Consider the following 72,089-nt stretch of genomic DNA (forward strand, 5'->3'; position numbering starts at 1 on the left):
CTATGTATATTTTATCTATGTTTTGTATATTAATGTTTAACTCTTCGACGTTTGCATATTTTTACTTCGTTGATTATTTTTCTTGTTATTGAAAAGAAATGATTTGTTCGAAATCAATCCACCAAGCTCTGTGAAAAGGCATGCTGCTGTACTTCATATGCAAAATGCGATAGAAAATCGTAATTAACCAAAAAAGTATGTAGTTTCCAAACGTGGGGAATACTTAAAAACCTATAACCTCGTATGAGTAAAAAACAAACCACGTTAGTATAAATGAATTAATATTCTAAATATAAATTTCACAAAAAAATTGTCAATACGAAAACGCTCGTTGTGTTGGTTCTAACCCACGTTGTAACACGATGTTATGGTCGAGAGGAAATAAAACTTAAATGTTCGATTGCAACAATCATATTAAACTGAATTTCTTCCCTCCCCGGGGGCCACGTGACATTAACCTCAAATCGTACCGTTACGTAAGTCGATTTTATCTTTCTAGAAGTTATTGCTCGCTTGCATTATGTTTCACCGTGATGGGCAACAATGGAAAAAGTTGTTTTCGCGCGTTCGGCACGACGTGGAAAATTAACACGATGTAACTAAATGTGGCACCCGCTTTGATTAACCGCTGCTGCTGGGGAATGGTCAACGAATGGTGCCTGGGGAAGGGATGCCGACGAGAGGGGAGGGTGTAGAAATCGATCCGTGTTCGATGTGTATCACCCCCAGTGGCATGCATGCAGGGTGGGGCTGATTTTCCCACCACGCGCTTCGCTTCCACGCCCCATTCTAGATACTATTTATGGGATGGTCGTAACGATTGCACTTGCTGCAGCAGCAGCAGCAATGCACTTTAGCAAAATTGCAATTCATTGCAACTGAAGCGATGTCGTCTTTAAGAGTGAGAGTTAACGATTTACCGAGGTCAGGGCGATAAAAAGACAGTAGCATTGTGTAAGAGAAAGTAACCAGAGAGAGGAGTAGAAAAGGGTTACGGATTAAAATACTGCAAACGTCAAGTCATCGATTCAAGTATAGGTGACTTTTTATTAATGTCTTCCACTGTGACCTACCGACTAACTCATACAGAAGTTGAGTAAACAGAAGTACAGTAGGTATGGTAGCTGATAGAAAGCTAAAGTAATTGATTGAGTATCTAGAACACAAAGCCGGCAGACGCATTAGTGGTCACACCGCAGGAGTAAACAAACTCATCAACTCTAATGCTCAACTTGGCATGTTATCGCTGGGAATGGTGTCATTTATCGACACCAGCCACCGCAGACATGCGAGCAACCGATTTGACGTGAGTCAACCTATTTGGTGACGTTCAAAAGGAGAAAAGAAAACTATAAAGAGTGCTACCTCTTTTTAGGAAAAGTCCAAAAATAATCGAAATATCGGAGGTGCAACTAACAAAATATTTATTACGACCGTGTACGTCCACTTTCCACTAAAGAGGAAACATTAAAACAAAAATGAAACATGTCAGCCAACGACAGGCTTAAGAACGAATGATTAGTCCTTGAAGAAACAATCTTTAGGTCGGGATAAGCCCCCCATCGGACAAAATAATCGCGAAATTATCACTCAAAGACAAAAAATAAACAGAAAAACAGCAGAAGACAACCTCTTATTTCATATGTAGCAAGCCTGCCTGTTACTAATAGCAGATTATACAATCGCAAGTCGTGGCCTCGCGGCGAATTTGATAGATTTCAGGCCCCCCCATGGAATTTGCATTTGTTTCTTTGCACACGCGGTTAGATCAAGTTGTGTTTACGGTTCAATGCAATGATTAGCTTGCAAGCAGAACCAAATTGGGTTGGAAAAAAGGATCCAAAGAGGGTAGAAGGCAAGGTTCAATTATGAATTATTCTGGCTCCAAGATTGTTATAACGATTCTTTTTGTGACTTTCTTTTCCGGCTTTACACGAGTCGATCATCAACATAACCACACTGGCCGCCGAAGTGAGCAAAACCTTCACTTAACATCTGAGTCGGCGATCACCGGGATGACCTGGAACGGCAATTCATTGCCATACGGTTTATTTTGCTAGTGTTGGGTAATACATTTTCGTGATTGCGTTGTTGTCTGACAATTTCAGAAACGTTGCTGATAATGTGGTTTCCATCATGTTTACATTGCATGCAGAGCGATTCGCAGAATGCGGCCTTTGCCCCAAAGATGATTTTTTATGTCCTGTTCGGTTGATGGCCCTTTTTTGTAATATGCTATGTCGCAACAGAATTTTATTATACAACTAGATGCATATAAAGTGTCTTAAAAATTGTCAGAGGTAATTTTCAATAAGCTAAATATGCTGCGAAGTAACAAGAAATCGTTAGAAAATATTCTTCGAAATGTGAACAGGATGTCAGAACTTGCACTAGTTTTAAAATGTTTTACATTCTTAAGTTTATATTGAGTTATTTTTTGTCCAGTCCAACTCAATAAATTCTTTTGCATTACATTCATCGATTAACGTTTAAATACTTTGCTTGATCATTTAGGTTCCCAAATTCACCAACAAAATATACTACGGCAATTAATCATAGAAGTATATTTCCGCTGTAACCATTCCGTATTAAGTACCTCGTCGCTAGTCCAAGGATTCTACGGGGCATTCCAACCTGAATTCAGTTCATTACGAAATATTAATCTGATAACGTCGTAAATGGCATACCATTTATTACGCATACATTCAGTAAGAACCCAATGCGTACATCAGAACTGGGTATTTCTATATTCCATAGCTCAAACAGAAGGATGACGAAAATTCTGATAGAAATTTCATGTCTTTAGACTGTCCAAAGATGAACGCTGCCAGTACGAATGTTTATAGATTCATCGGCTTCGTTGTTAACAAATAATAAAAAATAAACCATATCAGGGAGCTGGAAAGTACTACCAACTTTTTGCGACAGGGGTATTAAAATCAGTTTTGATGCAAAGGAAAGTAAACAGTCAACAAAAGCACACATCGAAGTGGATCGTGAGTGTTGACTGTACCGCTAATCTGACGGTAATTTCTGCGTCGAACAGCGTCTAGAACAGGTCGAACGCTGCGGTAAATCGATCCAAATTTCAATCAGCCACTCGAGCTCGTTCTATGCTTGACCTACACAAGAAATAGTGAGCCCTACACGCACTCTGCTCGTGAGCGCTAGCATGGGCCGCCCGCTCACACCATGCTGACACTACGGGGACAACCTACATACCCAAAATTACCTTCCCTACCTACACTTCGTGCCGATCTGTATCGTTTGTCCTGAGAGAAAACTAGATCTAGCTTCGAAAGCGACACCACAACAGAAGGCGGCGTTTCATTTCTTGGCAAGGCAACCCGAAGACGTCCACTGGTAGTGTCCTTGAAATCAATTCAAAAGCCGCAATACTCCCCGCTGCCACTTATGTAGTTTCCAACACCCTCCCGACTCAGTCTAGCACGAACGTCAGTCGTTTTTTCTGCACCGTTCGATAAATCTTCTCTACATTGGGCAATTTATCAAACAACCACGAACAATCGAACGCGCAATGCAAACCCCGCTTGGCACGATTGTAGCCGCAAACCACCGGAAGCCCAAGATCAAATAGAACCGATAGGAACGACACTCGACAGGGTGGCCTCTATACGGTGGCTGCATGATGAGGAATAAGTGCAACAAATGACATTCGATTGCGATTGTCCCGTGCGGTGCAGAGTGCACATCGTACGATGACGTACGAGCGCGGTTAGAGGCGCTGGGAAGAACGTGACTGAACGAAAACCGCCGCACGTCGATGGCGTGACTAATGGGAAACCCTCACTCAAGCGCCCTGGGTTGGGTGAGACGCGGGAGATAATGGGGCAACAGATTTGCACGAATCATTGGACAATTAGAACTATGTTAGACTAACAACCGGGATTGCAACGAGAGTGGGCGGAATTTCCATTCATTACGGCCTTCACCGGGAGTAGTCATCATTTAAATAATGCCGAGAGGAACAAATAGGAAAACAAGTTGCATCTGTTTAGTTACGACAAACATTTACTCACACAAAACAAACAGTATTTGTAAATCACATGATCACTCTAAAAGACTGACTTTTTTCTATTGCATATTTGCATATTTCATAGATAAAGTAACAAGAACAAACAAAACAATACGAGCACTTGAAATAATAGATACAAAACATAACAAAATAAATACAAACAATAAAATACAAAATATTATACGAGCTATAAAACAACAAAAAAACTCGTAAACAACAAACAGATTGAGTTACATGAACAGTAAAGTATTGTAAAATTAAAAAGCCGAGTAGTGATGAGAATAGAAACTCTCTTTTGCTATATGAATCTTTAATCCATATATGTGATTGATTGCAAAATTATTTTTTGAGTCGCCACAGACTTTATTCGACATAGAGATTTGATGCCTAAAAAGAGATTCAAATCCCAAATAAAAATTCAACTGCAAAACATGGACTTTCTTCTTAACTTATTGATGTACTATTTTAATAGCAATCGCTCCAAACTCAAAAGGGTGAATGAGTAAGTAAATGCATTCAATCTTGAATTCAAATCTCTAACAGGCATTTAAACCCTTGGTACTTAAACCTTAAAAGAGTTATAAAAACAGTCCATTGTTATTCAATTCCTTCAAATCATTAGTTAGATTTTATACACTCAAGCGTTCTTATTAAAACAAACGGGCTCCCTTTCCAATGGCCCATACAAACAAGGAAATAGAAACCCATCAACTTGTTATGCCCTCATCGGGGACATCAAGGACGCACATGGGAGCGTAGTTGATCGCTGCAACATGCCGCTTTGCTTTTCCGCCTCGAGGCGTGCTGACGAAGAATGTCTGACCTTATAAAGAGAATCACAGCGGAATGTTGGTTTAATTAGTTTCCACCCGGCAGGCCTCCTTTCGGTGGCTTTGTTCCCTGGTCGGCTGGACTTAACGGGAAAGTTTTCACAATTTTGCAGGCGAAGGCAGTCTAATCTTGGATGTGTGCAGGGTGGAAGATTGGTTTAGGCCGACAAGCAAACAGCAACACCGAGGAAACGAACCCAATATACGAGAACTGCTGCCGGTCGGTTATGTTGCTTCCGATAATGCATCCTGCACAATGCACTTGCCGGCCTTATGTCACGCGGACATCATCTCGCTCGACGGGTGTCTTCGCACCACACGTTTAAAAACACGTTTATGTCTGAAGAGGATCTCAAGGACAGTTTTCGCTATCATATGCGATTTTGAAGCACGTTTGAAGGAGAGAAACTTCATTCATAACTGACATTATTTGTAAATAATGAACAAGTGTTTATTTATTTTTTGTTTAAATTGTGTATACAATTTTGCACACACTTGAGCTAATGCCTTATTGGGACCTTGTTATAAGTTCCTAAATGTAGTATGAAAAATTATTGAATATTTTCCAGCAAAAAAATCATAATCTCAGTTTGATGTAATGAAAAGTAGCGTTAATAACTGGACGCATTTTAATTATGTCCTTTTATTAGAAAAACAAATATTTAAAATTCAACACAGAGCTGATTCGAACAAAAACTCGTAAATTGTCAAACACTTCTGCAAAACGATTACCACGTCTATCTTTTACAACCAATTTCTGTAGCGTACCGTGAGTCATCAACTCGAAAAGGCTTGCCACAGCAAAAGTCATTTGAGGGAGCGAGTTTGACAACCGTCTACCGTCGTGCGCCGCTCGGGCTGAATTTCCCACACTAAACAGGTTCGATCTGTATGCTAATGTATGCGACATTTCGGAGGCAAACGTTATCGCTCATTCAGCGACCACGTGCTCGTACAATCACGTTTTCGTTCATCAACATCCCCATAAAATCGTTCCCGTTCGTTCTACGGAACCGGCTTCGGCCAAAACCCGAACTTGAAAAGAAACTAGGAGAAAAAATGTACAAATTCTGACCAAACCACAGTCGGAAGGACAGAGGAACTGGAATGAAGAAGAAAAAAGATTACGAGGAAGTATGCTGGGAACGTAGTATGCCGATAGTTTAAAGGATGATAAAAACGAAACAAATATAAAACAACTTTCGCCGATCAAATTATTCAAATCACAGCCCAAACCCAACCCTGTCGAAAGTTGGAGAAACAGCGCTCAAACGAGCGAGCTCTGGAACGAGTTTTTTGCTCTCCAGCCCCGGTTTATCTTCCGGAGGGTCGAAGACTGAGGCCCCAAAGATTCTGCCAAGTCATCGTGCCTCCTTCAAGGCGAATGACGCGAATAGTTTGCAAGCGAAACGGCACCTTGAAAGTTGCCTTCAGCAACCGTACACGTCTCGGTTCTTTTTTTTTTCTTTGGCGCATTTTCAAGAGTGCGGAGAGTGCGTTGCTCGCGTCAGTCCGGCATCCAGTGGCCGGCATCCACTTCCACCTGCAGACACCGGGGTGAAGGTGAACCGGTTGTAATCGGCCGGCCAAGTTGATGGGGGTTTTTCTTTTCTGGTCCTACTAAATCGCCGGGACCGGTTTGCTCTTCGGATCTTGTTCGTTTTGTGCAAAGCATTGCTGCCTTTCCGCAAAATCCGTCCCTCCGTCGAAGGAGCCCTCTCTCGTCCTCCTGGTCATTCAATAAACTCTACATGACCGATTTGTTAGCCCACGCTGACTCGGCTAGAGTGGAGACGCTCCGAAATCCTCGGCGGAGTGGGGGATTGCCTGCCATTAACTGGCCGGAGACACCCGGACGAGTTACGTATCCCGCGGTAGGGATAAATTATGGAAAATTGGACTGTGACACGATATTGTACGCCACGATGTCCAGTGGGAATTCCAGCCACCGTAAGTTATGGTAGTCTCGTAGCCAAAAGCCTCCAATCGGCCGGACCTTCATGCCGTTGGAGAGCAATTTATTACACGCTCGATTGACCGCGTGGATGATGGTTATTTATAAAGCGCTTTACTGCATCCATTTGCATCCAACACTATCAGCAACTGCCGCCAGATGAAGGAACCCCCGAAGAAGAAGATGTTGTTCCTGGTGATTTAAAAACGAAAGTAACTTTTACATACTTTAAGGAAGAACACTAGCGCTTCGTTAAAGTTCGAAAACATTTCACGGTTTGTATATTGAATCCTCAGTTCCTGTAACTTCAATATCGGTGCGTTTAAACAAGAACTACGGTAGGATAATGTTGGTCTGTTCCCAATACGACAAGACCTATAACCGAATTTAACGCAACGATAAACGGATTAAACGAAACAATAAAGTAGCTGAACAAACTGAACAACCGGTTTTAAAAATTGTGAAACTCGTTTAAGAAACTGATATTAAAATTAAACGAAGCACCGAACTGGATTAACGCTATGCTTTTAAAAGAGTTTAGATTAGAGCTGTGTAATTCAGATTTAGATTCATGAATCTGAATGATTCTTTGCGTTTTAGAGATGCAGAGAAGATTAATTTACTGATGAAAAGTGAAGAGCAAAAACTGGGTAGATGGACTCACCTGTTTTTTTGTCGCATGACCCACGCCAATGAAAGAATCATGGAAATTCGTTAATGATCCATGAAAGATTCATGAAGATTCATTAAGTTTCGAAAGATTCATAAGCGTTTGAAGACTTGAATCCCAAAAGATTCATGAGTCTGTTTGAATGAATCCTTGGTGAAAGATTCATATGAATGAATCTCGACAAAAGATTCATCAAGCACAACACTACTTTATTATTATTTTTTTTAATCTTCGACTCAAACTTGTTATGGCTGATTACATGTTGGAAGTTTAGTTTTCTTTATGCTTAAAAAAAATAGCGTCAAAAATGTATGCACAAATTCGCGGTTTGAAATTTCTTAATCAATAAAATGGTAGTGTTGGTTTTCCCATCCGCTAAAATGTTGGAAATAACTTATACTTTGAAATTGTATAAATTGATATGAAAGGTATATTACATGAAAATTAATCAAATTTTCCGATTCAATAAATGTACAAGGAAATTCTATCAGTAATATTGTTTGGTCGAAAAACATTTCTACCGTTGGTATTCAAGGATGTCTATTTTGGTTAATTTTTCTTCGCAAAAGGTTAAATAATGAGCAGCATAAGACAAAAGGAGAACCGTATTATAAACTAAGACAGCATAGTACAATGTCTGAAAAGGTCAGCAGCAGCTAATTCAACCGAGCGAACAAACAACGCTTGTCTGTGTTCAAGTTTAGGGAAACAATCGCCTAATCATAACAGTCCACCACTTCCCGAATGAACGCTGCTATTTTCTTCGGTTTCGAAAGATGAAACTGGCCATTGGCATGGCGGGGGAAGCGAAGGCAAAGAATGGCGAGAAGGAAATTAAACCCATCACAGCACTGGCGCCCAGGTCCGTGAGTCACTAGAGGCGTTCACAACGTATACTATCCCCGCTCGAAGGGTGGACGTTCAAAAATAAACCTAACCTCCGAAACTCGGGTCCCGTACCGCTCGCGCGCATCCACTTGTTGAATTTCCAGAAATACTTTCGCCCGAAAACGAGCATTTGCGAAGACGTCCCCTTTCGGCGCCCGTGCAGCGCACAAAGATCGTGTCACTTTTGTCGGCCCAGCATACGCACGGCTCGGCACGTCGCGCCGTGTTGATAAACAGGTCCCCCGCCAGATTGTCTCGCAAGGTGACGGAGAAGTTAGGGCGAAACGGCTGTTCGCCTCGCTGGCAGAAACTTGGAAGTCGAGCATTCCACTAGCAAACCCGCCCCTCCTCATCGGCTATTAACGGCGGCGGGTGTTGGTTGCTATTTAAAAATATTTTGAAAATTCATCGTCACCTGCGGCGGGGAAAACAAACAACGAAAATTGTGGATAAAGCTACGCACCTTTGCTGAAGCGAGCAGTTTCGGCCGAGTCGAAAGTTGCAACTTAATCATTTTAGCACAGTGTTTTATTGGTTCACACCTTCAGCGCAGTCATGCGATGAGGAGTCGCTTCCAACACCAACCAGGTAGTGAAATAGATTTTGGAACGTTTCAGGTGTTCAGGTAACGTCTAAGCGTCAAACTTGAGGCATTATTGACAAACGACAGATGTCAACACAAATCAACTTCATTGCTTCTTTCGATATAGAACCTCTTATGGTTGTCCTCGCGAGGTCATCCAGGAAAAGGAATCACTGTTTTCAGGAATTATTAGTTCTCGCTTCGGAAAAATAACACAACATACGTCACGTGACACTCGATTGGTTTACAAATAACTCACAGAAGAATAAAAAAACGCACCAGAGAGGGAAAAACCTGGCACAACTGCAGCTTCCGTTTGCGCCGTCGGTCATGAACAACGTCCGACTAATAACTGATTCGGCCGGGGACGGTCATAACCTGTCGAAGAGTAGGTAGGAACCTTTTTTCCATTCACCCACCACTTCGTCCCGACTGCTTGCTGACTACACCGCCAAGATGGCGGCACGTTTTGTGTCATCATTCGCCGTCGGTGCAGAAGTAAGGAAGGAAGGAAAATTGATGTGCAACGCAAAATAGTATAAAGAGAAGTGTGGAGCAGGTGTAGGATGAAACGGAAATGTACGGTAAACTGCAATGCGACGAAGAAGATTTTAATATTATAAAAACTTGAAGGGAAAACCTGAAGTGAAAACAGACGTTGGATAATAAGCATGTCAGGTTGTTTGGGAGTCGCAGTAGATTTCGAGCTTGTTTTCCTTGATAAGGATAAGGAATTTTCCGTCACTCTGATTTTTTTCCACAACGTTGTCCTTTATTGGAACAACATATTCAAGTGGCAAAATATTTATCTTTTTGAATGACTTACAGCCATGGCCACTAAACTGTAGCAGGCAGATGTTATTGTCTCTAAGGCACCAAGCTTAGCTCAACTCAGCTCAACTCTCTTGCCGAAAGCTTGAAGATGAACAGGGTTACTTTATAACATTAATTTATTTTGCTTCCAAACTATCTTGTGCTTATTTCCATTACTTTTTACCAACTTACCGAGTGCATTTTTATTTGCGCATTTTAAAATACACACATAAGTGGTGAACTCGGGGAAATAAACTTATTTTTCAAATTTTAGTCAAATTTAAAATTATTATAATTTTTTCTCATTTCTTTTTTGCAGGCAAGAGATACACTTGAAATCCAGAGACAACTTGAGCTGAACACGAGACAAAAACGGATGGGTTGGAGACAAACACACTTGCGTTAGCGCCAGAATCTGATGATCTATTTCAATCATAGGTGGGTTAGAGGCAAAGACAGCTGACAACGACTGCAGAATGCTGAATTTAGAGGTAATTGCTGTTAGATCAAAATACTTTCCTCGAAGTTCCTTAAAAGATACAAATAATTTCACATCAAAGGAAAATTGTCAAACTCTAGTTTTGTTGTTCAGGATTAGCAAAACATAGGTGCTTCATAGAATGATAAATTCTACTAGTCATAAAAAATTACTTCGCTACTAGTATCACGTTGACCGTCCATCATGTCTACATCTGTCATAGGTTAAACGTTCTTGAACGATGTCTATAAACCCTGTGATTAGGAAAGTGGTGCTGTAATCTCCTGTTTAAAATAGAAATATCTCTCCAACATAAGCACCCCCGTTCGACCTTGTACTTAACGCTGAAAGAGTGCTCTCTCCATTGTCATACCAGACTTGGAGCTGAATAGAACCGGTCACGCGTAACACACGAGGACCCATTTATTGTACGACGCATAATCCGGTGCTCTCCTGTTCGGGAAACTAGCTGCACCGGAAAACCGTACTCGACAGTCCCCCCAATGTGTGCCATCATCAGTATCTCCCTCGGGAGCGCTTCTTCGACGTTCCAATGCGAACGTGACCCAAACTTCCTCTGGACCAGGAGGATAGATACGGTTGATAGTACCATTCCACTGGCGCGTTCCCATAAATCCCACCGGAGTATGTCGTTCTGCCGCCGAACATTAGGTACAATTTACTACATCAACATCGGAAGCGTCGGTTCGATCGAAAATTGCACGCACCGGACCGGTGTTCGGTTGGGTAACGCTGATCCCGAAAAAGTGGGTCAATGGGGAAATTTCGTAAGGATTTGAAAGGTTTTTAGAAGAGGAGTGTTTTGCTTTTCTCTTGTCTCTTGACCCCCGTCCAGAGTATCAACCCGTTTTCCAGCGGCACACGTAGGCAAGGCACGATATCGATTGGTTTATGGAACGGGGTAAAGGTCAGAGCGTCAGGCTGTGTTTTCCCCCAATCGAACGAGGGATGCCATGTTTTGGATGCGCTTCGGTGAACAAATTACGCGTTCGGTGTAAATAAACAGAGGGGATCTAAACGACGCCGATGTGCTGGTTTGGCCCTCGCGCGCTGTCTTTCGCCGGCCAGTCGACTCCGAGGGCGATGAGAGATTTTTCCCTGGAGGACGTGACCAAATGTTCCTTGGCCCCGGGCAGCCCTGATGGTGGCAGTGATTCGACATGCGACATGCGATACCATCGCGCTGAACAGAATGTATACACCCGAACGGTACACGACCCGACGTATGGCGGGGTTGTTGGGCGTAGGTGTTGGTGAGTTCAAACCCATCCCGAAGGTCAGCTACGACGGATGATACCGTTAAGATTCGCCGTAGACTTCCTTCCGTACCGGTTTACGATGGTTCACGCAATGCCCTCGTGGGTATTGTTGTGCTCCCAACAGCTGCTTCCGGGGTTCTAGGGTGCGTTCTGGCTAGACATAGTCCCCCACTCGGGTGACCAAAAAAAAAAATAACAACACCCCCAAACCGGTCGATACCGGTTAACTGTTTCTGCCAAAATCGACAACCGACAACCGTTTGCCGCGACTTAGGGCAAATGTTTACGGTACACATGAGTTGACCTTCGCCCAAGCTTCACTTCCGTGCCCAAGCCCTAGAACGGCTCGTTATCACCACGTCACCGTGCGGACTGTCGCGGTATTTGGGGCCCCCAACTAACGTCACCGACACCATCACCTCCGCGGGACTTTGAACCATCACACGGAAAACATAATCCATCGACGTAACATTAAATCCGTTCCTTTTCGATGGTCGCTGGACCAAATCGATGCGACCTTCATAGGGCTTGGGTAGGTTCGCTTCACACATGTATGCTGTTTACGCTTCCGCACACGCTGGGAAATTTCCAGCACGCCTACATAATGCGCTGACGAGCGCTGGCTATGCTTCGGTTGTCCCGGGAAGCCCCATAATGTGCGGACAAATGGGACCAACGCCGTCAAATGGGATGGTAGGCAAAAGTTGTACTTTAGCTGGCTAAGGTTGATTGAATGCAGTTGCGATTTGTAGCTGTGCTTTTGACACAAACATGAGCGGAACGAAATGGAAGCATAATCGCGGATATTATTACATGCTAATGACCATAAAGGGAGTAAATATGCAATGAAGGCTTTGGAAAGCATTTTAGAGGCTTCAAAGATTGGTTTGATAAACGATCGTTTAGAATATCTCATACACCATGCATTATTTGTGTAACAGTAAAGAACACTAGAGAAAATTTTATTTTAAATTTCAATATCAATCTATTAAGATTCTCGGATAATTGCCACATCAAATGCAAGTTGTCAACTCGAAAGTTAGGAAAAATTGCATTATGTATCGTCAATTAGATTCGATGAAAGTTTCTTCTCGTTTTTGTTAAGCTTAACCGTCCAACTGGTGTGAAACGACTGTTGGATTTTGTAGCAGCGTTTGACAGATTGCTTTGAACAACAAAAAAATCTCGAATCGGAGCCGAACATAATGCGAATGCGAAATGAATTCTTTAAGACTGTTAATTTACAAAATCGGTCTGATTAGCCAATGTTAATCAATTGAAATTAAGAAATTTATTACATATTACAATTTAATTTTTACACATGAAAAAAGTCATCATCCCTTAGAGAGTTTACTACATTATGGTACGGACGTTATAACAGAGATAAAAAAAAGAGAACTGAATTCATTCAAGAACCCAAACGTGTTATGACTAATGGAAGTCTCCCGCGTTTACCAGAGCAGAACGGCGGACTTGAGTTTGGCACAACTTCAACCTAACCCGAACGTAGACGATGGCCATCAAAACCCCGATGACGTAGAAACACATCCTGGCTTAATAACATCTCCCAGAGACAGCGTACGAGTGCCAGACGCCGGGCACATATTCTCCCTTTAATCTTTGGTCGGACTGTTTTACATTTTGCTTGATTCTAGATATTTTTTTTCCATTTCGTATGTGAAATTGTCCGGACTGGCAGAAGGCCAAAACGGTTATAAAAGTACGCCATCGATGGATCCGCCGTTTGGCGACATCGACCACTGTCCGTATTGATTACTTCCGGCCGTTTGGACGATGAGCTGAACTTGGACTTGGAGAGTGGAAGCGAGAAGAAACGAAAAAAAAACAGAACCTTAAACATCCCCACATCAATAGGATCGACCAGTCAACCTAGACGGGCGCTAGTGGGTGGGTTGCACGTCAGGTGCGTGCGTGTGTATCGCTTGCAAGTGGACGCGTGGGTCGCGTCGGAGCTACCGGGAAATTTGGTCAAACTCTGATTTATGGCCTCGTCCGGACGCTCAGCCGAAAAACGGTAAACCGAAAGGACACGCCGGCCCTTGGAGGTGGGCCAAGCTCGCGTGCCGATGCAGGACGGGGTGAAAGAGTTTATGTTTTTGCTCGAGTTCAAACCACTTTTTTGACGTGGTAAGTTCGAAGTGCGCTTTGAAAAAGGCGTCAAAAACAGTAGATGAAATTCAAACCACTCTATCCGGACGGGCCTTTTTTTAAACATTTGCTTTTCAGCTTTTTATCTCTTCACTGCCATGAAAATGATCATCGCAAGTGATTAAGCGAGGTCATTTTTGATGTTTTTGAAATAATATTTAAAAATCTGTTCAAAACATAATTAACAACAACCATATGGTTTGTTTTTCTGGCCAGTTTCCACTGATTTTATGCATTCGTGTTGAATATTTATTCCTAGATAAAAAATACACAAAATAGAAGGTGAAACAAAACCTTTTTCGAATTAGTTTATATTAGGAACCATTAAACTTATTTTAATTTATTAAACTCATTTTAAATTAAGCGATATACTGTTAAAATTATATGGAGTAAATATCAAAGGCTAGTGTAGTGAAAGATGAAACAATTTTTATAACCATGTCTATTTTTATCTAGTTTCGATTTAGATCTAAAATACTTCATTAACGGCATTAGTATCCCTATAAATATAAGAAAAAAAGAAGAAGAAAAACTACACGTAAACTTAATACATTTTCTAGCTTCATTACATTTCCCGGGGGGCTTTACGAAAAATAAACATAAAACCAAATCAAAGAAAACCTCGATTGATTGCGGCCATCTAAATCATCCGAACTGGAAAAGGCCACCGGGAGGTGTGTTTTGATCTCGAATCAACATATCAACGTTGGTGCGTTTAAAAATGGACCGTAAATGAGGCGTGGAACCCGCACCGCCACGCCAAGGTTATCTAGTATTTATGTTGATGTGTGAAAACGATGAAACAAACGAAATTAATTATGTCCTCAGCAGGTGTGGACCCGGGATCGTATGGAATAGGATCAGAAATGAGGAAAATGAAAATGGATAAATTTAGTTCGTTCGTGGAACTGAACATTTGGTTTGCTTTGTTTTGATAACAGAGAGATATAAATGAACGTAAGCGTTTATAAATCTAAAAACTGCATGCGGAACATAAATAGAAACCAACTTTCAACCAGATCAGTCCAATAATGATGGATAGAAGAGAAATCTAATTGTATTCTCTGCTATTGCTGTGAAAATAAAAAAGAAGTTCAAATGACAATTAAAGTGATCGATGAATTTTGTTTGCGAATACCAAACGATCACGTTGAGATCGAAAATATATGCAAAAAAGTGGCCCAAAATGTCATTAAATACCAGAATTAAAGGTATGCATTTGTCATCCCATAAATCAATTTTATTTGATATTACAATTGCCATGAATGTCACATGAGAAAAAAAACGCACGTGCAACAATTTTCCCATTTTCATTCCAACGTAAATGCAGGCGCCCGGTGAACAAACAATTCTAAATGAACCCGTTCACGCCGCTGCGTTAATCAAAGTCAAGTCCGTCGTTGGCTTGGTGCGCCGCATTCCCCGAAGGATCCGATTTGCGTCAAACTGCATTCTGTACCACAAGTGCAGAGGCAGGGGAAAAGCCGAAAAATACAATGCACCCCGAATATCTGTCCGGAGAGCATGCATTTCGGGCGGCAGTATGCTCTGCTTGGGGCGGGGTGCCATATTCTCGGAAACTGTGCCAAGGTAGAGTTCTAAAGAACTGCCATTCATTTTGCCACCATCATCCCCTGCCGAGGCATCTGGCTGAGCGTCCGAAAAAAACCCTTCTGAGCGGATAGGTTTGCATAAAGCACAAAAAAAATCACTAGCACAGGATTTGTTGATTTATATTCTCGTTGCACCAGCTGACCGTGATTTGAATAAACAATGCACTTTCTCAACGCAAAAAAAATGAAATCAGCTTCTGCACACGGCCAATGTCAAAAGTTGTGGCAATTTTAGAATAGGGCAAAAAATTACCTCCAAACACACATTGGCAACACAATGATACAAGGGAAGGAAAGCACCAGGGCTTGGAAAATGCCACCCCCGTGGCGAGAAGGAAAAGGAGGAAGCAAAGCCAACAAATTGCTGACCGTTGCATGACAATGCTATCAAGCGACTAGAACGAAACATGGCAGCTGAAGCGTTTTGCGCCTCTCGCTATTCGAACAGCCCTACGAGAAGCGCAAAAAGGCGATCGAGCAAATGCTCGATAAAGTGTGGGAAAATGGTAGGCCCGGAAAATGGTTCGCAGAAAAAAGAATGGAAGTATCGAAACGAGCGGCACCTACTAAGCCAAATGGCTTTCAACGGGGGGGCATAGATGCGACATGAGTGCAACTGTTTCTGTTTGTTTGCTTGCATTTGGCAACGAATCAAAATCCCGGCCCCCGGTCCCGGTCGGTGACGTGCAATATGTCACGGAAACACACTGAGCTATTTTTCGATGATGGCAAGAATTTGTCTATCCTGGAAGACAGATACATGAAATATCTATTAACTCCTAGAATCGTGCCCAAAGCGGTTAAAAATATCAGAAACAACCTTACAGCGAAGCAACAACAAAAAACTAATTCAATCAAAAGGAGTAAGAATGTTATAATGATGAAAATAAAATAAGATAACTATGTGAAACTAGCTTTTACTATAGACAAAAAAAAACAAACCAAAATACGTAGAATACATGAAAACATACAAACAATAGAAAAACATACAAACATAGAAAACACACTAAATACAAGAATATGAAAAACGAATGTATCTATTACTTATTTTAGGTTTTTTTATGTATTGAGTTTTATGTACACTAAAAACTTAACCAATACTGAACCATCGAATTGGAAACTTTCTACATTACATTTCTGAACATTAAGTTTAAGCACTGGAGATGTTGTTGAAGATTTGTTTAACCACTAGTTTTTTTTTATAAAATCATCCAAATTTTACAATTTAAACTCAGTTTTACTAACACAAATAAAACAAGCATTTACACATGTGTCGAGAAGTATCCACCATAGTTATACAACATGGTTTATACAACATGGAATAATCGATGAAATATCAACCATTTAAAATATGCCGTTATTGTAATTATTAAATTAAAATATAACTTTCAAGTAAAGTATTAAAACCATAATTATTTCCTTGATCCCTTAAATTATAATAAAAGGCGATATCCCAAGTAAGCCAAAGCAATGTTTTTGTTTTGTCCACAGTTCCCACAATCTCAAGTCCCACCGTGCCCGGCTGATGCTGATAGTTGGGGATTTGTTAGTTTTGCATCGTAAATGACGTGACGCACAGACAAATCAACGCCATTGAGTGAATAATGGAAGGATGGCGATGTGTCGCAAGGAACAATCGTAAGAGCAGACTCTATTATTGACCAAGGCACACCATCCAACCCGGCAAAAGCCAGCAGCAAGCGCAAGAGTGAGTGAATCTGATGCAATATTAACAGGTGCAGTTGCTGACCTTCGTAAATGCTTCCACTAGCTGCATTCGCGTCTCGGTGGAGCCGATTTATTTGTGTGCAAACAGACACATTAATAATGATATAGTTGAAACGAGTTAAAGGTGACTAATAGTAGGATCTTATAAAAGACAGTCAAAAGGACAATTAAAATTATTAAAAAAATGTTAAACTAATGGAATACATTACAAAAATTCAAATAAACTTTGTAGACACAACATTCAAGTTTCCGTTAACCAAAATAACTCGACGAAGCTATAAATCCCACGCATCCAGACTAAAAGGAAAGCCAGATAATTTTAACGCATCAATAAATCCAAAACATAAAGCGCAGAGTTAAAAGAAGAGAAACGAAGAAAAAAAAACCTCTGGACAACAACAAGCTTGCAAAAATCGCTATAAAACGTCAAACTTGCACGCCTTAACGCGACATTCATTTCGAAATTCCGGCAGCGTGAAGTACCTTGCGCCTCCATTTCGGGTTAAGCCTGCATGCGTTTTGGGCGGGAAATGGTTTCCCAGGCACTCTCCGTTTTATTTTCTCTTTACTTTACTCCACAATCTCTTCTGGTGTGTGCAGCAATAAATCAAATGTTTTATGCCAGAAAATAGCTTGGGGCGATGTTACCATCATCATTCGGCGCGGGAATGATCTTCACTCGTCTCCATGCAGCAAGGCCGCTTTCCATTCCCCCACTACCGCCGGTTGTCCAGTGGGTGCAAAAATAAAACAAAACCAGAACCTTTTTGAACAGCAGCACTGCGTGTGGCGTGCTTAAACTTTACGATCGACGCTGCGGTTGATCGACGACGAAGGGGAAATTAATCATCGTGCAGGGAATACAAAAAAAAAAATGGTGGTAGCCTAGTGATTTCCACTAGACAGAATGACTGCCGGCAGCAGTGTGTCATCGTTGCATTACACCTTGCACGGGGGCAGCACTAAGCGAAAAAAAGGGGAAAAAAAATGAAACGTTTATAAAACACATGTCACGATCAGGTTTTCAAGAGGCAAGTTTTAGCTAATATAATGTAAGCAACAACAGAGGGCGTCACTTAATTAAAAAACGGCAAAACCGTATTTCACACCTTCATGCTACGCGAACGGGAAAATTAATCGTTCTCATCTGCATCTGTGTGTGATTTAATTAAGCGTCGAAAACGAATTAGGTGCTAGTCGAATGGTTGAAAAATATCATTCTATGAATTTTCCGCATAGTTTTCTCGGTCAGACAGAAACAGACTATTTATACAAAACTTTTCTTCTTTCATACGTGTTTTTTGTGTTAGTCGGGATGAAAAATTGACAATTTTATAACATTCTTTCGTTACTTTTGCTTAGGAAAAGAGAGTAGGAAGAATTTTTTTATATCTTTCAACTTGTAAAGCATGACTCAACCATATCGTGAGCAAAAAATCAACCTTTGGGCATAGAACAGCACAAATATGCCGTTTTAGCTTATTTATTTACATCTGAGGTTTATGTTCACTTCAACCAAATATCGACTGAGCGAAGGTTGTACTGAACTGCCATTTTTTCCCACAGTTACCAATGAGTAGAAAGGAAACGGTTGCCAAAAGTGACTTTGAATAAATAAATATCGGCTTGTTGCGGGTTTCTCTTTCTTCTTTATAAATAAGAGACTTGTACATAAACAGTTATTAACCACATGTTACAAAATAAAAAGGATCCGACCAAATGACGTCCTTTGTTTGCGAATGCGAAACAAAACGTATACGTTACACCTTCCAGATTTCTAATTTTAAATTTCTTTTGATCTATACCTTCCCACTCGGGAGGGTCATTCTCTCCCCGCCGGCCCCGTCCCACCACCGACCGTTGATGTCAACGGCTCGCTCAACCCGAGGGGGCAGTAAATTAGGAAGATTAAATGATCCTCCCAAATGGAACCGGAATTTCTCTCCACGAAACATCGCCTTCGGGGCACTGAGGTATGATGAATGTCCGCCAGCATAGAGTGGACATTTTTAACCAGAACGGTAACATTCCCGAAGCAGGTCCCCGGCTAATGGCCGTACATCTGTCGAGCTGCCAGGCGTGTGAAGATCGGACATATTTTCTAGCATGGTGTCGTGTAATTTACTTCTTTTTTTACTTTTCGCTGCAATTTATGATCGTCCCGGAGGCCAACAGGTTTTTTTCTGGCTATAATAGAGGGTCAAGACACCCTTTGTTGCAGAAAAAAAATCAACAACGAAAGTGAAAAGATTCAACAGGTTACATTGAGGTAAAATCTACTATAAGCTTCACTTCTTGACCAAATGTTTGAGCAAACAAACTTTAACAGCAGATCGAGGGAAACAAAAATGCTCAGCAATAATATTAACCGATGTTTCGTTCAAATTTGAATTCTATGGCAAACGGTACGCACAGAACCTCACCTAGTACCCTAAGCGGTTGGATAATCGGGTCCCTCGAGACACATTTCTGTTGCTCTATACAAATGTTTCTATACCTATGGATAAAATTGGACTTATTTTTTATAACAGCTTGCAATCCTTCACACCATGTTTTCAGCAAATTATTTCCAAGCTTTTCAATAGAAATAAATTCTACACATCTATCCGTTATTATCCATAACTTTGTTACATATCTTATAGTAAATGTTAATTCAGGGTAAGAATTTAAAAGAAATAAATAAATTCATTAACAATGTAATGTGATATAGGAAACTTACATTTCCTTTCGCGCAATTTACAAATTTTAGGAAATCAGATATTAAAACCTCATTATCTGAATATAATCACTCTGAATGCCAATGATCATGGCCTATACATCCTAGACCAACCAGACATATTGAAAACTACTCGTTTTAATATTTTACTGCGATAAAGTTTTTTTCTTTTTTTAAACTAAATACAAATGTAGTTTGCTGTTAACAGATATTTGTTTTTATGTGTGCAAATACTTGCTGTGTGATGATTTCCTTTTTCAAGGCCAGAATTTTTTTAAATCACTCACAAATTATCAACTCTTTTTAATTGAAATTTTCAAATGAGCGATGAGAAAAACAGTTTAAAAGGGTAACAATGCAGACTTTTGCTGATGGGCTGTAAAGTGAGACCATTGTAAGTCAAACGAAAAAATTAGATTGAAAGAAAATTGATGAAAACATATTCTGCCATGGCTTTAGGTGAAAATTAACAATGGTTAAGTAATATCAAACTATATCTATAATAACTTTGATCAAAGTATGTATACCACTGAGAGAATAAATAAAATCGATAGTTACTTTTAGTATTAGTTAGTATCACGAAGCCCCCTTAAGCTCGGAACCCCCCGCGGTCGCTCAGTCCGCTCATCCACCAATGGGATCGCAAATTATAGATTCTCCAATGATGCAAAATGGAACGAATGTGGTATAATGAAATTAGCTTAAAAATGCTGCTACATACATACCGACGTGGTGAAGTTAAATTTTACACGTTCCCCCAAGGTAAATTGAGTCACGACGAGTGAAATGTTGTACCGCACGAGGACCCGACTGTGCAGACCGCGCCGATCATTTCGTTCTATTTGCCTGCACGCTGCATGCCAGTAATAATAAACATAATTACGGGAAAAACCTGCACCGGTGTGGTTGATGGTTTGAATGGGACCCATCCAGCCAGAAACGGACTGCTTCAAACAGCATCCCAATCGAAAAGGCACACCCATACCCACACGTCACGAACATTTTCCATCTTTCCGGGGAGGCGGACCGCAATTGGCGGGAAAATTGCGCCCGCCCGGCGTAATGTGAGCTAATTTCTCGACCGCCAGTTCGCGCAGCACACCTTCACCTACGGCAGAAATTAACGACCGCCAGCGGTTGGAACGCACGAGTGTTTGGCACTATTTTCGCGTGCCACACGGAGCTGTATTTGCGTACAATTTCGCGTAGCGGTATGGTCGTGCTGGTAAGGTAGCCGAAGACACTTTGCAGCCGCAGCACGTGTACGATGTGGAACTATCTGGCGTGGCGTAAGGCAGGAAAAGCGAATTGATTATGGCGCAGACGACACACCGAACACATTGGCACATTGTGGATGCGGTAATAAGATAAATTTTAATCGGTTTAACATCCGCGCCAGCCCGGAAACCGGCAGAATGTAAATTCGCATGCCGATTGCATCGATGCGGAAATACGAGCTTCTCAGAAAATATTATCATTTATATTACGATGGAAGGAATATTGTACCATGATGTTACAAAAATCAAATTTATGAACCCAAATAAGGAATAAACAGGATGAAGCTACGCAACAATTGCTTGTAGAGAGCCATCAAGTTCGTTTATTGGTAAGAGCTTACTTTAATCTTTCAATATTAATTAGTTTATCTTACAAAATTTACATGACAAAATGTTTTGAAAAAAGAGAACGGCCTTAAGATAGTTTAGAATAGGGGCCGGCACATGATTTCCAAAATGGGCCAGATAATTAAAGAGAAACTGAAAGAGCGGGCTGGATACCTTAAACGATTATTTAAAGTTTTACAAAATATAATGAAATTTCTAAATATAAGTAACAAGCTAACATATTTGAAATTTTATCGATAAACCTTTTTAAACTTTTTTATTTAAAAAGCTTTTTTTTAATTTTACTTGAAATTAATCCTGTTCACAAATTATTGTAAAATATCTTAGTTTAACTGGCGTACTCTCTGAGTAAAAAAACTAGTTCAGCTTTGATAAGCCTTATTTTAGTTCGTAATGGGTATGTAAATTGCATTCCTTGAATGTAGCTACTTTGGATGTAAAGTAAACGAGTTATTTCCGTCGGATTTTGGACGATACTCACGACGCTAGCAAATTTTATAACGACCAACAAAACAAAACACGATAGAAAAAGTCTACCAAAAAGTATAAAAGAATGACACCTTCTCGTTGAACAATTTTCATCTTCATTTTGGTTTAAAAAACAAACCTAACCAACTGCTAAGAATTGAGATAGGATTTTTGTATGAAGCACTAACATATTATTACGGGCCGATAAAATCAGTTGGCGGGCCGGACTTTGCCGACCTATGGCTTAGAAGATAAAAAAAACAATAATGATTACATTCATACACGTTACACTGAAACTATTTGATACTGAAAGAAATTCGAGAAAATTGTGCTAAATAATTTCATTTCAGAATAATTTTATTATTAGATTGACATTTTTCTACGTCCTAAGTACGTCCTAAACAGTCACCAAGAATGACTTTCCAGTTAGACACTGGTAAAGATAACAGTCTCGCCTTCGATAACGAAGTTTTTCAAAGGTAGGAGAAAATTCTCAGAAATTGCACCGACAACGTAAAGCGATAAGAGGCCAGCGAAAGGTAGCTAACGGTCGGAACCTCAGTAATGCGCTGCTAAGGTGTCACGATCTGTACCGTCAAGTTGCCAATCATTGTCGGCTGCGAAGCGGCGAACAGATCACGGAAAGATCTCGAGATCTCGTACGAAAGATGGACCAACAAAAAAAAAAGAAACGCGTCGTCCCGTGCATAATGCTTCCGTATGCCTTTCGACAATCTATCCCGATAGTCCCGTCGTAAACGCCCGACTGTTCCTTGTTGGATCGAAGAGATAAAAAAAGGAAACATAACGTAACCCATGTGCTGAAGCGCGACTGATGAGCGAAGGTATTTTTAGACCACCAGGAAAGAAGGAAGAATATCTTCACATTCGCCGGCAGCCCTTGGAAGGCGGTGAAAGGGGCAAGTAAGATGGCTCTATAGAAGTTCATCAACATAAGAGTTTGCCTTTCTGTGCGAAAAAAAATGTCTAGGTGAACTTGAAAGTTCCTCTAATCTTGGCGATATTGCAAAGACAATAACAACCATCATATTGTATCAGTCAACAACTAAAATACGTCAAGAGAGGTCGTGCTTAGTGCAATAAACTGCAAGCGATAATATATAGATGAAAATTAAAATGTTGTTGAAAATTCTACATTCAAGCGGCGCCGGCTAGGAAAACTTTCCGTTGCACCTACAAGCACGATATAAAATCCGCTTCCTCCACCCCAACCCGACACAACCAGGACGCAAGCTGTCTCGTGTCGCGTGTTTTTGCACTCTTGCGCGGCACCTGACGAAGAAAAGCCATCTCGCACGAGGCAAAGATTAAGATAAGTTTGCGCCTGATGAGCGGCTTGGCGGGGGAAAAGTAACTGACGATCGTTTCCACTGTGTCGCGTTTGTGTGCTTCCCTCGGACACCTCTCAGCAGACTTGCCACTTCCCGAGGCATCCTTCCGACGGGGATGAAATTTATATCCCATTCTTCGCAAACAAATTGTAAACGCTGCATATCCTCAACGGTGCGTCTGTCACCGAGTGAAATCTCAATGAAATGATATGAGCTCATCGTCAAGGGCTAAGCCGATGTTCGATAGAATAATTAAAAAGAAGATACAAGATGGAGGACAGTTGTGCAATCGATTGTTTACTACAGAGGGTGCGATATGTTTTTAAACATTTCAACTATGATGACAAATGGGAAGGGGATGAGAAAAAGTTAATGGTAAATGTAATTATCATGTACAAAAAATGAGGATCCCAAAACAAATTTTGGTTTCTTCAACTTGGCAGAAAATGAATATTTTTTAATTAAATAAGTTACAACAACAGTTACAACTAAAGTTTACAACACAAATGGAAACTCTGTTCATTTTAAAAATAATCTCAATTAAAAAGTATAGATCTAAATCTAAAATGCAGTGTACATTGTCATGTTTTGTTAGGTAGATATTTCGTTTGTGTATTAAAATAATTTATAATTAGTATTTCTACTCTCTGGTTTTGTTAATGTACGGACACATTGGCTGGTACGTTTACGTTTCCATTAAATGTACGGATATGTTTTACTACAAGCTAAGCCCCCACCACAACCTCTCGCTTTCTACTCCTTCCAAACATCCGAACATCTCTGCTGAATTTCTTCCGTTGGGTAACAATTTTTAAAATGGATTTTTCAAAAGCCAAAACCCTGCAGGCACTACACCACAATCAATTTAAAATTATCCAATCCCTTAAACAGGCTGGAAATAACCCTTGTCCTATCTACTGCTCTCCGTACTGCATATTTGAACATTTCAATATTCATCAGCATCCGATTTCCCCCCGCGGGCGAATTACTCGAACAAATCCCGCAGTAGGTCAAAGGTTGAAACGAAATAGGTCGAGCGTGCGATGGTGAGCCGTTTTCTCCAAAATGTTCTCCCGCATTTGCCGAAACCGAAGCCGAACAGCAACAAACCAGAACATGGAACAAACACAATCCTACCTACGCCTACGGCCATCCCTATACCTGCCCCCGGTGTTAGTTCCATAATTTATAAAGGTTTTCCGAAGATGACGAAAAAAAACACATAAACCTAGGTGAAATAAAACCCCGACCCGAAAAAAGAAAGGATCTCGATAGAATTTCAAATGTCAAGTAGGCTGCGGAGGCTGAGCTGAGGAAAAAGTTTAACTTGTCACCAACTCGTCCATCGTTCCCAGGAGGCAGCTCGTTACAGTAGTCACCTACGGAAAAGTCCTTGGGCTTGAACGAGTTCTTATTGATTTTCATACGTTACAATGAGGTGCTGTGTTGTGGTCACACCTGAACGAAACAGAATTAGAGGTGCAGGGTATCTGGTGAAGGCGTGGAAAGGTACTCTTATTCTCATTGATTTAAATATGATAGGCCGCCCATTCGAACGGCCATGCTAATAATGCATTAGGGGTGGACCAACCGGAGGTGGGTTGGAAGGATGGAAAAAAGAAAGAAGAAACAGTTTCCAGCCAAAGCTCTGGGCGGGTTGTGGGTTGTACTGCCTCATCGTTGGAAACAGTCTCCTGAATAATCGATGCCACCACTCGGCAGTCGTATCGTTCATCCGCTGAAGTGTCCTTTGTACCGCAAAACGGAACACAAAGAAGCAAACCAAAACAAAATGTTCTACCACGTTCTCAGAAACTCAGCATGCATATTTTCTCATAGCACTCTGGATTGTTCGTTCGTGACAATGCAACAGGTCTTCTGTTTGCCTCACATTATGGAACCATTCAGGAAATCCTTGTTGGCCAGTTTCAAATTTGATAAAACAAAAAACCTTAAGCATTTTGTTTTCATTGATAGACTACAAATTATCACTGACTTAAAGATAGTAAATAGATTTGAAAACACATATTCCTAATTAACAGCCTTCGTAGAAATGAGAAGCTTAAATGTTGTCTACGAAGAATTTTATTCATATCTCTAATCAAAGACTCTCCTTAGTCTCTGATAGCTGATGTAAATGTAAACATTACATTCTGTCGAAAAATAAACACGCCCACGAATACCAGAAGAGAGACGGAGCAAAAGGATCCTTCCGCTTAACAACCATGCGGTATCCACGGGAGAGATTTCACCATTTGCGCAACATGGTCCAGTCCTATCCAGCACGTGAGACCCGGCGTGACTCTCCCTAGTGCCCCCCTGCAAAACCCTGCGACTGCGGGGCGTCATAAATACCCCGAAAAAAAATCCCCATTCCAGTGAGGATAGGACGAATGCACCTACGCGAGGATATAACCGCGTGGAGGGAACGTGCAGCCGGGGATTGGAGCCGGGTGGCGAGCAGTCTGGTTTACGGTTGCGACGTGTGTAATAGTAAGCAGGAGCTCCCAGGGTCAGTTCTAGCTCGCTTCGCACAAGGGATATGGCGTAATGCTGGTATTTCCACCCCCTCCGAGAGCTCCATGCAGTCATTGCGCATGAACCATCCGGTAACGTGGTCACCGGAATGTTTGTAACTCGAAATTCTTCTTTTTATCATATACAACCATCTCGTCTTTTTTTTTGGGAGACAAAAATGGATTGTGTTCCAGGGGGTGCAAGTTTTGGCACCAAATTGAACCTTCGGCCAAACCTTGCCGATTGTATAATGAAGCAGTACCGTAACGTGCGGACCATTTTTATTGCGATGCAAAATTCCTAATTGGATAACGTACGGTTTATCGCCAAACGGTGGAGGTGAAGGTGCTATTATGCATATGGTCATAAGTCCATCGGTACGACATGAAACAAATCAAGCAATAAATTGTTTAAACCTATTTAACCTTTGATATAAAATTGTTAGTAATTAAATAAGACGATATTTTACCTTTATTTACCGTATTAATTAATTTTACACTGTCAACCAGTAGGCTTCGTTTTTCGATGCCGGATGTTCGTCCTGATCCAATTTAAAGCTCCTACACACCGAACATTGTCGAGTTTGAGGTTGATGGTTCATTAAACCATCTGAGGTGTCGAAAACGCACAAATACTGCCCATACTGTGCCACTTTACACACCATATTACCTATGCAAGGTTTGCCAGACACATGTACCAGGTAGTTTAGCATTCTTCTCAACACTGCACGAAGGTTGCATCACATGCACACAAAATCGAACGCTTTTCACAGGAAATTTTCCAATGATATTCGATTAATCAAATAGCTAGCTTTACACTGAATTTAGTAAAAGGCGGCACGCCCTACTTTTTTATGCACTATCACAAAACTTTTGCACCGAAAAAGTCCAGCAATGCCTGCTAACACATTTTCCACCGTAAACAGAAGGCGCTGTCGGTTTTTTGGAAATCGGTGTTGACAGTTGTAATGCATGTAAACAAAACAGCTAGTGTTGTGCCAATCGGGATTCGGAAGATTCGAAGATTCGATCCCTAGACGGATTCTAAAGATTCGAATCCCATTTGACAGATTCTAAAGATTCAAATCCCATCTGACGGATTCTAAAGATTTGATTCGATTAGGATTCGAATCAGATTTTTGATTGGTTTGGGACTCGATTTGATTCGATTCTGACTTGATCCTAAACTGTTTGAATCGACTCACAATGATTTGAGTCGAATAAGTCACATAACTAGTCGATCTAGAGGCAATGTAATTGATTTAAGTTTACTCAAATCGAACGCTGGGTAGAATGTCCAATCAATGGACATCAATGGATCCATCACTCAATGGATTGAGTTTTTGGCGCAATTTGCAAGTTAGGCTCTAGAACATGGTACAGTGAGTGTCATAAAATTACTACTACGCGAATGTGTCAATTTTGAATTTTTTCTGTCCTTTTTTATTAATAACCGTTGTGAGGTAAATCATAAGTTTATCTATTACATGTATAATTGAATGATTATATTCGCTCGTTTTACTTTAAAACCGCCGCACAGCTGATTGCATCCCAAGTGTCTGTTTATGATTATCCTCCGGGATGCGCACCAGTAGCGTGCTCTTTGGTCCGGTCTGCCACATTACCCCATTATCGTCGATGATACACGTCTCCAGGTTCAGCTGCCACTGGCCGCCCAAACTGACCGGACCCCCGTTGAACGTGTGGGCCGTATTATTGAGGGCAATAAGGAAGCTTCCGCTGAGAAAATCCCGATGTGGTTTTACGACCTGCGTGAGGGTGATGCTGTCCGACAGAAGTTTCACGTCGTTCGGCCGGGACGTCATGAGCGTCGAGTTGAGCGTCAGCTGGATGCTGTTGATCGACCGGAACAGGGACGGTGTGCGTCCGTTGTGCTGGATGACACCCTCAACCTTCACCACAAGGTGACTGTTCGGCTGCACAAACACCGGCTCACCGGTGGCACGCGGCTGCGGCGTGAGGGCCAACTTGACGGAGGTATTCTGCAGTACCTGGAAGAAAAATCGGGGTATACAGTGTGACGACTTGACGACCGTTTCGATCTGCCGCATCATCATGTCCGTGTGCTCGTGGGTGAGCGTTTTCGTGCCACCCGGAACCTCGGCCGGGATCGTCAGAAGCTGCTTGCCGACGGCACGGCACACGCTCAAAAGATATCGCGTCTCCGGGTGGCTCGATTGCGGGGCAACCTTCGATGTTTCCGAGGGATTGATGAAGGAAATCGTTTCGATTGACAGTTGCAGCGTGGCGCACAGATGCTGTACCGCTTCCAGGTGTTCCAGTGTGCCCGGGTCGGCATCGAACGAACTCTTGTACAGCCGCCCGTACGCATCCTCACAGTTTTTCAACAGCTTCACGTGCTTCCTCAGCTGGTTCGTAATGTGTCCGTACTTTTGCAGCGGATCGCGACAGTTCTGGGCGAGCGTTTGCGAAATCTCCGACGGTGGCGTTATGCAGAGCGTGTTCCGCGTGATGACGATGCTGTGCAGCACCTCGAGGAACGTACAGCGTAGCCGGATCAGTTCCGATTGAAACCCGAGCGGATGTAGCTGGGACGAGCTGGCCTTCAACGTGGACAGGGCGGTGCAGTAAAGATTGATGGCCTTCTCGAGCCGGTCGATGAGCGAAAGGGCAGATGCAGCCGGCGGTGGACCCTGCAGGCCCGGTTCACGTTTGATGTGCTTCTGGGTAAGTGTTTCATACTCCTGGCCATGGTTGAGGATGCATTCGGCCTTGGATATCTGGCTCAGCGCAAGCAGATAGAAGTGTAGATTTTCGAGGGAAATATTCCGGGACAGCTTCTCGTAGATCAACGCCGCTAGAAAGTGTTGTCCGTAGCGTGAGGCCGAACGAGCGATCCGGTACTGGGTCCACGGGTTGGTCGTATGCAGTAGCTGCATGAAAATGCCGATGACGTTGTCCGGCATAAACGAGCCCAGCATCGCCTGCATACAAATGGCCGCCAGCAGTTCGACGATATTGGCACGCTCCTTATCCAACACACCACTGCCCGTTTTTGCTAGGACTTCTAATTTCTTCAACAAATGCTGCATGACCGAGCTAAAGGGGCCAGGAGTTGCACTAGCGGAATCTCCTGGCGTGTGATTCTTGTAGAAATCGCACGACACGATCACGTTCGAGCAGATCGCACCCAGCGCTTCGCAGATCAGCTTAGAGTGACCGGTACTGCTGGAATGGTTTGACTCTTCGCTTAGCAGCTCGGCGATCATCTCAGCGAAACTTTCCCCAAACTCGCGACTCGTTTTGGACAACTGAACACCACACTTGAGGTACAGGCGGAAGTCCTTAAGGGACGATTTGTCCTGCAACGATGACTGGATTAAGAACTCCAGGTGCATGTCTAGATACTCGAGCACGTGCACAGGCGGTGGGATTCGCTCGGTGTGACAGTACGTGATGAGGCTGGCCAAGATCGTCATCGCCCGGCCACCGCTTTCGTTTTCCATCAGGAGGCACTTTTTGCACACCTCCAGTATCTGCTGCTGTTCCTCGTTCAGCATCGTGTGGCAGGTGTGGGGACACTTGGTCAGCGTCAGGATGACATCCAGCGCCATATTCTGGCTGTTGCACTGCACCGTCAGCTGGAGCAGTCTACTGATGGCGGTTTTCGGCCACAGGTAGGCTCCCTTTTCGGCGAGCTTCTTCAACGACAGCAGTACCATGGATTGGACACGCTTGCGAGGATCCTGAAGGTACACCAGCAGCAGATCGACCTGATCCGGTATGTCGACCAGCGTCGCGCAGGACAGCTGCGACAGCGAACGGATGATTTCGACCACGAACAGCTCCGACGGATATTTGGGGAGTAGATCGCGACATAGGGCCCGCACGAGAGCGGCCGTACTCGCGTCATGATGCATATGGCGCAGCACCGGGATAAGATGCAGCTTCATGTTGACGGGGGTTTGCAAGCTTTCGATCATCGACGCCACCTTCGAACACATGCCAACGGCAAACGTTTTCGACTGGGCCGCAAACTGGACACTGGCGAAAATGGCCGCTTCCACCTCGACCGTGTCGTGACTGTCGAGCGCCATCCGGATCGCATGATGCACGTGCTGTTTCTCGGCAATCACGAACGCAACCGCACCGAGCATACGAAGGGTCAGGGCTCGCGCTACCGGATCGTTCGAGTGAATCACCATGAAGATGCGCTTCAGGAACTCGTCGATGTTTAGGATCTTCTCGAGGTGCTTTTCAGTCTGCTGGCATACGCGCAGTATCCACAGCCGGGACAGGTTCGAACCGATGCGGAAGAATTCTGCCAGCTTGAGAAACGACGAGTTGATCAGGATGGGGAATGGATACTTTTCGAACAGTTTCGGGAACCGGATGATCGCCTCGCATTGATCACCGATTTTACTCGACCGGATGCCCTTGTCCAGCTCGATGAGCACCGAGTTCGGATCTCCATCGGTTTCGTTGAGGAAATTTTCGTTGAAATTATTCATCCGAACGCTTATCATGTTTCTGGTGTTGTTTAATAATCTTGTAATGCCCCGAAGATCGTTTTCAACGCATAAAACGGTGTAATTCTTCTAATTTACTGATGCGGCGAAATGAACGCGAGCGTCGGCTAAACACGAATCAAAACAATTTGTTTACAAATCTCGCACGAACTGTCAAATGTACGCCAATGCGGCATAAGTCGATAACGCTGTGTAACGTCAACAATGACGAGTGGTGATTTTCTTACCCAGTTTCAGTTCGGTAGTGCATCAGAGCGGATGTTAGCAGTGCATAAGTTTCCTGAAAGGGTTAGCGGAAAAGTAAGGTTACGGCACGACCGCGTGGTGACGCCGAGCTGGAGCTCAGGTCAGACAAATCCTAGCTGCCGCACATCTCGTTCTGTTTGAGTCAATCAAGCGGACCACGAGTTCTTGTGTCCTGACATCGGAAGGAATTATCCCTCCCGTGGCCGGCGGGTGGACATATGGCTATTATTAGCCGGTCCTAAAGGACGAGCCCCTTCATAGGAGTTCGGACAGAGTTGGTACGCCTCTGATTACGTGTAAGGGAACAAATTGTTCGACTTAGCGTAGGAGGATATACCCCGACTCGCATATCGAAAGAAGAAAGAAGATTTTCTTACCGAGTTATACCATATTGGCACCGTAGGTAATGACCAAACTGGACCCTCATGTAGTGTTGGGATTCCAATCTTTCGATTCAAATCCATTTGGAGATCTGGATCTCCGAATCCGAATCTCAATCCCACATATCATACATTCATGATTTGTTTAATTCATTGAATTATTTACGCTAGAATATCAGCATATTTGACATTACTCTTCTAATTAAATTCAGACAACACGAATCCTTTTTTAGAAATATGCAGAAAATAACTCATTAACTCGGGTAAATTGAGAAGAGGGGTATTTATTTTGTTTCAAGTACTAATATGACAGCGTTATCATTCAAATTGAATCTGTTGTGGATTCTTCTTCTTCTTTCTTCCCAGCATCCTGGGTCTTCGTAAGCTAACCTGGAGACAAAGACCCCTATTGTGTTAAGAACCGGCTACTAAGGCTATATGTCCCGATTTTCTGAGTGAGTCACGGTTTGCTTGCGATCATGTGGTTAGGATAACTTTACTTCTCGGTAACTTATTTGAGGAACCCCGAGCACCGCTAACAGACCAAGCTGGTGCACTGCCAAACTGCAACGACATTATCTCTAGATCGGTTCATTACGTGACTAATTAAACTCACCTCGTATCTGCATCGAATCAATCATCGAGACCCAAACAAATCAAATCTGATTCAAATCCAAAACAAACCAAATCTGATTCGATTCAAAATTGAATCAAATCTTTAGAATCCGTCTAGAGATCGAGTCTTCGAATCTTCCCAATCCCGATTCTACCACCACTAGTCTCATGTTTATTTTGTTTCGTAGTTCAGTTCTGTGCTTTGTAAAAGAGGTTTTTTAATTGAATTAAATTGTAAACAGCTCGTTGGTGTGACGAGGAAATAATCTGTCACTAGCCGCGCTGATAAGGAATGCAAAACCATCCACACGGATTTGATGTAAAATACAGCGGAAAGTGCGTGATTACCTCATGAAGTGATTGCGCCAGAAGGCGTGACGACAGCGTACAACGTATCCGCCCCATTAAAGATGTCCAACTATCAGCTGCACTCGAACGAAACGACCCTATCCATACCACGCATCATCACGGTCGATAGTGTGAATTATTACGAAATCCTGGTGAAATGTGGTCAGGTCATGTGGACGGTCAACCATCGCTATCGCGATTTCGCCGACCTGCACGATCGCCTGGTGGCGGACCGGGGCGTCTCGAAGGACAAGCTGCCCCCGAAGAAGGTAATCGGCAATAAGAGTCCCACGTTTCTCAAGAAGCGGCAGGAGGCGCTCGAGCAGTACCTGAAGGAGATGCTCATCTTCCTCAAGGTGACCATGCCGCGGGAATTTGTCGAGTTTCTCGACTTCCACCGGTACGACATCATCTTCATGGTGCAGCACCTGGCGTGCTCGTTGTTTCTACGCGGCGACGCCTTCCTGGCCAAGTCGAAGAAGTACGGTTTCTCGGTGCTCGAGCTGCACGCCATCAGCGAGCGGATGAAGATACCGTGCCCACCGACCGAGGCGGCCAACAGTAGCTACAATTTCTCGCACATACTGGACTTTTGCGCCCAGCTGGAAACGATCATCGTGCTGCCGACGAAGAACAGCCTCCCGACGATCCTGTACGACGACGACACGGACAAGTACATTCCGCATGCGCTCCATAAACCGATCGGCAGCAGCAACCTAATCCCGGTGCAGCTGCGGTACGAGCTGAGCGCTTTTAAAACGTTACGTAATCTCATTATTTACGGCGCGCCAACGAAGAACATTCAGAATGTAGGTCAGTAGCATTTCTGTCGCAATCGCAATCGCGGTCACGTCGTCCACTTTCGCATCGGTCGGAAAAGCCGGGTGAAACCGTACCTAACCTTCCTTCCGGTCGTTTGCAGGTGCCTTGCGTGAGACGCTCTCGCGGATAGAGGTGTATAAAAGTGAAACGAAGCAAATCTGCCAAATAGCGCTGTGTGATAACGTCCATAAGGACGCGGGCGAGGAGGAGTTGGACAAGTTGAAGGTAAAGTAATCGACCAGCACCGTGAACGCTCGAAATACCAAACATTTGTAACAGACATACCCTTGGGTTGTTGTTTTTGCAGCAATGGAAAAACTTACGGCACGCGGTTTTCAAGGAAAACCAGCTAACGGCCATCGACCGCACGATACGGCTCTTTCCGAGCCTGAAGGATCTCGTGCTGGACAAGAACAAGCTGGAAGAGATCGCCCATCTAAGCCACCTGAACAACCTGCAGGTGCTCAGCCTGCGCTGCAACCGTATAGCGCACTGTCCGAACTGGCACGTCCAGCTTGGCAATCTGGTAACGCTGAATCTCTCCCAGAACCGCATCCGTATGCTCGAGGGTCTGTCCCGGCTGTACTCGCTGGTTAACCTCGATCTGAGCTGCAACGCAATCGATGATATAAACGAAATCGATTACATTGGCAATCTGCCGCTGCTGGAGAACCTCCGACTGCTGGGAAATCCGGTTGCCGGTGGCGTCGGTAAGTAAAACGGATCGTAAGGGAAACCGCACCATCGATCGTTGGCACCGGTCATCATGAACTTGTATGACCTAATTCTGAAATCTCCCTTCTGTGACAGATTATCGAGCCCGTGTTTTGTCGCGATTTGGCGAACGCCTGCAGGAGATCTACCTGGACAACGAGAAAGGTAATCAGACCGAGTACGATATGGCGCTCGTGCTGTCCGCGCTTCGGATTTCGGCCCAAAAGTCTCAGCGCCGGCTGCACTCGCTGCTGGACAGTTCGGTGGTCTCGGACTCGGCCGAGGAGGATGACCGAGGACAGGGCGGGGCCGACGGTGACGGTGTGTCGCAAACGCCCAGCACGAGCAAAGGAGCGAGCAGATGAAATATCGGCAGAAACGAATTCGCCACATTCCCACAGCGGCGAGGGCAGCGAACACATTGCGCCGGCAGCAATCTGAATTTCGATCTGACCGAAACGTTACAGGAACGATTTTTAATTTTTTGTTTTTATTTCCACTTTACCTGCGCGAGGCGCATTTGAGCGCACCCTTTGCGGGTCGGTTAAAGGATCGAGAGTTGCCTCGTGTGTTATGTATGTACGTTACCTTTTCTATGCAAACCAATCCAGAGTGCGCCAAGCGAAATCATTACGTTTAGATAAGAGATGTGTTTTAAGATGTTGACCAGAGCGTGTCCGTCGCTCGGAAGTTTTTCTTTTTGTTGCAAAGTGGATAAAATTTGATATTATGTATAATGTACACAATCGACATGTATTACGGATCAGATGCAATATAACACCGCTAGGCAGTACGTACTGTTGAATACTCGTAAACCCGTTGGTACCAAACATTTAAAAACTTTCTTACTCCAATTTTTCTTCTTGGTCGTCGTCTTCGTTCATCTGCTCTTCGAGTTCTTCGTTCGCTTCCTCCTCCGCCTTCCGCATTTGCGCCCGCATCTTAGCGGCCTCCAGTTTCTTTATCGTCTTCGGATAGAGCGGTCTAATGATAACGCCAGCTTGACGCACCTGATTCAGATGCCACCGAAACTCGTCCTCCATCTCCAGTATCGTGGCGAGTGGTGTGGCGCTGGAGAACGCGTCTACCACCACTCGGCATGGCGGCGGGAAAAACTTCTTCAGCCGACCGTGAAAGTGCACCAGCGGATCCACCTCGGCGGGGCAACGTTTGTACGCGATGTGGGTTTTTTCCAGCTCGAGCACACGCAGCGAGGGAAACAGCTGGGGAAGCTTATGGAAATCGCCCCGCACTAGGTGACACTTGCGCAGGACCAGATGCTCGATGGCTGGCATCGGTCGGCAAAAGTCCCACGGCCGGTTGACCGTTTTCATGCCGCTCAGACGGAACGTTTGCAGCTGGCTGAGATTAGGCAGTGAGTGAAAGTGATTGCGCACGTAGTCCGCGACGGGATATTTGGTGCGCAGCTTGATTTCGAAGTCCTCCAGTTGCACCATGTGCTGGCATATTTTCGATAGCTTCGGATCCATGCTGTACTTGAAGTGCGTCACGTTCGAGAGGCCCCGATCGATGCGCATGCAGGTGCCACTGTTGATGAGTATTAGCTGTTTCAGTCGGGGGAAGTCAACCTCCCGCAAAGGACCGCCATCTTCGATTTCACATTTTTTTAGCTTAAGAAACTGTTGCACAAGAACACAGTATAAATGCCAAGTTAGTAAATTGCCTTTGAGAAATTGGTCCTGCACTAACCTCTAGTTTTTTAAGCTCGGTAATAAAGACAAATAAGCTGCGTGGCAGGACGACATCGAGCAGCGTGAGTCGGGTTATCGACCTCTGCCCTATGACACACACGGCCCGCAGCATTCTCGTCGTTGCTATGTTACAGCGCAGAGTGACATCCCCCAGCAGTGGGGCACTGTTAACGAACCGTTCCGCCGATGCATCGTCGACCCGAGTGTTGGGATCGGGTGGTTCGTTCTTGCCGTACCGTTTCATATTCAGCTTCTTGAGCGCCGGATATGGGTAGGTGAGCATCTGCTCCATGGCGCGCGTGAAATAGCACAGCACCCACAGCTCTTCCAGCTGCTCGCTGTACTTCATGAGGGCGTTCAGTTCATTGTCCGAGTCGATTTCGATGGTAAGATTCCTCAGCTGGGGCAGCTCGAGCGTGTAGGACATCGGACCGGCATACAGTAGGACCGCAAGCGAACGCAGACGCGGGTGTTTAATGGTCCACTGTGGATCAACCCCTTCAACCCATTTCTGTATGGACTCTTCGTCCTGTGCTGGGACAACGTTCATAACAAACTCCTCCAGTTGGGGCATCTGCTCCAAGCGTCCCCCAATGAATGTGGTTATTCGTCCGCGGAGTGATGTTACCGTAAACGAGCGTAACGGCAGCTTGCCGGAGAACAGGAAATCTTCCAGACTGATACCGGACTGGGCTGACGAGGGACCTGGCTGGTCGTGTCCTTTGTGGGCCGGAATGAGGTCTTTACTGGTCGCCCCTGGCACGGCGCCGCTATCGCTGAAGAGGATGTGGCCACAGTTGCTCAACAGTCTCTGCAGGCCGGGGTCGATAAGCATACCGAAGCAGTGGTAGACGATGCATTGCGTACGGTACATGAAGTAATTGGAACGTAGGATTAAATGCCATCGATGGCATACTACGGCGCAGGGTTTTCGCTCCTCGAAGGGCAGCAGCTCGAAAATAACCATCAAGATCTGAAAATGAACGGACACAACATTAATCCCACAAAGATCGTATCAACCACAGCTGTATACCTGACCTAATCTAGTCGAACTAGGCGCAAATCATGGCATGGCAAATGGTAAACATTCAACTTCCTACGAAAAGACCCGGCGAAAGTGCGCCGGTGGAGTTTCAATGAAGAAGTAAACAACACAACCATTTTGGCGCACTATCGCACGAAGCGAACTTACCTCGTCCGGAAGCAAATCTATAAAACATTCTATTTCATCTTCCTCCTCTGATGAATCCACGACCTCTATTCTACGTTTTTTCGCCGCTGGTCCATATTCTTCAGACATTTTCGTTTAATTCCGTTGGAACTCAAACAACGCTGGACTAGTGTTGGCAGAATCGGGAGTCGGAAGATTGGAAGATTCGATCCCTAGACGGATTCCAAAGATTCGAATCCAATTAGACGGATTGTAAAGATTCGAATCCCATCTGACAGAACGGAAGTAGTATGAAATGAAATGAATGGAAAGGAAGTTATCCTCTTAAAACTTCCTTTTCTTTCCTTAACATAGGCAATGCATGGTTGTCAAATTGTTCGCGCGTACAAGTTCGCATCGTCTACGGCTTGCTTTAATTTAAAATTGTCATAATTTCTATTTAGATCTTAGTGCACACTGAGGCAGAAGTTAGCGTTCAACATGGTAAAACATCTGATGTGTATATTTACTACGTACGTTTATGTTTTATCCTACTTACCAAAATTTGTTGCCTTTGACTCGGCTTGTTGGTGAACTGTTACCGGTAAGTAAATATCAATCAAGAACAGAGTTTAGGAAGACTTCGTTGGGAAAATACTAAAAACTGTCAACAACAATACAATATGAATCGAGCCCAGAAGCAGCAGTGAAAACATTTGAATGAATTTGGGCTGAGTGTACCCAAACACGATGGACGGCATTTCATAAATTTGGCAGAGTAAATGAGAGCAAAGAAAACCACACAAATTATCACTCAAGAATCTATTCGGATATTGAACAAGACCCTACTCTAGCGATGTTCACTTAATGTTGCGATCAATTGAATATATTTTAATCATTAATTCATGTTTTCTCTGATTTCGGCCATGATCATTTGAAACAATATTCTAAAAGAAATCGGAAAAGATCGAACATGAAACTCCCGGTCGCAAGATTGTCGCAGCGCCGTGTATACCTGCGGTCAAACAACCTCGAGGGAAAGAAATAAAAGTTATAAACTAAACCAAACTCAAAATTATTTCGCAGTTCCTTAGTACAATGAAATTGTTGACGGGTAACAAAAACGTCTTCTGTGTAGCGATTTAAATGTTTATTTAATTTGAATATTTTTAAACACATCGACTCATTTACATTTACATGGTTAAATTACAAAATGATTACATTTTTATGAAATAATTGATCAATACAATAATAAATCTAACTACATCTAACTACAAAAAAATAAAATAAGTAACCCTGCCAAACACAGATCCATAGCAGGCAGCATCATCCTTCTTTGATTTTTTTTCCTTCGCAGCGTCGTTTTCGGTATCCTTTTTTTCCTCCAGGCAATCGTCATCTTCGTAAAATATTTCCGCCTCTTCTTCTTCGATGTCCCCAAGCGAAGGTTGCCAGCCCTGGAAATGAGAGAGATCATATTTTAATACACGTAAGGTTTTATTTTTTCTCTTACTTACCAATACATCTTTTTTTACCCTCGGGTAGCAGACGCCCACGTCTGTAACATCCTCGTCCGGAACGTCGTCGTCCGGAACATCGTCGTCCGGAACATCGTCGTCCGGGACGTCGTCGTCCGGGACATCGTCGTCTGGGACGTCGACATCCGGGACGTCGACATCCGGGACATCGTCGTCTGGGACGTCGACATCCGGGACATCGTCGTCTAAGACGTCGACATCCGGGACATCGTCGTCTGGGACGTCGACATCCGGGACATCGACATCCGGGACATCGACATCCGGGACATCGACATCCGGGACATCGACATCCGGGACAACGTCATCCGGAACATCGTCGTCCGTGACATCATCGTCCGGGGCATCGTCGTCCCGAACATCGTCGTCGGGAAAATCGTCATCCCGAACATCGCCGTCCCGAACATCGTCGTCGGAAAAATCGACGTTCGGTACATCGTCGTCTGGTGCATCTTCATTTAGCATTTCGTCAACTGGATCGAATTCTTCATTTGCTTCTATGGAGCTCCACAAAACGAATTCTTCCTCTTCCGGCTCCTTTTTGGACCTAAAACAACAAAAAAAATCGATCATACCCATTGTGTTAGTTTTGAGTGTTGAAAAATACTGAGTAATGTCTTTTGGTTTCTGTGGAAATACTCCACCCTTGGATCAAACACCAATAGAGGAAAGCAGCAAGAAAACACGTGTTGTCTCTTTGAAAGTCCAGTAACAATAATTTATTTCATACAGTTTAAGTTACGTTGACAGCCAAATGCAGTGCTGCCAACTTTAGTTCTTTTCTGCCCAAGGTTTATACGCAGAGGTATTCACCCATTTCCAACACTCCTCCTGGGTGAGTACCAACCTTACTACTTTACAAGTATTGTAACACGCGCTTTTTCGCACTACAGTCACTGTTGTTAGGCTGACTGGCTTTGCGTCCCCTGTACAGTGTTATGTCTTCGAACGGTTTGCTTCCTTCATTTTCCGCTGTGTACCCTGGATCTATTGGAGTTCTTGGCACGTTCGACAGTCAACTCATCTTCGAGTCTGTCGACTTCCTTCTGCAACTTCTGAACGGAACGTTCAGCGAATTCAGCGCGAGCTTCAGCCTCCTTGAGACGCTGATCCAACACTCTCACTTGACCACCGTACGATTCCTCCCGTTTCGTTGCCTTTTCTTCCGAAACTTCCAGCGACTTCAGGTTGTTACCGACAACGCGGAGTTCCTCCTCAAGCTCGACGATCTTGCTTTCGTTCATCTCGACCTTCTCCTCCGAACGCTTGAGGTCCTGTTCCATGAGCACTAGTTTTCTGGCCACCTCTTCATATTTTTTGTCTGCATCTTCTTGCTCTGATGCTCTCGGTTGTGACAGGGTCCCTTCATTCTTGTTGTCACATTCAAACGGAAGATCTTCGTCACTCTCTAATACAGGATCATTCAAAACATGTCGCTCCTCCTGTTTCATTAGGTTCTTTGTTGCCGCCTGTTCCCCGCAGGGGTCTCCGTATTCGCCTGGCGTCGGACGCTCCATAGGACTACAGAGATCCGTGTGTATGATGTCCATTGGTCGCTTAGATTTCCGCTCTAGAACCTGCGGAAAGGGCTTCCGCACCAGCTTTCCCAGCATGCAACACTCACACACCATCCGCTCTCGGCAGTTTGTCATTCTTACTCCGTCAACTAGCCCTTTATTCACCATCGTGTTCACAGTCTGTATGTCACGGTGTCCCATTCGCCGGTGCCACGTGTGTTGGCAGTCTACACCATGATAACGCGTTGCTGTCATACACGTTTCCACCACCTTTAGCTTATACTGGTTGCCGACTAATATACCAACAGCTACGGTGGTATTTTGTGCTTTTATTTCGCAACCTTTTCTTCCGAATGCTACCGAGAAACCTTTTGCTGCGAGCTTTCTTACAGATATAAGCCCACCTTCTAGCGCTGGAACTAACAACACGTTTTCCAGTGTGATGGCCACACGTTGACCATTGGCGTTCATGCCTACAATCACACCGTTCCCAATTCCGGTCGATTTTGTTTTCGTTCCATCTGCTAGAGTCACATCACCCAAAGGTTCTCTTTTAAATTCGGCGAAAAACTCAGGGTCATTAGTCATGTGACATGTACAACCACTGTCAATCGTCCATGCGCCCGGTATGACGTCACCCGCTATGAAGCACACAGCTCCAATAACCGCCGCCTGCTTCTCCTCCGACGAGCGTTCGCCTTCCATTTGAACCTGTTTCGCTTTCGGCTTGAAACTCTTTTCACTGCCGGATTGCGCCAGAAATTTGCGGCAGTTTTTCTTTAAGTGTCCAGGTTTCTGGCAAAAGAAGCACTTCCTTTGCTCGCTCCGTTCTGTCACTTTTAACACCATTTCTTTTTCTGAGAGGTCATTAGAACTGGAACGTTTCTGGAACTCGTCCCGCAACCGCGCAGTTACCAGATCTAATGTTAGATCCTCCTGCGGCCGATTCTCTAATGCCGTAACGAAACTGCTGTACGACGGTGGGAGACTGCGTAGCATCATAATTATGCGCAGCAGTTCGCTGAGCTCTACCCCGGCGTTGTCGAGGCGCTCAAACAAGTCCTCAAATTCTTCGAGGTGCTTCTCCACGTTACCGCCTTCACACAGGTTTTTGGAACATATCTTTTGAAGCAACATTACCTGATTACCAATGGTGGCTTTTTCGTGGTAAGCCTGCAGGTTGCGCCACATGTCACGAGCCGTCTTGCTTTTCTTTATAAAGCGAAGTTGACTATCTTCAACAAGAAGGGAAATCGTCGCTCGCGCCTTGACGTCTTTCTTTTTCCAGTCTGCGTAATCATCATCATTTTCTTCCGGCTTCGGTAATTCTATCATGTCCCACAATTCCTCGCGTTCCAGCAAGGACTGCATGCGGAACCTCCATGTTTGATAATTACCGTTCCCGAGCTTCGCAAATGTTGCCTTCCAACCGTCCGCCATTGTTACTTTTTCTTTACACCGTTTCTCTTCAGGAATACCACAAATGCACTTCCTGGAAAACCTTGTCCTCAACCAAAAACTTTAACACACGCTCCGAAGCACTGGGGCTGGGCCCATAACCTGTTGAAAAATACTGAGTAATGTCTTTTGGTTTCTGTGGAAATACTCCACCCTTGGATCAAACACCAATAGAGGAAAGCAGCAAGAAAACACGTGTTGTCTCTTTGAAAGTCCAGTAACAATAATTTATTTCATACAGTTTAAGTTACGTTGACAGCCAAATGCAGTGCTGCCAACTTTAGTTCTTTTCTGCCCAAGGTTTATACGCAGAGGTATTCACCCATTTCCAACATTGAGCATCCGTACTCAAACGTTACAAATGCTCAAATAATGAAATGTGTATGCTGCGATTTATTTATAGGCGGTTTCGAAAGCAGCGAATTGCATTTCATAGTCTACTAGATGCAATCGGTTTTATTTAAAAGTTTAGCAATTTCTTTTTAGATCTCAGTTGACTGATATTTAAAATTGTCATAATTTCTATTTAGATCTTAGTGCACACTGAGGCCGCAGTTAGCGTTCAACATGGTAAAACATCTGATGTGTATATTTACTACGTGTAAGGTTTTATGTTTTATCCTATTTACCAAAATTTGTTGCCTTTGACTCGGCTTTTTGGTGAACTGTTGCCGGTAAGTAAATATCAATCAAGAACAGAATTTAGGAAGACTTCGTTGGGAAAATACTAAATACTGTCAACAACAATACAATATGAATCGAGCCCAGAAGCAGCAGTGAAAACATTTGAATGAATTTGGGCTGAGTGTACCCAAACACGATGGACGGCATTTCATAAATTTGGCAGAATTGGTGAAAAAATCATAAATGTTTCTCCATCGGGTAAAAGAGTAAATGAGAGCAAAGAAAACCACATAAATTATCACTCAAGAATCTATTCGGATATTGAACAAGACCCTACTCTAGCGATGTTCGCTTGATGTTGCGATCAATTGAATATATTTTAATCATGAATTCATGTTTTCTCTGATTTCGGCCATGAACATTTGAAACAATATTCTAAAAGAAATCGGAAAGGATCGAACATGAAACTCCCGGTCGCAAGATTGTCGCAGCGCCGTGTAGACCTGCGGTCAAACAACCTCGAGGGAAAGAAATAAAAGTTATAAACTAAACCAAACTCAAAATTATTTCGCAGTTCCTTAGTACAATGAAATTGTTTACGGGTAACAAAAACGTCTTCTGTGTAGCGATTTAAATGTTTATTTAATTTAAATATTTTTAAACATCGACTCATTTACATTTACATGGTTAAATTACAAAATGATTACATTTTTATGAAATAATTGATCAATACAATAGTAAATCTAACTACATCTAACTACAAAAAAATAAAATAAGTAACCCTGCCAAACACAGATCCATAGCAGGCAGCGTCATCCTTCTTTGATTTTTTTTCCTTCGCAGCGTCGTTTTCGGTATCCTTTTTTTCCTCCAGGCAATCGTCATCTTCGTAAAATATTTCCGCCTCTTCTTCTTCGATGTCCCCTAGCGAAGGTTGCCAGCCCTGGAAATGAGAGAGATCATATTTCAATACACGTAAGGTTTTATTTTTTCTCTTACTTACCAATACATCTTTTTTTACCCTCGGGTAGCAGACGCCCACGTCTGTAACATCGTCGTCCGGAACGTCGTCGTCCGGAACATCGTCGTCCGGAACATCGTCGTCCGGAACATCGTCGTCCGGAACATCGTCGTCCGGAACATCGTCGTCCGGAACATCGTCGTCCGGAACATCGTCGTCCGGAACATCGTCGTCCGGAACATCGTCGTCCGGAACATCGTCGTCCGGGACATCGTCGTCTGGGACGTCGACATCCGGGACATCGTCGTCTGGGTCGTCGACATCCGGGACATCGACATCCGGGACAACGTCGTCCGGAACATCGTCGTCCGTGACATCGTCGTCCGGGGCATCGTCGTCCCGAACATCGTCGTCGGGAACATCGTCATCCCGAACATCGCCGTCCCGAACATCGTCGTCGGAAAACTCGTCGTTCGGTACATCGTCGTCTGGTGCATCCTCATCCAGCATTTCGTCAACTGGATCGAATTCTTCATTTGCTTCTATGGAGCTCCACAAAACGAATTCTTCCTCTTCCGGCTCCTTTTTGGACCTAAAACAACAAAAAAAATCGATCATACCCATTGTGTTAGTTTTGAGCATCCGTACTCAAACGTTACAAATGCTCAAATAATGAAATGTGTATGCTGCGATTTATTTATAGGCGGTTTCGAAAGCAGCCAATTGCATTTCATAGTCTACTAGATGCAATCGGTTTTATTTAAAAGTTTAGCAATTTCTTTTTAGATCTCAGTTGACTGATATTTAAAATTGTCATAATTTCTATTTAGATCTTAGTGCACACTGAGGCCGCAGTTAGCGTTCAACATGGTAAAACATCTGATGTGTATATTTACTACGTGTAAGGTTTTATGTTTTATCCTATTTACCAAAATTTGTTGCCTTTGACTCGGCTTTTTGGTGAACTGTTGCCGGTAAGTAAATATCAATCAAGAACAGAATTTAGGAAGACTTCGTTGGGAAAATACTAAATACTGTCAACAACAATACAATATGAATCGAGCCCAGAAGCAGCAGTGAAAACATTTGAATGAATTTGGGCTGAGTGTACCCAAACACGATGGACGGCATTTCATAAATTTGGCAGAATTGGTGAAAAAATCATAAATGTTTCTCCATCGGGTAAAAGAGTAAATGAGAGCAAAGAAAACCACATAAATTATCACTCAAGAATCTATTCGGATATTGAACAAGACCCTACTCTAGCGATGTTCGCTTGATGTTGCGATCAATTGAATATATTTTAATCATGAATTCATGTTTTCTCTGATTTCGGCCATGAACATTTGAAACAATATTCTAAAAGAAATCGGAAAGGATCGAACATGAAACTCCCGGTCGCAAGATTGTCGCAGCGCCGTGTAGACCTGCGGTCAAACAACCTCGAGGGAAAGAAATAAAAGTTATAAACTAAACCAAACTCAAAATTATTTCGCAGTTCCTTAGTACAATGAAATTGTTTACGGGTAACAAAAACGTCTTCTGTGTAGCGATTTAAATGTTTATTTAATTTAAATATTTTTAAACATCGACTCATTTACATTTACATGGTTAAATTACAAAATGATTACATTTTTATGAAATAATTGATCAATACAATAGTAAATCTAACTACATCTAACTACAAAAAAATAAAATAAGTAACCCTGCCAAACACAGATCCATAGCAGGCAGCGTCATCCTTCTTTGATTTTTTTTCCTTCGCAGCGTCGTTTTCGGTATCCTTTTTTTCCTCCAGGCAATCGTCATCTTCGTAAAATATTTCCGCCTCTTCTTCTTCGATGTCCCCTAGCGAAGGTTGCCAGCCCTGGAAATGAGAGAGATCATATTTCAATACACGTAAGGTTTTATTTTTTCTCTTACTTACCAATACATCTTTTTTTACCCTCGGGTAGCAGACGCCCACGTCTGTAACATCGTCGTCCGGAACGTCGTCGTCCGGAACATCGTCGTCCGGAACATCGTCGTCCGGAACATCGTCGTCCGGAACATCGTCGTCCGGAACATCGTCGTCCGGAACATCGTCGTCCGGAACATCGTCGTCCGGAACATCGTCGTCCGGAACATCGTCGTCCGGAACATCGTCGTCCGGAACATCGTCGTCCGGGACATCGTCGTCTGGGACGTCGACATCCGGGACATCGTCGTCTGGGTCGTCGACATCCGGGACATCGACATCCGGGACAACGTCGTCCGGAACATCGTCGTCCGTGACATCGTCGTCCGGGGCATCGTCGTCCCGAACATCGTCGTCGGGAACATCGTCATCCCGAACATCGCCGTCCCGAACATCGTCGTCGGAAAACTCGTCGTTCGGTACATCGTCGTCTGGTGCATCCTCATCCAGCATTTCGTCAACTGGATCGAATTCTTCATTTGCTTCTATGGAGCTCCACAAAACGAATTCTTCCTCTTCCGGCTCCTTTTTGGACCTAAAACAACAAAAAAAATCGATCATACCCATTGTGTTAGTTTTGAGCATCCGTACTCAAACGTTACAAATGCTCAAATAATGAAATGTGTATGCTGCGATTTATTTATAGGCGGTTTCGAAAGCAGCCAATTGCATTTCATAGTCTACTAGATGCAATCGGTTTTATTTAAAAGTTTAGCAATTTCTTTTTAGATCTCAGTTGACTGATATTTAAAATTGTCATAATTTCTATTTAGATCTTAGTGCACACTGAGGCCGCAGTTAGCGTTCAACATGGTAAAACATCTGATGTGTATATTTACTACGTGTAAGGTTTTATGTTTTATCCTACTTACCAAAATTTGTTGCCTTTGACTCGGCTTTTTGGTGAACTGTTGCCGGTAAGTAAATATCAATCAAGAACAGAATTTAGGAAGACTTCGTTGGGAAAATACTAAATACCGTCAACAACAATAGAATATGAATCGAGCCCAGAAGCAGCAGTGAAAACATTTGAATGAATTTGTGCTGAGTGTACCCAAACACGATGGACGGCATTTCATAAATTTGGCAGAATTGGTGAAAAAATCATAAATGTTTCTCCATCGGGTAAAAGAGCAAAGAAAACCACATAAATTATCACTCAAGAATCTATTCGGATATTGAACAAGACCCTACTCTAGCGATGTTCGCTTGATGTTGCGATCAATTGAATATATTTTAATCATGAATTCATGTTTTCTCTGATTTCGGCCATGAACATTTGAAACAATATTCTAAAAGAAATCGGAAAGGATCGAACATGTAACTCCCGGTCGCAAGATTGTCGCAGCGCCGTGTAGACCTGCGGTCAAACAACCTCGAGGGAAAGAAATAAAAGTTATAAACTAAACCAAACTCAAAATTATTTCGCAGTTCCTTAGTACAATGAAATTGTTTACGGGTAACAAAAACGTCTTCTGTGTAGCGATTTAAATGTTTCTTCTTCTTCTTCTTCTTGGCGTAACGACCTCTTGGTCATGCCTGCCCGTTAAGGGCTTACGAGACTTGTTTCCCTGTTGTACGTGGATAGTCAGTCCTCTCGTACAGGGGAGGGTCCCGGTCTCGGTTGGGATTCGAACCCACGCCGTCGAGGTGGTGAGCCCCGGCGCTCATGGGCCGATTTTCTAACCGGCGCTACCGCTCGGCTGTCGCGGACCCCCCCCCGCGGATTTAAATGTTTATTTAATTTGAATATTTTTAAACACATCGACTCATTTACATTTACATGGTTAAATTACAAAATGATTACATTTTTATGAAATAATTGATCAATACAATAATAAAACTAACTACATCTAACTACAAAAAATAAAATAAGTAACCCTGCCAAACACAGATCCATAGCAGGCAGCTTCATCCTTCTTTGATTTTTTTTCCTTCGCAGCGTCGTTTTCGGTATCCTTTTTTTCCTCCAGGCAATCGTCATCTTCGTAAAATATTTCCGCCTCTTCTTCTTCGATGTCCCCAAGCGAAGGTTGCCAGCCCTGGAAATGAGAGAGAACATATTTCAATACACGTAAGGTTTTATTTTTTCTCTTACTTACCAATACATCTTTTTTTACCCTCGGGTAGCAGACGCCCACGTCTGTAACATCGTCGTCCGGAACGTCGTCGTCCGGAACATCGTCGTCCGGAACATCGTCGTCCGGAACATCGTCGTCCGGAACATCGTCGTCCGGAACATCGTCGTCCGGAACATCGTCGTCCGGAACATCGTCGTCCGGAACATCGTCGTCCGGAACATCGTCGTCCGGAACATCGTCGTCCGGAACATCGTCGTCCGGAACATCGTCGTCCGGAACATCGTCGTCCGGAACATCGTCGTCCGGGACATCGTCGTCTGGGACGTCGACATCCGGGACATCGTCGTATAAGACGTCGACATCCGGGACATCGTCGTCTGGGTCGTCGACATCCGGGACATCGACATCCGGGACAACGTCGTCCGGAACATCGTCGTCCGTGACATCATCGTCCGGGGCATCGTCGTCCCGAACATCGTCGTCGGGAACATCGTCATCCCGAACATCGCCGTCCCGAACATCGTCGTCGGAAAACTCATCGTTCGGTACATCGTCGTCTGGTGCATCCTCATCCAGCATTTCGTCAACTGGATCGAATTCTTCATTTGCTTCTATGGAGCTCCACAAAACGAATTCTTCCTCTTCCGGCTCCTTTTTGGACCTAAAACAACAAAAAAAATCGATCATACCCATTGTGTTAGTTTTGAGCATCCGTACTCAAACGTTACAAATGCTCAAATAATGAAATGTGTATGCTGCGATTTATTTATAGGCGGTTTCGAAAGCAGCGAATTGCATTTCATAGTCTACTAGATGCAATCGACTTTATTTAAAAGTTTAGCAATTTCTTTTTAGATCTCAGTTGACTGATATTTAAAATTGTCATAATATCTATTAGATCTTAGTGCACACTGAGGCCGCAGTTAGCGTTCAACATGGTAAGACATCTGATGTGTATATTTACTACGTGTAAGGTTTTATGTTTTATCCTACTTACCAACATTTGTTACCTTTGACTCGGCTTGTTGGTGAACTGTTGCCGGTAAGTAAATATCAATCAAGAACAGAATTTAGGAAGATTTCGTTGGGAAAATACTAAATACTGTCAACAACAATACAATATGAATCGAGCCCAGAAGCAGCAGTGAAAAACATTTGAATGAATTTGTGCTGAGTGTACCCAAACACGATGGACGGCATTTCATAAATTTGGCAGAATTGGTGAAAAAAGCATAAATGTTTCTCCATCGGGTAAAAGAGTAAATGAGAGCAAAGAAACCACACAAATTATCACTCAAGAATCTATTCGGATATTGAACAAGACCCTACTCTAGCGATGTTCGCTTGATGTTGCGATCAATTGAATATATTTTAATCATGAATTCATGTTTTCTCTGATTTCGGCCATGAACATTTGAAACAATATTCTAAAAGAAATCGGAAAGGATCGAACATGAAACTCCCGGTCGCAAGATTGTCGCAGCGCCGTGTAGACCTGCGGTCAAACAACCTCGAGGGAAAGAAATAAAAGTTATAAACTAAACCAAACTCAAAATTATTTCGCAGTTCCTTAGTACAATGAAATTGTTTACGGGTAACAAAAACGTCTTCTGTGTAGCGATTTAAATGTTTATTTAATTTGAATATTTTTAAACATCGACTCATTTACATTTACATGGTTAAATTACAAAATGATTACATTTTTATGAAATAATTGATCAATACAATAATAAATCTAACTACATCTAACTACAAAAAAATAAAATAAGTAACCCTGCCAAACACAGATCCATAGCAGGCAGCTTCATCCTTCTTTGATTTTTTTTCCTTCGCAGCGTCGTTTTCGGTATCCTTTTTTTCCTCCAGGCAATCGTCATCTTCGTAAAATATTTCCGCCTCTTCTTCTTCGATGTCCCCAAGCGAAGGTTGCCAGCCCTGGAAATGAGAGAGAACATATTTTAATACACGTAAGGTTTTATTTTTTCTCTTACTTACCAATACATCTTTTTTTACCCTCGGGTAGCAGACGCCCACGTCTGTAACATCGTCGTCCGGAACGTCGTCGTCCGGAACATCGTCGTCCGGAACATCGTCGTCCGGAACATCGTCGTCCGGAACATCGTCGTCCGGAACATCGTCGTCCGGAACATCGTCGTCCGGAACATCGTCGTCCGGAACATCGTCGTCCGGAACATCGTCGTCCGGGACGTCGTCGTCCGGGACATCGTCGTCTGGGACGTCGACATCCGGGACATCGTCGTATAAGACGTCGACATCCGGGACATCGTCGTCTGGGTCGTCGACATCCGGGACATCGACATCCGGGACAACGTCGTCCGGAACATCGTCGTCCGTGACATCATCGTCCGGGGCATCGTCGTCCCGAACATCGTCGTCGGGAAAATCGTCATCCCGAACATCGCCGTCCCGAACATCGTCGTCGGAAAACTCGTCGTTCGGTACATCGTCGTCTGGTGCATCCTCATCCAGCATTTCGTCAACTGGATCGAATTCTTCATTTGCTTCTATAGAGCTCCACAAAACGAATTCTTCCTCTTCCGGCTCCTTTTTGGACCTAAAACAACAAAAAAAATCGATCATACCCATTGTGTTAGTTTTGAGCATCCGTACTCAAACGTTACAAATGCTCAAATAATGAAATGTGTATGCTGCGATTTATTTATAGGCGGTTTCGAAAGCAGCCAATTGCATTTCATAGTCTACTAGATGCAATCGGTTTTATTTAAAAGTTTAGCAATTTCTTTTTAGATCTCAGTTGACTGATATTTAAAATTGTCATAATTTCTATTTAGATCTTAGTGCACACTGAGGCCGCAGTTAGCGTTCAACATGGTAAAACATCTGATGTGTATATTTACTACGTGTAAGGTTTTATGTTTTATCCTACTTACCAAAATTTGTTGCCTTTGACTCGGCTTTTTGGTGAACTGTTGCCGGTAAGTAAATATCAATCAAGAACAGAATTTAGGAAGACTTCGTTGGGAAAATACTAAATACCGTCAACAACAATAGAATATGAATCGAGCCCAGAAGCAGCAGTGAAAACATTTGAATGAATTTGTGCTGAGTGTACCCAAACACGATGGACGGCATTTCATAAATTTGGCAGAATTGGTGAAAAAATCATAAATGTTTCTCCATCGGGTAAAAGAGCAAAGAAAACCACATAAATTATCACTCAAGAATCTATTCGGATATTGAACAAGACCCTACTCTAGCGATGTTCGCTTGATGTTGCGATCAATTGAATATATTTTAATCATGAATTCATGTTTTCTCTGATTTCGGCCATGAACATTTGAAACAATATTCTAAAAGAAATCGGAAAGGATCGAACATGTAACTCCCGGTCGCAAGATTGTCGCAGCGCCGTGTAGACCTGCGGTCAAACAACCTCGAGGGAAAGAAATAAAAGTTATAAACTAAACCAAACTCAAAATTATTTCGCAGTTCCTTAGTACAATGAAATTGTTTACGGGTAACAAAAACGTCTTCTGTGTAGCGATTTAAATGTTTATTTAATTTGAATATTTTTAAACACATCGACTCATTTACATTTACATGGTTAAATTACAAAATGATTACATTTTTATGAAATAATTGATCAATACAATAATAAAACTAACTACATCTAACTACAAAAAATAAAATAAGTAACCCTGCCAAACACAGATCCATAGCAGGCAGCTTCATCCTTCTTTGATTTTTTTTCCTTCGCAGCGTCGTTTTCGGTATCCTTTTTTTCCTCCAGGCAATCGTCATCTTCGTAAAATATTTCCGCCTCTTCTTCTTCGATGTCCCCAAGCGAAGGTTGCCAGCCCTGGAAATGAGAGAGAACATATTTCAATACACGTAAGGTTTTATTTTTTCTCTTACTTACCAATACATCTTTTTTTACCCTCGGGTAGCAGACGCCCACGTCTGTAACATCGTCGTCCGGAACGTCGTCGTCCGGAACATCGTCGTCCGGAACATCGTCGTCCGGAACATCGTCGTCCGGAACATCGTCGTCCGGAACATCGTCGTCCGGAACATCGTCGTCCGGAACATCGTCGTCCGGAACATCGTCGTCCGGAACATCGTCGTCCGGAACATCGTCGTCCGGGACATCGTCGTCTGGGACGTCGACATCCGGGACATCGTCGTATAAGACGTCGACATCCGGAACATCGTCGTCTGGGTCGTCGACATCCGGGACATCGACATCCGGGACAACGTCGTCCGGAACATCGTCGTCCGTGACATCGTCGTCCGGGGCATCGTCGTCCCGAACATCGTCGTCGGGAACATCGTCATCCCGAACATCGCCGTCCCGAACATCGTCGTCGGAAAACTCGTCGTTCGGTACATCGTCGTCTGGTGCATCCTCATCCAGCATTTCGTCAACTGGATCGAATTCTTCATTTGCTTCTATGGAGCTCCACAAAACGAATTCTTCCTCTTCCGGCTCCTTTTTGGACCTAAAACAACAAAAAAAATCGATCATACCCATTGTGTTAGTTTTGAGCATCCGTACTCAAACGTTACAAATGCTCAAATAATGAAATGTGTATGCTGCGATTTATTTATAGGCGGTTTCGAAAGCAGCCAATTGCATTTCATAGTCTACTAGATGCAATCGGTTTTATTTAAAAGTTTAGCAATTTCTTTTTAGATCTCAGTTGACTGATATTTAAAATTGTCATAATTTCTATTTAGATCTTAGTGCACACTGAGGCCGCAGTTAGCGTTCAACATGGTAAAACATCTGATGTGTATATTTACTACGTGTAAGGTTTTATGTTTTATCCTACTTACCAAAATTTGTTGCCTTTGACTCGGCTTTTTGGTGAACTGTTGCCGGTAAGTAAATATCAATCAAGAACAGAATTTAGGAAGACTTCGTTGGGAAAATACTAAATACCGTCAACAACAATAGAATATGAATCGAGCCCAGAAGCAGCAGTGAAAACATTTGAATGAATTTGTGCTGAGTGTACCCAAACACGATGGACGGCATTTCATAAATTTGGCAGAATTGGTGAAAAAATCATAAATGTTTCTCCATCGGGTAAAAGAGCAAAGAAAACCACATAAATTATCACTCAAGAATCTATTCGGATATTGAACAAGACCCTACTCTAGCGATGTTCGCTTGATGTTGCGATCAATTGAATATATTTTAATCATGAATTCATGTTTTCTCTGATTTCGGCCATGAACATTTGAAACAATATTCTAAAAGAAATCGGAAAGGATCGAACATGTAACTCCCGGTCGCAAGATTGTCGCAGCGCCGTGTAGACCTGCGGTCAAACAACCTCGAGGGAAAGAAATAAAAGTTATAAACTAAACCAAACTCAAAATTATTTCGCAGTTCCTTAGTACAATGAAATGGTTTACGGGTAACAAAAACGTTTTCTGTGTAGCGATTTAAATGATGTGTGCTTTTAATGGTAAACTAAACTAAGAACGATTGTCTAAAATGAATTTCAAAATGGCTGCCACGACGAGCTCGGGTCTAAACCCATTTCATGTATGATTTTGTACTTCATTGACGCCATCGGTATCGGCTTGTGGCATAATCTGCCACGATTGCTCTATCATCTGCTACGTTTGTTCTATCAACTGCTTATTTTATCCTATCAAATGATAAACCCTGTTAAATATAAATCAAATAATAACATTGTACTCAACAATCCTTTATCATTCGAAGAAATATTAATTATCTGACACACGTATGCTTCAGGTTATTCCCGCAATTATTTTTGTTTCGTATAATTCGTATCTTATTCGACTTCTTCAGCAACGATGGTGGTCGTCACGCTTGAGCCGGCCATTCAAGATGCGTCCGGGCTCAAGTTTCCCGCGTGGTCTATCTACCGCCATCAACATCATTATCGCCATTATGATCGCAATCTTTATCGCCGATTGTGCCTCGCTCTCTGTGCGTTGGTAGAGTAGCTCGGTTTGAAGGAGGAAATAGAACTGAATCGGCCAGAGTGCGCAAAGCAGAACGAATATTTTACTCTTCAGTCTGGGCAGCTTATCTGCTTCACATCCGTCGATGCCCGGTCAGAGTGTAACTGCACCCGAAGCATGACATTTGAACTTGATTTATGGTCTTATACAATGCAGTGACGTTCAACGACACGCATCAAAATCAATGTTGAACCTCACTCATCAAAGGACAGGATAATGGAAGTTATCTACGGACTACATATCCAGGCATAAATAATTACTATCCGTTCTTGATAGTAACATTTTTAGTAAAGGTTTTGTAACAGCTGGACATAGTGTACGTACGTTAATAGTGTAGTACCTTATGAATGTTTAGGTGATATTCATTCATATACATCTTTCATATAAGATTCATTAAGATTGATTCATAAATCTTTTGGAATTCGAATCTTGAAACACTGATGAATCTTTGGACACTTTAATGAATCTTTTAATAAAGGAAAAAAAATACGCCTCTTCTCCTGCCATGTCTTGCATTTTGTATTGTTTCAACATTAATTAAACTTTGGGATTCATGATTCTCTCATTAAAAGATTCATGAATCAAATAAACGCAGCAAAGAGTCATTCAGATTCATGAAACTGGATCGGAATGACATAACTCAACGCGTTTGGTCTCCCATTGCTTGAAAATAAATGTAGTCTCGAATATTGCATCTTTGAAAACGTTAAAAATGACAATTCCAACAACAGGAAAGAAAGAGTTCCAAGAGCATTTTAGCGCAAAGGATAATGCATTGGAGGAAAATACTGACCGGGTGATATCTGTCAAATGTTAACATGCCAATAAATTGCTTCATTCATTTTTCGTTCCTTCACTACCAGTCTACCGGAGAACCAAAGACTACAAAGTAGTTGCTGCTCTTTTAAATTATAACTTCTACTAAACACGTTGTACAAAACTTTAAATCTTTCGATTTAATTATTTCAAAGCACGCGACGAAGCGTTCTGCCGTACAGTTTCGGTAAATCATTTTTATTTTCCTTTCATCTGGTTCACTCGTTCCTCAAGTAGTGCACTCCTCCGGGAGGGCGGTTGGAAGTGGTTTCCACGCGCATCATTCGGTTCCGGGTGTTCTCGCGATCTTACGGATGTGTGGTCGAGCACGCCTTTACCCCGGTTCGAACCCTTTCCGTTGAAGTCACCGAAGAAGGAAAACCGGCAGTTGCTTCAGACGCGAGGATCACCCTGGGTGGTCCGGCCGACTGAGAATATTTGAATAATAAATGGAGCAATTTGTGTGGCCGAGGTTACGCTCCAGTTGGGAGTTTCCACTTTTATATCTTTCAAGCTGCAGCTGTTTCGCTGCGTTGACATATTACGATAGCGTTGACATATTTTTTGGATGTTGAAAACCAACCGAGACTTTTGCTTAACGAAAGATAAAATGGAAATGTTGAACTCCCACCACAATAAATTGCTTGAGAACCATTTTCCATAAACACATCCATTCCGTTCTAGATAGTCCAATTGTCACGTACCTTCCCGTCCGTAGCTTCTCCGGCGTTGTTTCATGAAACACAATCCACCTCCGGTCCTCTGCACGTCCGCGCAAGAAAACGTTTTCATTAGTTCTCCGTTGACAGTTTATGATTGACATCATCGAAGCCGGCCGTACAAGTCGGATGGATGGGGGAGGGAGGGCTCGCGTGGGGCGGGAGGTAACAATTAATCTTCACCCGGCCGGATCTCGGGCCCTATCGCGCCCGTAATCGTCTTTACAACGAGACCACCCTCTAAGCTTGACCATAAATCTTTTACCCTATCCGGTGCCCGCGGGATTGTTCTATGGCCGGACCGGCGTGGGGAGGCGAAATGAAGACAACCGAAAGTGGACGTGAAGTGGACGTCCCACCGTGGAGCGGGTCTCTCCAGCGAATGTAAACGTTATCCTGAAGAAGATGTCAGCGATTGATGCGGACCGGATGGGATGCGACGGGGCAACGGGGTGCGGCTGGAAGAGAGCTTCAGTTTTTACGACAACCCAACAGCATCAACGACTAGGCGGGCGACTAGTTCAACGTCGTGCGGCTAATCGTGGGACGATTCGGGATAGAGGTTGGAGTCGGGAAGCGGACGCGCCGCGTATCCTGGGCCTTGGATCCGTGGTCGGTCTCTAAATAGCGAGTACGCAATAATTAGCATTCTCGTGCGGTCGCGCATCGGGGAATAAGTGGTCCCGGCCTGTCTCAGACATGGCGAACGAAGGTGAAATATGTGTCTCCACGTGTTCACCATCCAGCCGAAGCTAGGGAGGATTCTACTTGGAGAATAGTCAAATGAGTTCAGTTTATAACGAATTCGAAAGCTTGGTCCTGGATGCTCTTTTGCAATAGAACATTTTTGGACTATTAATCTTTTGAAATTGAAAAGTTTTGTATGAAATCTGGAATAAATAGTTTAACATGTAAAATATATGTTATTTTAAGATTTTTTCAACTAGAATGCATTGCTTAAGTGTGATTAATTTTTCTACTCATTTTCGAAACAGCACAACTTTATCGATTTAGAAAATGTTTTCAATCTGTAACCGGCTGCTGTTTTGTAAATTTGTTGGTACAATCTTTAGTAATTTTTCGATTTTTGATGTACCTTTCGATCTCTTCACTAGTGAAGAGTAATAAGAAAACAAAAACTGTGTCAAGAAAACAAAAAACGGTTGGAAGATTTTTTCAATTTCAATATCTTTGAAAGAAAAAATAAAAGGTATAAAACACTTAAATGAACCATTTGGACTGTTATGTTTAAAACCTCACTATAAACCTAACTAAAACGAAAAGAAAATATTACAGTCAAAATACAGCCGATTTAAACCTTTGTTGCTGTTTAATTATTCATCCTACAACTGGATCTTTATACCTTTATTAGTAATAATACAAAATTCTACTAAAAGGACTGCAGTTATTTGATCATTATCTTCTTGGAATTTAGCGTTTTCTTCAACATTAAGTTACGAACAAAATGTGTTTCCACTATCAGAGCAAAAAGTGAACAAATCGCCACATTTACACAAAATGTCCTGATCATTTTGAGCAAGGAATTTTTCTGTCAAACGAGATTTCACAGTAAATTTCGGGATAAAAGATGAAAGTTTTCATGTTTATAGGGGTATTAGGGTTCGGATAAGGAAACTATTTCTCAAAGGTTCATACCTGCTGCTCATTAAGCGTTTACTAGACTGTTTTCTTTAATATACATGGTCAGTTGGACTTCTCGTATAGCAGAAGATCCTTTCTAAATTTGAAGCCACGCCACTGAGGAGTTGTCTAAGCAATCGTGGCCCAGTTTTCATACCAGTGTAAATGCAATTCTACATTGATCACGCTATCTTTGCTCTAGGATGCATTTTCCTGTACTTCATCTGTATCTATTTTTCCTGTACTTCACTTTCAATAGTTTTTTCTTCATTGTTTTACAAATAGCCATCGTCCATTATTTTTTAGTAGAATCTCACAGTTAATTCTAGATTAGCTACATTGACGTACTTGAAAAATCTTAAAAAATTGCCCCGTTCAAAACGAAGCTCTTTTCCGTTGGTAGTAGATAACGGCCTTAACAAGCGAATCGCTTACCGCCAAAGGTCTCGGAAGACCGCGAAAGGCAGACAAAATCTCGCGCCCACCGTGCACCTCCCTTGTGCCGGGGCCAATCTTTGCGTTGACAGCGACACCTTCGACATCTGTTCCGATGTCAGGCGTAGAGTTTTGCCGGGGCCGGATTGCCGGCCCCTTGGCAGTGATGCGCTCGTCAAGGAAGCGGGTGCCGATGAAAGGATTCATAGTACTTGCGCTAGGGGCCGCTTCAGAGTAGGTGAACTATGCGAATGCGGCGAAGAACTGAGCGGTGCGGTCCCCGGGGGGAGGTCGCGGCCGGAGTCGAGCACGGTGACCTCTTCCCGCGCGGTGGACAGGCGAGCAGTTCAGTAGATCGGTTTTCTGATTGTGCTGAAGCTGTCCATCCATCCTGAACCGCGACCAACCGCGCGTTCCGTCGACTCGTCCTCGAGCCGATCTCGGGGGAACCGTCGAGCGGCGAGGGGAGGGGGGTGGGCGCGGCGGGCGAGAGTGAGTGTGCGATCAAAATGTGCGTTTTTCGACTTGTGTGGTCCCCGGAGAGACCACGCTGGGTGGTCGCCGAGACCGAACGATGATCGGCTTGGCTGCTTCTCGCTGTCTCTGCTCCGGCTCGGCGCGACCCTGGCTCTGCCGCTCTCCTTCGGTTCGCCTCTTCCGTCGCCATGCGAGTCGCTGTTGCTGCTGCTGCTGCCGTCGCTGCATTGTGTGTGGTCCTTTTTTTGTTCCACTCGCTCTCTCGCACCGATCGTCTTTCCTCGCCGTGCTCGCCCGGTTCCTTGGCGCTGGTTTCGGTGCCCTGCTGATTCGGAGTCCCGCTCTCGCTCTCACCTACCCGCTTTCTCGGAGGATCTTTCTTCGTAGGATATTTACTTTTATTTTTTTTAAAATGGTTTCATGCCATGCGGAAAAGGCGTACGATCGGACCGTTACGGGACGTTACGGCGCGTTACGGCATATGCCATGCGTGCAGGACGAAGAAGCGAAAGGATGAAGGACAGTTGGGAGGGATTGTTACATAAATTTGGATTGGTCGACAGCGCGTCAACTCGGCGTTGAAAATAAAACAAAAATTTGAATAACTTGTTACGTAAAATTAGTTAAAAACGAGTGGTCTATCTACGAATATTTCTTCTAGTGAGCTCTCTTAGTTTACATCATTTATTAGTTGAAGTCGTAAAAGTTGGTTTAAAATTTATCGGATTGTTTATTTTTTCTTAGTTATTGGCTTTACTTAAAACAGTCTCCTAAGCTAAGAACATTTATTTTCTTGAGAGTTGAAAAGCAAATAACAGTCTTAAAATTTATGTCTTGAAACTGTTAATAGTTTGTAGAAAGAAACGTTTCAAAGTATTTCAATTGCTGTGCATTGTAACAATTTGTACTCAACCAAATTTAGTGACAACCCTTTGCCCCACTAATGCGCCAAGTTGCGATAGCATTTACGACGCCGTCGATGGCCGATAATTAGAAGCTTATCCGCATCGCCATAACCATGAGCATCGATCGTTATCGTCGGCCGAAGGACATCAAAGTCGTACCATGGGCTCTCTGCATGTAAACAGATGCTTATCCTGCTGTAACGGCGCACATAGAACTGGCGGTTTGTGGTCAGACCGGTTGAGATCTATGCGTAATTGGGCATTGATTTTGTTTTTAAAGCAATGTTTTCCCATGGGCTGCATAAAATCGATGACCAGTCGTGGACGACAGTGTGGTTATGCCAACGGCTTAGGGAATTTAATTAACTCTCCGGTGAGTCGCGATGCGTTTATGGTTTGGATGCGGCGCAATTGATACTTATTAGCCGTGTTCGAAGATGTTTCGATTGCGTTTTGATGGCTGTTTCGTTATCGAGGCTAACTTGTACTTTTAAGCTCGTTTTATTATTGCCGTCGACCTGATTGGATTTGAAAGGTCGTTAATGCTCAGTTACTATGCGTTGGGGATTAACTGAAAGTAGTTGAGGCGGTCGATACAGACATGTTTTGACATTTGATTAGCGACTTTTAAGGCTGCGCAAAGGTGTGCTAGTGATATTGTACATATTTATTTTATTTGTATAGTAATCCTGATAGTTAACCATTACCAGTTGGATAAATTATAGCTAAACAATAGTGGCTTAATAGGAATGGTGTCAAATTATCTGAACAACATTCTAAGCGAAACGGTGATCATAGTTGATCGGAAAGAAAGTTATCTTTTGCTTGCTGCGTTCTGATTCAAGCTATTAAGCCCTGAATAATGTTGTTATATAATAGAAAATAAATAAATTTCATACTTTTTCTAACGATTTCCTTAAACGGTCTTTTCCGAAAAAATGGTATGTTGAGGAGGAAGAGAAAGGAAAAGTTAAAAAAGCATAAATTCAATCGTAATAGTTGAAATGCCGACAAGATGTCACCAAGTGAAATTCTTTTCCGAAACAAAACAAACTGTGTTTTTTAATAGGATGGTTACTAATAACGATCATAGCTATCCTCTACGGCTTCCGTGTTGCCGTTGCGGTCAGTTCTTTTCTCGACTTTCCTCCCAGCGCGTCCCGGACTATCGGTTCAATTTATCAACCACTTCATTAGGCCGCCAAGATAGTGGCCGCTTTTGGAGGCTGTCGAATGAATATGGATAGTATTACTTTACGAGTTTTTTTTCGTTTGGTTTTCGTTCCCTTACCCTCGATACCCATCCGTCTGCCGTCTTTCAACGGGTCGTCGTCCGTGTCCCGCGGGGTTTGATCTAGCGACCTCACCATATTCGAATCTTAAGGCCACACCGAACGAACATGAGCTACCGTGTGATTAGCTGAAACTCTCGCGGGGGTCCCAATCTTTCCAACCGGGGTTTGCCTGTGCGTGTGTGTGTGGTCTTGGCGGGGTCCCTCGGGCGACCATGAACCTATTTCATAATAGGAGAGCCGCGAGGGTTTGGAGGGGCAACGCGGTTTGTGCCGGATCGTCGTGTGGGGGTTCCTTGTATATTTTTTTGTGTATTTTTTGGCAGCCCATTTCGGTCGCCTGCCACCGAGTGAGTCGAGGGAGATCCGAAGAATTTGGCATTTTTGGATGCCCATTTCGACATACTCGTTTTGACACCGACCTGTCAAAAATCAGCTAACCAGGATGCCGAAAGTAGACGGAAGGGGCCAACTCTTTTTGGAGCAAAGTTTGTTTTAACATCTTGAATTTCATTTCCCAGATTTCTTCATCCGGTAACAATCGTGAAACGTTTTCCGGTCAAAATGGGGAAATGAATTTATTTTGGAAAAATTAATTGCTTCAGATAGTACAAAAACTGGTAGAGTAACTTTAAACGTAATATAAAACAAATTCTACAATATCCTTCCAAGTAATTTTCTTCAAGTGGAATAACATTTTTAAAGAAGATATTCAAAAATAAAGCAAAAATCCACAGTTACTAATAAAAGAAAGAAACATGTAACTTTCGCTTCACTCTAATAAATAAAAGAAGATCTCATAAATACTATGCAAAATTCAGGTTAGTTTGAAATGTATAACACGTCTTCATCAAAGGTTTTTGCAATTCAAAATAATGTTTTTTTCCTCCCAAAAATCACTTCGCCGAAATTGACGAAAACTAATGCCAAATCAATAATAATTAGTCCAGTAAGCTATTTGAAAACAAATCAAACCAAGACCAAGATTTCACACCCGTTAATAACATAATAAAATTAAATAATTTTAGTAATAGATACAAAGAATCGAATTGCGCAATAGCTCATCAAGCTCATAGCCAACTAAGTGAATTTCCTCCCTGTTTTTTCGCGCTGGAGCGCCAAACCGCGTAACCGCCAAGATTGGCCGCCTCGGTTCATTCATTCATCATTTCCCAACGACGCCGGAGGTCGCATTCTCCTGGCCCGCGCTTCACTCTGTCTCTTTTCTACCCCTTTGTAAATGGCCCACCACCGTTCACTTCCTGTTTCGTAGGTAGTTTTTTTTTTCTTTTTTTCATTCCTAAATAAAACTCTTCCACCTCATCCAGTGGTCACATACCCCAACACAAACACTCACGCACGGACGCACATACACACCCACGCCACACTGGAGGATAATAATATTAATATCTAAACCGTTCCGAACATGACAAATTTAATTTCAATTTCAAGCCCACCGAACGTCGTTGGTGGTCCAACCGCGCGCTTTCCGTTTCCCGTGAGATCCCCCCCCCCTCCCCCTCCATCACACATCCCTCTAACGAATCTCGCTTGTAATGTATCCCTGCAGATCGCACTCCGTTCACGACTCGTGCCTCTTGTCGTTCGATTGGGAAAAACGCGATGTGACGGCGCGATTCCGAAAGGGTCGTGTATGGGGAGCAGAGAGAGGGAGCGGGAGCGAGTGACAGTTGAGGAGGGAAAATAAAACTTTCAGCCCAACATTTCCGTTTTCCGACCACCATCGAATCGGAACGAATCGGGGAGAATCAGAACGCAGAAGGCAAACAACAAACTGTTTTTGTTCAATCCTTCTTTTCGAGGGCCTGGTGGGGGGAGGGGGGGCGGGGACGTCTTGGTGGGCCCTGAGTTTGCCGATTTGAAGTGTCGCGCCCATGTGGATGTGAATCTCCCCAGTTCCCCAGGGAATTGCATCACACGCTACGCCGCTTCCGATTGATTCCGTCCGAACGTTTCCGAGTGCGGATCTCAATTCGTACCGGTTGTCCGTTTCCGGTCATCCGGTCGAGACCTGAATGGTTGAAACTATCAAATCTACACACATACACACATACACATATTAGTGAAGAACATCCGACCTAGTCTGGAATTTTGTGGAAGAAAAATTAAACCACATAAAACGAATACTCTTTTAATCATTTATTGAATTAATATTTACTCATTTATTTGGTGACTCATCAATATTTAAACCACTCAAATTGATCTATTATTTGATTAATAGATTAAACCTATTTAAATCTTTAAATAATTTATAAAATAACCATAAGAATTACGTTTGACAATATAGACGTAAGACAATATGCTGAGTTGTTAAAAAAGAAAACAAACATGAAAACCATTGTGATAAGTTAATAAAAAAACATTTATTTATCTTAAAAGTTGAACTTCAAATTTGAGACACACAAAAACTAAGCATGATCAACACCCAAGAAAAGGCGCAAACGGAAAGCATATGATAGGTAAAAGATTGGTTGGAAAGACAACCGCACAGAAACGGAAGCTTGGTGAAAGATTGTTCACACATGAGGCTCCCTCAGACCTCGGCTTCATCTCCGGTGGTCTGGCAATGATCAGTCGCTCCAGGCTGCCGTGTCCCCCGGGAGCCCAGCAATAGATCCAGCGCCCGCTGGATCGACTGGATCTACCTTTTCATAATCGCAAGTAATTGCTTTGCCGATCGGGAGGAGGTCGGACAGACCGGACCACAAACAGACCGGCAGACAGATAAACAAACAAACAAACAAACAAACGGGGCATCATCGATCCGATTTCGCCAACCGCAAAGCGCCACCGGGCGGACGGGTTTTTCCGTCGACTCATGGCCGCCGAGGCCGCGCCGTTACAGTAGCGCCTGGGTGGCCTTGCTCTGTTCGATCTCTCTCTCTCTCTCTCTATCTTTCCCGCACGCCGAACGAACCGGGATTTGCTTCCGTAACAAATGAAGGGTAATTAGCCGAATACAGGGAGCAAATAAACCGACCGCCAGACATGTCCCGGCCAGGCCCGGCACACTGCCGCGTTTTTGCGATGAAGTTGCGGGAGGCGCTGGTCGATGAAGGGAAGCCTTCGACGCCAGAAGAACATCTAAAGGGAAAAAAAGAAGAAAGGGCTAACATCGTGCAATACAAGGCATCACGTTGTTGCGTACAAGGTTGCGAAACGAAAGGCAATTTTCATTAATTTTCTTTCTGACATCGATACAATGTTTTGATGTGATACATTTTTATTAGAGGATTGTCAAAGAAATAAGGCTTAGAAATGTGAAGTCATTTTGACAACAACGCAATTTTAGATTTTAATATCTCGAAAACGGCTAAATATTTTCCAAAAACCAATAACGCTTTTCTTAAAATCCAAAGCTACACCTAAAACAAAAATTTCAGATTTTTTTGTTCGACCAGTTCCGAGAACCAATTTGATATTCTTAGAATGCTTTTTAAGGGTCATTTTGACCCCTTTTTGTAAAACGCTGTAGCTTCACTATTTTTGAAGATTTTTCAAATTTGTAAACTGTTACTTTTTGGTATATTTGTTGACTATCTTTTGACATTTTTGGTTTTTCCATGCATTTCTTCATCATGTAAATGCAGAAAAAAAGTGTGCGCTAGAAAGATAGTATGTCGAGGAATATTTCCAAAATAAAATCATGTTTTTGAAATTAAAATAACGCCATAAATTGGCATCAAAGATCGAAAATAACGTCAATTCCCATACTAACGTATCCCGCATAACGCTCCGAAATGCTCCAGTACAGAATAACAGAACAAAGCACAGGACAGAAAAAACCTATGGAAAATTTTAAAATCCACATCTTTAATGTTAATTTGTGGTTTTGCATGATACGTTTTGCAAAAATAATAGTTGAAAATGATCAAAATTGAATTTACATTGCTCTTTCTTGCTTTACATCGAGCTAGCGGAATGATAAAGTGGTAGATCAAAAAATTGAAAACGCCAAAAGATAGTCAACAAGTATACTAAAAAGTAACAGTTACGGATTTGATAACTCTTCAAAAAAAGTAAAGCTATAGCTTTTTATAAAAGTGGTCAAAATGACTCCTCAAAGTTTTCGGGCAAGATTCCAAAGCAATGTATTCTGGTTGTAAAGTCTAAACTCTAACTTTGAGTCGAGTATTTTTGATGTTCTTGACAAACTTCATTTTCTATAAATCATTTTTTAATAATAATTTTCTTAGAATTAATCTAATTAAAGGATGGCATGTAGGCAGCCGAGAGCTAGCCGAGTACCCAAACCTCCCATTTTCAGCTCATAATTTAAATCCGGCTGATTTACTGCTCCTGCGATAATGAACTCCGCCGATTGGATGCTGTGCGAAATGGCGAGCATTAACATCGCCATCGATCTCGGGGTATTTCTTACCCCCTTTTTTATGAAGTTTCAAAATTATTAAATTCCGTGGCTTCGAACATCAATCGGGGCCGGCTCATCAATCGGGCGCGTTTTATTTGCTAGTGATTGGCATTGATCGGTTTTTCGCGATGATGCGCTATGGGTAAGAGGCTCGCCGGTTGGTGATCTCACCCTCGGACAGGGCGATTGCTTCGTTGGTCTGATGGACGAGACGGTCTTATGATCTGTATGTTCTTTGCTTGGACTAACACAAAAAAAAACACCCAGTATTCGAAAGGGAACCTTATTCGTTCGTGCTTTCATGTTTATGGAGATCGTTCCAATCGTTTGGTCATTCTTATGCCGTTTATGACAGTTTGATATGCAAGCGAGAGAGCTTTACGTAACGCTTCCAACGATCCATCTCCAGAGGCTCACGGATGATTTCGGGTGAAGTTATTTACGATGCTTTAGGGATTATTCTGTTGAAAATCATCCGGATCGGTCAGTTGATTGGGTTCGAAAGAGGTGGAGAATGATTCCACGGGGATTATTTTTGCCGGAAATTGCTTGCTCAGAAAGTATTGAAAAGCAGTCAAAAATATATTACTTTAAGAACTTATGATTGAGCTTGAAAGCGAGTATGAGTGTTGCAATATTACGAACGATTTCCACTCCATATGATTTTTATGATTGCAAAGTTTTTAAATCGTCGAATTTAACGGAACGGACCTTACCAAAGTTCATGATTGAATAACTTGATGAAATGACTCAAAAAATGTCCTATCTGCACCCCCTTGACCCTCTGAGCACCTTCCCTGGCTTCTTTCACCGCTAATCCTGACCGAGTTTTTATTTCCACGATCAAAGCAACCAATTGACTGCTCCGATCTGTTTTGGACGTGATTTTGAAAAAAATAACCCTTATCCTCTTCAGCGATCTAAAGTGCAACCATTTTAGTCCCGCTGGGCTTGCACCTAAAGTTGCTTCGTATCAACGAAAATTGTTGTTTGTTTTTCTTTTTTCCACCACTCATTCCGAGGCTTTTCTTCACCCGGGGAAACCCTTGAGCCGGGACATTGCGAGGACAAAGAATGTTGATCCCGGGACGAGCGAAAAGTAAATATTTGTGTTCGCCAAAACAAAACCATCAACATCGGACAGCGGGTCCTGCCTTTCATTGGCGACTCCCCGGTAGGCCAACTTGAGCGAGCGACAATGGACGACTCAAGAACACCCAGCAAGTAGAAGAAAATGGGAAGAATAGTAAAATTTCCAGAATGTTGCCTTTTGGCACCTTTTTTTCCCGGGAAGGATCGAACATATTCAACGCAACAGTTTGTTGTTTGTCCACCATCGAACTTTTGGTTGATGGCAAGGAAACAGTTTTCAAACCGTTCGCAGACCATTCCCTTGCAAGATAGATCCTTTTTCTATAACATTTGACAGAACAAACAGAAATTCAGATCGATTTTGATGCATTAAACTTGGTCTATTTGTCAGAAATGACAGTTCTTCGTCACAATCGTGTCACGCAGACAAACCGGTGATGAATGATGAGGCATCGTTTAGCATGTTATTGTGGTGTGTTGCATCGACCTTCTGCAACACCAAACTGTTCAATGAAGCTACTTCAAGGACAACAAAAGGGTATTTTTCGTGGAAGAAAACGATCGATGGACTTTTCTTAGACATTCACAAACCGATTGATGATGCGATTAATCACGAATCGGACAGTCATACCCTCAGTTGCGCTTTTAAAATCCAGTGTAGATTTGTCAAAAACCTTCAATTTTCTTTATCGCATTAAATGGCGTCTTTTCATCCCCAGCCCAGCACATCCATTCATCAAATCGTTTATCATTAGCACCATCGGCAGCCGGACCGCCAAAACGCCAAATGTGGGACCGTTCGGTTTGCTGCCATGCATAATTTATACCTTTTTCCTGCCTCCGCTAAATAATAATCTTCCCGCCTAATCCAATCAATTTTCACCAAAATGCTCATCATCGTGTCGTGCCATCATCAGATTGGCACATTGGAGTGGGGTTGAAACAAAAACAAAGTATAAATTGAAGGATTGCCCGTAGCCAAGAGGGGTAAAAAAACCACACACCTTGTTTTTTTTTGCTGAATGGAACTGCAGCAGACCATCAGGGTGACAAATGGCACGCCATTAGGCATCATCGCATTCGATCGGCTACCGGAATAACGAACGCCGCAGTGCGGAACCGGTAGCGGGGTTGTGCTCGGTCGTACGATTATTTATATAATGTTCGAAATTTTCATCCACTGGAAAGTATTATCCTTTTTCAATCTTGTCTTGTACTTATAATATGTTGTATTAGGTTTTAAATTTATGAACTTTGTCACTTGTACTTGGTACACTGAATTTGTTTTGGAATAAAGATAGATCCATAATGAACGGAATACGCATCTTGTGTTTACACAGTTTTTGTATGTTGTTTTGTAATTTTGTTCAACTTTATTTATTTTCAATTACTTTCTATTGTTTTCCTTTCTCTACGTCTTAATTCGTGCCTTCGAGGGACGACCTGAAAGCTACCAATTTATGAAACCAATAAATCGACCTGTTCTTGTACGTCTTGCGTGTGCTTAACTCATCTCGCAAGTAACCTCCCGGACCAGTGGAAAAAGCGAGGTTGATTTCGGGCGGGACACACAACGTGAGGACGCACGGTAGCGGCGGAACTGGCGTCTAATAAACCTGTATTGCTAATCTAATGCTAATTAATTAGCCGATTTACTCTAATCCCGGCACAACGAAATTTAAATATTGGCGGCCACTCCGGGGCGGAATAACAAATAACTCTCTCAAAAGCTCGGTTTCGGTCACGAAGGCCGCCTCGGCGATATCGGTTTGGCGAGATAAAGAAAAACAAAACCGAAAACAGAAAAATCCCCCAAAGACGTTCCTTCCCCCCGAGAGGGATTGATTCGTGGTGTTTACTTCTTGAGGTCGACGGAGGTAGCGCAGTGCGCGCGCGGGACGGGTACGAATTGAAGATTTCGCCCAAAAAAGGGTAAATAATCGCTAAGACCACACAGCACAAATTGCCTAAATATTATGGATGAGTTCATCTGCCGGCCGCTTAATCCGTCTGCGACTTTCAATAACGTCGGGAGATTTTCGGTTGCCACATCTTTGTCCGGACTTCTATCCGTTTTTGGGGGGATGCCTTGCGGATTCGATTGGAGCCGAAATGGAGGAAGAGGAGGAGAAGAAGCCAAACCGAGACGAACGTCAAAGAAGACGCTCAGTATTCGGCCACAGAATTAATATGTTCTGCCAATAGAAGGATGATCATGCAAGAAAGTGACGATGGTGATAAAGCTTTCGTTTGTTTATGGTTTAAATTTTAGTCTTTAATTCAAAACCACTAAACTATTCTTCTATTTTTTTATTAGAACACAGTACTTTGGTTTAACATTCACAATATAGCTTTTTCTTCAATTTTTGCATCAATTTAACTTTTTGAGATACGTTTGATTTTTACGAACGTCTTACAACTTGTTCCATTTTTCCTCAATTTTTACATCAATTTAACTTTTTCACATATGTTGGATGTTTACTAACGTCTTACAACTGGTTCTATTTTTCCTCAATTTTTTTACACCAATTTAACTTTTGACATATGTTTAATTTTACGAACAGTTGACTTTTTTTTGTACTTAACAAAACGAAAAGTCATTAAATTATTAGAATGGGCCGTTCTGTCGATTGTACATTCGTTTTCAATGTTTTAAGGTCGTAACTTATTTCATTTCGGCTTAGTGTTCTTTCTACTCCAACGATATTACAGACAGACAGACAGACAGCACTAAGCTTCCCCTCTCCTCCGTTTAACCTCACGCGTGTTCTTTCCTCTGGTTTCAAATCTGCACCAAACTTTCCGTTCTGTTTTTATTTCCGAAGCCACCAATCGAACCAAACCATCCCCGGGCCTCTTATCTCCGGCCAAACGCAACGCCACACAAAAAACATGAAACCAAAACAAAACCGAGCCGAGCAATGGAAAAGCAAAACGAGTGGAAAACAAGACATCTCCAATATGGACGGCCATGCCCCAGCCTGGTTCCCTGGTCGGGTTGGCCTTCACGACCGTGGCCCTCCCCTGTGGTATTGGTCTTTAATATCTTTTTGCCATGTGTGTGTGCGCTCGCTTTTTTTTCGGTTCACATTTTCCCTCATATCCAGCCGAGACCACCCAGGTTGAATTTTTGACTTTTATTATAAAAGCGCACGGCATTATGCTGCATATTATTATCCCACCGTCTCCGGCTCGGTTTCCTACCCGCGCCGGCTCGGTTCGGTCATCTGTTTCAATTTTCTTTTCGATCGTCGGACGACCCCGGGGGAGGCTGGGCCGGTGGAACGGTCGTGCCTTCTAGAAGCGTTACATGCGTTACCGGGCGGTTCGTTTCGATCTTGTTTTGCTTAAAATCGAACAGATGTAGAGCGAAAATATAATACGACATAAAAAAATACAAAAACAGTTTAAAATAGTTTCCTTCTTACATTGTCACCCGTTTGTTAATGATGGGAAAACAAATATCATTATAATTAGCTCAAATTCGCTATCCGTCAGTCATCAATCCGTTTAGTACATTGTCGAATACATACAATGTTTCCTGTTGGATTTTGACAATCTGGCTAGCTGATGTTTCAGAACATGATGGATGCTTGGCCACACAGCAGAATGGCGCTACGTGCTACACGAGAGGAAAATTAACCTCGGCGGAACCAATCGGAGCGACAGCGAAAAATTAAAGACCAACAGTCGATCGCTCCCAACTGAAACCGTCCAATCAAACCGAAAGAAAAAGGCAACCGAAAGCAAAACCAAACGCGAAAACCAACAACGTAACCTCCAATAATACAAGCAATCATCGGGCAACCGAACATCGAGCGGACAAGTTGCAAAACGGGACCCCCGGCCGCACGGTTTCGGCGAGACGTTACGCGAGAGGCACACTGGCCCAAATCGCGCACCGGCCGAAGGACCCGTGAGGACTTCCCGACCGACCGTCGAGGAAAGGAACTTTTCACGATCACCAGCGAACGTTTCGTGGGTACTTTTGTTCCTTGTTTTCGTTTTCGATTCGAACCTCGCTGCAAACATTCACCCGCCGGCCATGAAGCAAATAATTTGTTACAGTTCCTTTTCTTTCTCTTGCACGCTCTTCGCGTCTCCCCGTTTTTAACGTTTTGCTCGCCTTATCCTTGCAGGCCCGGTGGCTTGTTGGCGCTGCTTCTTCCTAGCAGGTGACTGCGGGAAATGGCTCATTCGAAATGTTGTACTTTATTGAAAAGAAATGCGAGTCGGGACGGAAGCCGCCGCCAGGGGGTAGGCCGGCTGCGGTAATGGGTTGAAAAATATGTATGCAATGTTTCGGACATGATCAGATCAGCCAAATTGACATAATTGCGGCGATAATTGTACACACAATGTTGGTTTATTTTCATGTCGTTTTCATTATTTTATTTATTTCTGACCAGTGATGTATCGGGCTGGGTCTAAAAGACTTTCAACATGTTAGTTGAGTATGGTTTTTATTAAACCAATATTTTTAATTCGAAAACATTATTATTTCGTAACAAGATAACTATTTTCAAGTTGTTAAACACATTTATACATCAATTCAAATAAGAAAATGTTTTTATATAAATTACACGTTACTCGGTTCAATTATTAATGAAAGTAGAATGTTTACTTTACACCATCGTTGTGGTTTCAATGCAACTTCGAAAGTAAAACCCTAGAAGGATGGATTTTGCCAGTATTACATCCCTGGTTTCAACTCTTACGATGTAAGTTTTTGCAATAAAATAAATTCGCGTCACAATTAAATCTAGAACAACTCAGCGAAAATTAACTTTTAGTACAAGTATCAATTTAAAATTAATTTCATTTTGAGGAGTTTGATTATAGTGTTTGAAAGTCTCTTTCAGATTATGTTTATAAGTGGTAGTTTTGTTCGATTAAGTGGGGTTCTGAAAATGAGCGATTTATATTACATGTCATTTTACAATAATGTGTGTGATTTTACTGCAGAACTTCGTCAATTAAAAAAGTTCATAATTTTATATTGAAAACAAAAACGTTTTACTTACCCTGACGACACCATTACCTTTGTTTTAGTTTCTTTTTATCGTTTCAAGCATTTCATGAATTCTCTGCCCTCGAAGGAAAGAAACAAAAATCTAAAAGAAACAAAACTCGAACTACTTCTGCACACGATGTGACATTTCGATCGATGCGGATGTCCAGAACGGAAGAAAACACATTCGAATGTAAAAGTAGCCAGCCCGGGAGATCATTTGCCCGTTCTTGAAATAAAAACTAAAAATAAAAATAAAAAACCCGCAGATCCGCACCCAAACCTGGCCCGCAAAATTCGCCGAAGTGGCGTGTCGTAATTTTTCACCTTAAAAGCAATTTCCTCAAATTAATTGCCTCGTTCCGCGACGATCCACCGCTGACCGAGGGAGGGGGGTTTTGGACCATTCCGCGCGATTCTGCGATTGACGTATTTCAGCTAATTAAAGCTCGCGAAAGAAATAATAAAACCCCCTTGCGTACCGAGCGGTCGGCCACGGCACGCGGCCTGGGCCGGGTTGAGGTTGACGGTTTATTTTTCCGTCCGTGAATTAACTACTTCACGCCGCGGCCAAATGTGGCAAAGGCTGCTCGATCTTCCGTTCGGTTTGGCGTTTCCGTTTGCGAACGCGTGAACCGTTCCAATTTAAACCCGTTCTTCGCCGGCACTCGCACCGATTCCGGTGACTCCTTTTTCATTTTTTATTTTTGCTGGAAGAACCGGGTGCATTCGAAGGCATGAATGGAAAACAGGTAACATGCGTTGGTGCAGCGTTCCGTAAATGCAATAACCGAGGCACTTGTTCCAGAGAATGCATACCCATCTAGGGACAGTGGAATGTTTTAAGGAATTCATCGCCATGTGTTTTAAAGTCGAACGGTCTGTGTTGTCACCATTGAATGAGTTGTTATTAAAAAGTATTTTATTTTTCAAATAAGAGAATAGACTGGTTGAATAAAATAACTAAAAGAAACTTTACCTAATTTTACAGAGTATATGATGGCATCGTTAACGTGTTCTGTTGGGCGAAATATACATGTCAGACCATTTAACTGCTTTGGGCTGTAATTTTCAGCGTGTGTGGTATAGCTTCCCAAACCGGGACACCGTGAAGCCGCACCCCGGAATGGACATCAGCACGGCCGTTAAACTCCCTAGAGGGAGTGGAAGTGTTCGGAGAAAACTTGCCAACACTCGTGCTCCGAGGGACACACCGACACACACACATGCACACCATCCGCTGTACACGGCGATGAAAGGATACAACACGAAACAGGCGAAGGCGACAACAACATCCGAAAAGGCAAACGAAACGTTTGTCAGGCAGCGAAACGGTGATTTATGCAAATTGTCTTCAGTATATCGCTCATCGAACGGGGTGGGGCCTTCCGCTGGGCGAGGGGAAGGGGGGAGGGTCTGGTATCGGTCCGTCCATTGGGACATTGGCGAGCAAGTCGTTAATGTTACTGCTGCTGCTGCTGCTGTTGCTGCTTTCCGGTGGCACAAATTGGCAATTGGCCATTTATCAGGCGACCGCATCAAAGCGAAACGGGAAAGATCACCCGGGTGGCTTTCGACCGGTCGATCATCGGCCTGTTGGGAGGACTCTTCCCGGTGCTGCTTTGTTGTGGGTTTGTTTTGTTCCATTGGCTCATTTTGCTTATCCTCGTCGCTCCCAATTTGCAGCCCGTTTCGGCGCAACCGGTGGCGATCGCGAAAGGTTACGGTACGCTCGAAGCGACTGAAAATTGGCTTCACCGGTTGACGCAAGGGAACGCGACCGAACGCGTCCCGAGGGGGGGGGGGGGGGGGGGGGGGGGGGGGGGAGACGAGAGTGACGAGGAAAACGTGCAACACCATCGACGAAGTGCCTTACTTTACCCGTCAGTCAGTCAGTCTGTCAGTCAGTCAGAAAGTCACTTGGTCCATTATTTTCAGTTAAGATTCCATAAATCTCGTTACCGGTGCTGAGTTGCATTAACCATCGTGTGCCCTAGATTCAATGAATTCATTTTGTTTTCGTAAAGTTCATTGTTTTATTTTAAGCGAAAAATTCATGAGGTGAATATTATTTTATTTTAAATTTAAACTAATAATAAAAATTGACTGAAATTAATTAAATAAGAGAAAAGCAAGGATTGTTTAAAAAAAGGGTCCGAACATTATTTCACAATTTTACTTCGCCAGAAGTTCTAAATGGGGTTCGTCGCTTATGTTTCGTATCGTATTTGAGCTTCGCGCTAGCGATTTGAGGCGTTTAAGTCTTTCGTTTAGGCTATCCGTTAAACTACTTTCATCGGTATCTTGTGTATGAATTTCAATGTTTTTCAAGTTATTTATGTGGACAATTTATTTTAAATGGATATTCTGACACATACGCCTCAGCTGAACCGTAAATATTGTCAGCAAACGATGCATTTCTATGTTCCTAGCGACCGACCATTACATTTGAAGCAAAGCCCACCCGGCAATGCTTCGTGTTTACTGCTTTATTGCTATTTATTCGTTTTCCGTGCCTTGCCGGAATGAATAAGTAGACCGGGCGGTTGTACCCACCATTGCAGCCGCAACCATAAACGGGCCGTTTATATTCGATTTGATTGAAATCGATTATTGCTTCCTGTCGTCGTCGTCGTCGTCGTCGTGGTGGTGATTGTCGTCATCGTTACTCACCTCGAACTCGAAACGCCAGGTAATGGAATCGTTTCAGTTTGGTCCGTAGGTATCAACTTCTGTTTTCTTTGGTAAAACTGTTCGGTGTTTCAGGCAGTGGGTCATACGATTTATTTTTATTTTTCTTGCGAATTTAATTCCGATGATTCGGAAATCACTCGACCATTCGCTGCTCTCGGTTGGGTCACTGTTAGTGTGTCGCTTTTGCGTTCTTTGATGACTTGATCTTGCGAAACACGACCGAAGTCATTTTCTCCTTAACGGTTCACCGCTACCTGAGATTTCTGGTATTGGTTCGGCGTC

General features: G+C 43.0%; 3 protein-coding genes across 3 annotated transcripts; 1 reads left to right on the plus strand and 2 right to left on the minus strand.

The window, feature by feature from the left end:
* Nucleotides 1-27,236: 27,236 nt before the first annotated feature.
* LOC131286758 (integrator complex subunit 7) lies at nt 27,237-30,227 on the minus strand. The gene has a single exon (XM_058315756.1). The coding sequence runs from the start codon at nt 30,225-30,227 to the stop codon at nt 27,243-27,245; it is 2,985 nt and encodes a 994-aa protein (XP_058171739.1). The 3' UTR covers nt 27,237-27,242.
* A 1,481-nt stretch (nt 30,228-31,708) lies between these two features.
* Nucleotides 31,709-34,180, plus strand: LOC131286819 (nischarin-like). Its single transcript, XM_058315821.1, has 4 exons — nt 31,709-32,632; nt 32,742-32,866; nt 32,949-33,351; nt 33,452-34,180. Exons 1-4 carry the CDS (start codon nt 31,882-31,884, stop codon nt 33,718-33,720), a joined length of 1,548 nt encoding a protein of 515 aa, XP_058171804.1. The 5' UTR covers nt 31,709-31,881; the 3' UTR covers nt 33,721-34,180.
* A 20-nt stretch (nt 34,181-34,200) lies between these two features.
* Nucleotides 34,201-36,400, minus strand: LOC131285463 (uncharacterized). Its single transcript, XM_058314319.1, has 3 exons — nt 36,260-36,400; nt 35,066-36,040; nt 34,201-34,995 (listed from the first exon to the last, which is right to left on the minus strand). The coding sequence occupies exons 1-3, from the start codon at nt 36,365-36,367 to the stop codon at nt 34,201-34,203; spliced, it is 1,878 nt and encodes a 625-aa protein (XP_058170302.1). The 5' UTR covers nt 36,368-36,400.
* Between the last annotated feature and the right edge of the window lie 35,689 nt (nt 36,401-72,089).

This window comes from Anopheles ziemanni, chromosome 3 (genome assembly GCF_943734765.1).
Source record: "Anopheles ziemanni chromosome 3, idAnoZiCoDA_A2_x.2, whole genome shotgun sequence".
NCBI lineage: Eukaryota > Metazoa > Arthropoda > Insecta > Diptera > Culicidae > Anopheles > Anopheles ziemanni.

Coding starts and splice junctions, on each gene's coding strand:
- LOC131285463 (XM_058314319.1), bottom strand. CDS start 36,367: ATGTCTGAAGAATATGGACCAGCGGCGAAAAAACGTAGAATAGAGGTC. Junction 36,041..36,259: donor TAGATTTGCTTCCGGACGAG/GTAAGTTCGCTT, acceptor GTTCATTTTCAG/ATCTTGATGGTTATTTTCGA. Junction 34,996..35,065: donor CCGAGCTTAAAAAACTAGAG/GTTAGTGCAGGA, acceptor CTTGTGCAACAG/TTTCTTAAGCTAAAAAAATG.
- LOC131286758 (XM_058315756.1), bottom strand. CDS start 30,227: ATGATAAGCGTTCGGATGAATAATTTCAACGAAAATTTCCTCAACGAA.
- LOC131286819 (XM_058315821.1), top strand. CDS start 31,882: ATGTCCAACTATCAGCTGCACTCGAACGAAACGACCCTATCCATACCA. Junction 32,867..32,948: donor AGGAGTTGGACAAGTTGAAG/GTAAAGTAATCG, acceptor TTGTTTTTGCAG/CAATGGAAAAACTTACGGCA. Junction 33,352..33,451: donor TCCGGTTGCCGGTGGCGTCG/GTAAGTAAAACG, acceptor CTTCTGTGACAG/ATTATCGAGCCCGTGTTTTG.